The sequence below is a fragment of the Sminthopsis crassicaudata genome, chromosome 2 (genome assembly GCF_048593235.1).
Source record: "Sminthopsis crassicaudata isolate SCR6 chromosome 2, ASM4859323v1, whole genome shotgun sequence".
Lineage (NCBI taxonomy): Eukaryota > Metazoa > Chordata > Mammalia > Dasyuromorphia > Dasyuridae > Sminthopsis > Sminthopsis crassicaudata.
In genome coordinates, this window is record NC_133618.1 from 283,010,198 (window position 1) to 283,082,286 (window position 72,089).

Genomic DNA, 72,089 nt, shown 5'->3' on the forward strand with positions numbered 1-72,089 from the left:
TCATTTTGTTGATCTTTAAAGTGAACAGTTTATATGGCCTCTAAGATCTCTTCTACATCTTATGCGAAGGAGGGAAGAGATTTTCAGGATTGCTAGAAAGAGTACCTGGAGTGTCTTGTTTGTGTAACAAGGAGGCCTAGTGGAGGCTGAGTCACATCAAAGAGTATATGGTGGGGAGTAAGGTGTAAGAAAATTGCATAGTTAAATAGGGACTAGGTGTAGCGAGCTGTCGTCTCCAGAAGCTGCCGGATCGCTCTCTGGGAAGAGATCTGCTGTGTCAACTCAAATCTCTCAGACAGATTCTTCTTCTTGTAACGAACCGTTGTCTCCAGGCAGTTGCCGTTAACTCTTGTCCAGAGAAGTGACTTCCCTTCCTGCAGAGAGCCCCATCAGGCCTGATGTAATGCAGAGACTTCTCCTCTTCCTGGAGTGCTGTCCTCCAGCCCTTGTCCTTCCCCAGTCCAATCTGCTCTCCAGGCCCAATGTTGCCTCTTTTATCCTCCCAGAGAATGGGCATGGGATAATGCAAGGGCTTCTGGGAAGAACCACTTCAACCAATGAGCTTGCTCCTTCTAGGATTCCTAAGGTGTAAACTCCCTTTACAAGTCTGAGCCAGAGAACTGTCAAGTCAACCTGAGTTCTCACCTTGTAATTGTCCAGACAACCTGAATTCTCACCTTGTCACTGTCCAGACAACCTGAGTTCTCACCTAGTAATCCTAACACTAGGTTCTAAAACAACGAGAATATTTTATATTTAATTACAGAGGCAATAGAGAGCCATGGGAATTTATTGAATGTGTGTGTGTATGTATGTGTGTGTGTGTGTGTGGGTGTGTGTGTGTGAGAGAGAGAGAGAGAGAGAGAGAAAGAGAGAGAGAGAGAGAAAGAGAGAGAGGTGTTTTCAAGATTTATTGTAAAAGTAAAATCAACAGATCTTGGCTAAAATAGTCCAAGCAATAAAATACAGGACAGATCCAGAGATCAAGTTCCATCCCGAACTCAAGTAGAGACAGGCTTATAAGCAGTTCTTGTTCTGCCTTGCAGTTACAACAGTGACTTGACTTCTAGCTCGAGAAAGGGGTGCTGGGGAGCTTACAGGATGTAGGGGCAAGTGTTAACATAGATTAGCAAAAAAATAGATCAGGGTTATCAGACATTGTTAGGCAAGCATTCCATAGATCAGGCACTTCTTGGAACATGGACATTATTAAGCAAATATTCTATAGGGCAAGCATTTCTTGGAACATGGTTGAGTAAGTATTTCTTTATGGGACTGAGGCCCCCTTGACCTAATACTCAGGGTGGGGAAGGGAGGTCAATCTTTTGTCCATTTCATTGACAACAGATTGGATATGGAGGTGAAAAAATAGTGAAGAATCAAAGATAACATGTAGGATCTGAGTTTGAGGGACAAGGAGATTAAAGATGTCTTTTATAGTAATAGGGAAAATAGAAGGGTTGGGTAATTAGGATGTTAGGGGAAAAGATAATGAGTTCAGCTTTATACATGTTGAATTTAAGATGACAATTACATATCCAGTTCAATATGTCTAAAAGATCAATTTGAGCTAATTTTTTTTCTGTAAAATATGAAACAAAGTTCTCAGCTGAGAGGATAGTGTAAACCATGAGAGGTTTGAGCCTGAATGAAGGTTTGGGAGAGCCACTGTGGAGCATGATATAATAAGGTAATAAGGGGATATAGTAGAATTTAAAAGAAACAATGAGGAATCAGTTGAGGCCTTATAATATAAATTTGCAGGGTTAGCTAAGTGGTACAGTGTATCCACCATTCTGGGTCTGGAATCAGAAGAAGACTCATACTTGTGAGTTCAAACCCAGCCTCAGACAATTAATAGCTGTATGACAAATCACTTAATCCTGTTTGCTTCAGTTTACTCATTTGTACATTGAACTGGAGAAGAAAATAGCAAATCACTCTAGTATCTTTGCCAAGAAAACTTCAAATGGGATCACAGAATTGGACTCAACTGGACAATAACATAAATTTGTAATGGATCCACTCAGAAAGAGTAAATGACTTTTTATCTTTGTTCAACAACACTTTTGAGCAAAATCAACAGATGGTGGGAGTCTTCTAAGGCTGAAGTCTGGAAGGGCACAACTGGTGATATGATAAAGATATTAAGGACTCACTGTAAAGGGACACTATGAAGTTGAACTAGTTCATTAATGAGTCACAGTAGGGAAAAATGCAGGAATAATAATTTCAGGGGAGATAGCTTGGAAGAGAACTGTATGGTTGATTGATTGAAAGTCACAATGCAGATAAAGAGTAAGGTTTGAGAAGGAAAGGCAGAGAGAGATATTGAAAGACAATAGATTATGACCAGATAAGGAAGTTTTAGCAGTCTTAAACATGGAGGTGACATATTTATGAGTGATGGCCAGATCAATGATATAAGTTAGGTGGAGGAAAAAATCGTGGAAAGTGAGTAGATTAAGGAAATGATTGGTAAGAATATTTGAAAGAGTTAACATGTATATTAAAGTTTCTAAGGGTAGTTACTTGGATATATGGAGACAACAGTTATCAGGATTTTGATTTGATGGTAGATGTTGCATAAATTTTGTAGAAGGAGAGGTTACTGAGTTAAACAGGTTGCAAAGAATATTCCAACTTCTCCTTTTTGACTAGTGAATGAAGGGAATGAGTTAAAATTCAACCAGTATTGATAAGGGTGGCTGGGGAGGTTGTGTCATGGGGAAATAAGGAGGAAGGAAAATGGCTAGTAGTGATAACTAGAAGATGGAAGGATAGTGGGAAGTTTGTTGTTTATGAAACATGCATTCTAGATAGTTTAGTGAATGGAGTGAGCATGTTTCTATAAGTTGTAACTTATAGAAAAAAAGTCACTAATTTTTTATAGTCTTTGATCCAGTGGATTCACATTACTCAATAAATATGAACTAAATGGAAGATGTTGCATTTCTCGGTAGCTATGTGTCAAAGTATATAAAGTGAAAGACTGGAAATTAAGATGATCAAAATTCAAATTCTTCCTTAGTCACTTACTCACTATGTGACCTTGACAAATCATTAAACAATAAACAATCAAGCAAACAACAATTCTATCTGTCTCAAACTCTCAATTCTAAATTGGAAGTAATGATAGCATCTTATAGCACAGGATTGTTATGAGGGTCAAATGAGACAGTTTTTAAAGTGCTATGTAAATAATAACTAATCTATATTTTTTCATTATCATTATACCTTTAACAAGTGGGCTCAAAACTTCTCATTTATAAGTTTTTAAATAGGTTATAGAATGCTGATTACATATTTTTAAGGAGTCTGAGAATTTTTATATTGTTTTACTAAAAAGAAACAAACCAATTTAATTTTTTAATAACGTGCTAAAATTATTGCTTTATTCTATCAATAAGGAATATCTCAAGGATCAAATTATACAATGGTTAGATTTATCATTAATTATATAATAAATCCAAATTTCAAATAAGCTTCTTTATAATTTTGAATTTTTGATCAACTTTAATCAGTTATGGTTTTTATGTTATGTAATTATGCGGCTACTACAGAAATGAATTTATGATAAAAGGAAGAATCACCCCTCTCATTTTCTTGTTTAATTTTATTTTCATTATTAGTATTATATTCAATCCTTGATTTCTCTGAAGTAATATTTTAAGTCACTTGTCTATTTTTAAGGACTTATTTACTTAATATTAGACACTATAATCTGTAAATCTATTTAATCAGGTATGTATGAACTATAATATGTTACAAAATATTAAAAGTAAATGAAAGAATAAAAATGAAGCTGTGGTAATTTCTTTTCATTCTCTCCCTTTCCTCATTGTTGCTATTCACTTGCTTTAGTCACAGCTAACTCTTTGCAACCATTTGGGATTTTTTTGGTAGACAAACTAGAATGGTTTGCTATTTCCTTCTCCAAATCATTTTACATATGAGAAACTGAGACAAATGGGGTTAAATGATTTTCCCAGGGTCACATAACTAGTAACATACCTGAGGTCAGATTTAAACTCATGAAGATAAGTCAGGAAGACTATTTGCTGCACTATCTACCTCTCTAGTTTGCTGCATTCTCCCCTCAAAAAACTTTAAATATCACATATGACACATGATCATTAAGCTTAATAAGAATGCTAGGATCAATGAGCATATTATTTATTAATAAAGTAAAATTATTATGTTTGATAAATGAAGTATGAATTGAAATTATGACATTTTCTTCTCACATCTTGACATATTGTCTAATAAATTCCCTGGAGTAGATATACTCAACTTTGGAAATAATTGGCTAAGATAACATCTAAAAAAAGAAAATAAACAATTCTTTTTTCTTATATCAATAGGCATAATGATCTTGAAGGATTTATGAACCCTTCTAAATTATACCAGGAAACAAAACTGGTCAAAATCTTGCTTCTATGTAACACATTTAATGCAAAAAAAATTTAAATTAAAAAGTTGAAATTAAAAGTTCCTTTAAATTATAACATACTTTCAAGTTTTGTTTTTATTTTTTTCAGAAAGGACAGCAATAATTCAATATAGTCAAATGGATTCTAAATAGAAATAAAATGGAAAGAAACAAAACAAAGATTACATAATGACAAAAATGGGGTAAAGCAAAAAAATTTAGGCACCAAGTGAAATGATAGTGAAATTTATAAAAAATAATATCAATGATAGAAGAAAAAATTTAATAATCTTTAGTAATTATAGGGGGCCACAATATTTTGTACCCTAAAATAAAATAAAATGATTAAAAATAAAGAATCATACATTTAAACTAGTTTAAATGTAAACTATTATTTTAGTACTTTACAAAGTAAATATGCAGAGAACTAAAAAGCAAATGGATGAACAAATTCTTCTAAAATATATGCATAATGCTATGGTAAGAATTTGCATAATAGTATATTATAATAAAGCAAATATATTGCTATTGTGTAGAGAAATCCTATGTGTATTAAAAAAAGACTGAATTGTATATACATATGTTATGGGCCAGAACTTTGTACTTGAAAAAAGGATTCTTACAAAGTGTTAAGTCAGTGGAATTGATAAGCCAATGGTTATCTAGTTTAGCATGGTGCTTAATAGTTCTCTAGTTCAGTACATGTACTTAGTACTTAATATAGCTCTACAAGATTCACCTATGATAATGTAATTATAGTAGAGCATATAAACTGGGACAAACTCAGCCAGTGTTAGAGCCAGAGAAGAGAAGAGGACTGGATGTTCTAGTTGGAGCAGCCTTTGTTTCCGCAGAGTAATTACCACGAAAATAGCCAGGGATAAAGTCCAAATTCTTTATTGTCTCCTTGCCTGGGGCCCAGTTAGCTTTCTTTAGGCCCTTCAGGAATCTTGGTTTCAGTGGAGAAGTGCAGAAGGCCAGCCACCATGGTGGTGTGAGATGGAATGAATGTCTCTCCTTAGCTCCAAGAGCTTAAGCTCCCACCTCCAGTCCTCTTGTCTTATATGCTCTATTATAATTACATTATCACTGGTGTGAATCTTGTGGAATTATATTGAGTACTAAGTACATGTACTGAACTAGAGAACTATTAAGCACCATGCCTAGATAACCATTGTCTTATCAATTCCACTGACTTAACACTTTGTAAGAATCCTTGTTTCAAGTACAGAGTTCTGGCCCATAATATATATATGTTATACATATATACATACATACATACACACACACATATATATTCATACACATAATATATATATGTAACCATACATCTATATAACTGTATATATACATTGATAGTATAGTGAATGGAGTGAGCATGTTTCTATAAGAAGATTATAATAAGATTATACCTATTTGGTTCTAAAATCATAATGCAAAAAGTATTAAATAATTATAATATGAACAAATATCTTAATATTATATGTAAAATGAAGATCAATATACCAAATAATCATAGAGAAAATAAGAAAAAAGAGCAAAATTTAAATATAATGCTAAAAACATTACAAGTTAAAATCTATGATCTACAAATATATTTGTATTAAATTGACACAGCCAGATGTTACTATTAATAAATTAATTTTCTAACTAAAGGCATCAGAAAAGGAACCAAGTAGTTATCCAAAATTATGTTAAAATGAAAGTAGTTACAAAGATAAGAAGTTAAATAAATGAAATAAAAGATGAAATAACAATTTAGATGATAAATAAAAATCAGATTTTTTAAAAGGAGCAATCATACTGACAAACCATTAGTAAATCTAATCATAATCAGGAGAAAACTAATGAATTAACAAAATGAAAAAATGAAACAAAAAAATACAAAAATAACAAAATCCATTTTGTAATTAAGAAATTATAAATTGCTATTTTTAAAAAACTAAATTTTTGAAAACAAATACTGATTACAAAACTATGTTATCAAAACTGATACAAAAAACTAATCATTTAAAGAAAATAATTTTAGATGATGAAAAAGGAGTGAAGAGAATGAAATTGAATTTTTAAAATTAAAACTATCTCATGGTACTAGTGACTAACTCAACAAAAAAATGAATAAAAAATCTAAAGCAGTTGACCCAAATTAATTTCTAGCATCTTTCAAATTTTCCAAGAATAACTAATCCATATGTAATATTTATAAAATTTAGATAAAGATGGACCTAATTCCTTTTATGATTAGAATATGGTATTGATTTTTTAAAATTAGGGAAGAAAAAAATAGAAGAATATTATCTACTAGAATGTTATTTAAAGAATAATTGTGAATGAGAAAATTATTCTGAGTATTATAAATACTCAAATCAGCTATAAAGGATCAATGAAGAAAGATATTATCTACCTCTAGAGGAAAAATTGAAATAGAAGTATAAAATGTGTACACACACACACACACACACACACACACACACACACACACATATGTAATGGTGGACTTTTTCTTGTGGGGTAGGGTAGGAGGAAAATAGCCAGCTTAAAATTTAAAATACAACCAAAAAATTAAAGTTGAAAAACCAAACAAAATCAAAGAAAGCACTAGAAAAGCAAAAACAAACAAACAAAACCACTAGAGAAGCAAGATAGCCATTCAGGTTTATATCAAACTGTATTTGTGTGAATGGAAAAAATCAGAAAAAATTTCAAAAATAAACCTAATGACTTATAATGAAAAACCTACAATTTCCCTAAACTAAAAAAAACAAAAACAAAAACAAAAAACCACCTATTATTATATCAAAGAATGAAGAAAAACCTTAGAGAAATAAAACATTTATTCACAATACATATATATATATATATATATATATATATATATATATATATATATATATATATATATAAGTACACTACTCTAGGATATTTTTCAACAATAAAAGAGAAATTCTAAAGATAAAAGCTGAAATAAATGGAATAAAAGATTTAATGCTATTTTAAGTGATACAAAAAAAACTAGGAGGATTTTTGGTTTTGTGTGTGTGTCTGTTTTTTTAGGAGCAATCATACAAATCTATTTATGCAACCTTAAGACTAGGCCAATATTTCTACTCCAGGTGTTCCCTATTACCTTTAGGATAAAATATATACCACTCTGTTATTTAAATCATTTATAAGTTGGCCTCAAGTCATCTCCTACAAATACAAATAATGACTCTCTTTTTTTCCAGCTTTATTCATTATTTCCAATTATACATTTAGTGTTTCTCCAGTACAAGTAGCCATCTTATTCTCCCTTATACAATGCACTGATCTGCACATCTTTGTACTGGCCACTCTCCATGTGTGGAATTTCTCCCTTCTCACCTTTGACTTAGATTTCCTTGTTTTCTTCATGGCTCAAGTCAAACTCACTTTTTCAGTCAGAGATATCAAACACACCTCCACAAAGCTCTTGAATGCAGTCTGAACTAGATTCAAATGTAATGGGAAATATTTAACAAAACAAATAAAATGCAATAGAACCTAGAGAATGTTACATTTTAAAACTAAAAATATCATTTTCTTTGAATTTATGATTATAAAAGTGAAAAAATATTATGTTTACTATGTCTCATTTGTTAGGGTTGCTTAGAGTTGTGATGGTTAATCTTAAAAGAATAATTTTCCACTCGAAAATATCTAGTTGTTCTTGGTAATTTTGAAAGAGGCAGGGAGGTGACAGGTGGGAGTAAGAGATGAGGAGGTGGTTTACAATATAATTTGGTGTTTGGCAGAGAGGAAGCTCAGAGCAGGGAAATAAGGAGAGGAGGGAGGCCCAGCTTGGTTGGCACATTTGGCAGCAATTGGAGATAAATTTGTGGCACATGGAAGGCCGAGGTCAGAACTTTACATATGAATACATGTACAAAATAGCAAAACAATTCTAGAAGTCTTGCAGTTCACAGCCAAGCTCCTGTCTTTGTAAATGCAATCTGTTTTCTAACCAGAAAAAAATTATCATAAAGAACTTAATGATATTTTTAGTATTTGAAGGGATATTAGTAAAAAGTAGAAATGTCAATTTTTCTTTGCATGGTAGCTGCTATTGTGCCACTGAAAATTATATATTGTCATTTAACTAAACACTCTGTGTCACACTAAACACTTAGTCATGCCATCCATTTCTGTTTATAAGTACTGATCCACCTGTGCAGTATTAAAGCATTTCTTAGGTTAGGCAGCCTTCAATTTTAAGTCAAACTTTCACTTATGTGGGCAAAGTACCATGCCAATGGCAAGCAATCTACTGGGTTCATATGGAAACCAAGCAGATAAGAGAGTATGATGTCTGAGAAAGTAAGAAATCAAAAGAGGTAAGTATGGGAGAGATTTCTTCCTTTTCAGTAGTTCTCATGGGTGTTCTATCTCTCATACTACGAGTAAGTTCTTGTTTTGTTTTGAAATTTGTTAACAGTAGCTAGTGGGGCAAAGCTTCATGCCATCCTTGCATTGCAAATACTTCTTTTAAGGTCCTTTAAAGTGCAGTCTATGCAATTCATCCATACAACACTGAATTTCATTCTGTTTTCAGTGGTAGGCCGGAAATATCTTAATTCACTTCAATATTAAATGAGTCTTTATTGTAGGCAAAAATGGTTAAGAGAAAGAAGTGTCTACTGCAACTTATGTAAGATAAAAAAATTATAAATTCATTTAAAGTTAGAGATATATAAATTCTAAAATATGTTTTTAAATTTTTCTTTTATAGGAAGGGTATAAATCATGTTATATTCTAGAAGAATGTCATATTTTAGAAGAAAAGATCCATCCTAGGAGAACACTAACATGTTTAGACAATTTGAGAACTAGATTATTTTTTTCAAAATAAAAAGGAAAGAATTTCTGTTTCATTTCTAGACATGATATTAGTGTCCCAAAGGAATATAACTTAAAACACTATTGTGAAATATGTTATGAATATGACCAACACTTAGGTAAAATAAGAGGAAATAAAATAAGAAATTTGAAATTTACACTTCAAGAGCTATAAACATATTTTAAAATACTTATGAAGGCAATAAGAGTGTGATCAAAACTAGTTTATTATTTCAGAAGTCATAGATAAATATTTAAATTGGTTTAGTGAAAGTGTATTTATGAAGGAGTACATTGTGAAAGCTAATTAAATTTCTTTGGTCCTTCAAAGTTAAAATTTTTTAAAGTAATTTCATTATTATGAATGTTGGATTGCACAAAGAATGAATAGATTTGTTGCTGATGCCAGCAGAAAACTCAATTCCAAAAATATGAAAATATTTTCAAATTAATATTATTATCTGCCTTTTTATTATTGTTGTCAATAAATATCATTTATGAATGAACTAATTCAAGTAGCCATGTTTATTCATCTGAGTGAAGAATTGCTTGATATTTTTTCTCTTAATGACACTATATTAAGTGAAGATATTTCCAAGGAAATATATGGACGTTTAAAAAAGGATAATCTTCCATTACTAAAATATACATAATTGTATTGATCATATGTTGGTTGAGTTGCTGCTACAGGGGAGTGAAGAAGCTATCAAACACTTGGTGGATACAATAACAATAACAATAACAACAAAGCCTTTGCCAGATGTGGGTACTTGTAGATGAGCAGAATACTTGGGATTCTGCTCCTGGGACTCATCTGTTCCAAAGAAGAGAGGACAACTTAGTTGATAGACATGAGAGAGACCACAGGGATACATGGATTTTATGCAGGAAAGTATGATCAGGGACACTAGTGGTGTCTTAAGAATGGAAAGGACAGCTTAACCTTGAACCCCTGGATAGATCTCAGGAGGAACTGAGGTTTGAGACATTATTTTCCATAGCTCAACACTAAAACATAATCACATAAATAAATCCTAAAAATAAAATAAATAATTAAAAATGAACAAGCAAAGGAGAAAAAAAAATAGATGGCTACCATGAAGATCAAGGTTCATATTCAGAGGAAGATAATGGAACTAATGATGCCCATTCTTTTTCAATGAGAAATGTCCAATGGTTCCAAGTATAAAAAAGATTTCTTAGAAAAAACAAAGAAACAAACAAAAAAAGACTTTAAAAATCAAGGAAGAGAGATTGAAGGAAAATTAGAAAAAAAAAAAACAAAACAAGTGCAATCCAAGAAAATTATTAAAAGAAAATGAATTAATTTGAAATAGAAAACCAAAAGTTAAGGAAAAAAAATTCCTTGAAAACTAGAATTGGGCAAATAATCTAATAATGTTGTAAGATACAAAGAAATAATAAAAACCAACTCGAATGAAAAAAAGAGACTGTTTTAGTGAAAGTGTATTCGTGAAGGAGTACATTGTGAAAGCTAGTGAAATTTCTTTGGTCCCTCAGAGTTAAAATTTTTAAAAGTAATTTAATTATTATGAAACACTGCTGCACAAAGAATGAATAGATTTGCTTCATCAGAAAAACAACTGATCTGGAGAACTGATGAGGAGAAATAATATTAGTTGAATTGCTTGAGTATTATGATAAAAATTCTTGATACAATATTAGAAGAAATTATCAAGGACAATTGCCCAGAACAAGAAGTTGAACAAGTTGAACTTCTTGAACAAGAAGTCAAAGTAAAAATTAAAAAAAAAAATCTCCCAGTTATCATCTAAAAGCAATTCCAGGGAGAAAACTTATAGGAATATCACAGTCAAGTTTCAACGCTCTCAGGTTAAGGAGAAATTTTTGGAAGTAACAAGAAAAATAAATTAAATATCATGGAACTATAGTAAGGATTACATAAAACCTAGCACCTACTATATTGAAGGATTGTAGATCTTGGAATACCATATTTCATAGAGCATAAAAGATAAAGTTATGACGAAGGGCAATTTAGGCAGCAAAGTTAAGTATAATCCTGAAAGGGGAAAAATAGATATTTAGCAAACTGAAAGACTTTCAGATATTTGTAACAAAAATAGCAGAATTTAAGGGAAATTCAATATATAGCATCTAGGAAAAATATAAAGCAAATATTATGGATCAATTATAAGGGACTCACTAAGGTAAAATGATTTACTTATTATATATGAAAAAAATTATCAGCTCTTTTATGATGTCAGTTTTAATTCAACAGTTTTAAAGAAAGCTTGGGTTTGGCTAAATGATTCTAAAATTATCTATCTACCCCTATATAAAACTGTGTAGAGACTGATAAAAGGGAGTAATTATCTCATATAAATGAGGTAAAAAAAAGACAAAATATATACAAAAGAAGCTAGTAGAGGTAGGGCAGATAGTGTTGAAAGCTAACTTTCAGCAGGAATGGGTTAAAGAGGGATGGATATATATAGAAATATATGTGTATATATATATATATATATATATATATATATATATATATACTTTTAGACACTTTTGGATATATATATATCCAAAAGTGTCTAAAAGTCTTCTAAGTTCAGAAAGAAAAAAGAGGGCAAGGGGGATGAGAGGGGGGGAAGAGGATAAGGGAGAGATTCTTCAAGGAGTGAACAGATTAAGAAATAGAAGAGCAAGATAGGTAAAAATAGGCATTTCCGGCCAAGATGGTGGCATGGAGGCAGACAGCTGCTTCAGCTCCACGTTTTTCTCTCAGGACTTACTTCATGACAAGCCTCGGAATTAATGCTTGACCGGAAAAGAAACCCACAAATAATCACCAACAGAAGACATCCTTGAAATTCTCCAGAGAAGGTCTGTGTTTGCTTGGGGGAGGGGATGAACAGACTGGGCACAGACTGAGGACTGGCAGGGAGACCAAGACAGGCAGCGCACACAGCTCAGACTGGAGGGAGGAGGGGTACGATGTCTGCTGTTTATGTGAAAAGACTTTTACCCCAGTGTGGATATTCCGTCTTGGCAGCAATCCAGGAGCAGCAGAAAAAGTGTAAACACTGGAGGTAAAGAATAAAACCCCCCAAAGCTAGCGTCTTTCAGGACCCGGCCACCCCCACCCCCACCCTGAGTGATTTAGAGCATCCTCAGAGCCTCAGAGCACAGACACAGCTCAGCCATTGCTGTCCTGTTAGTGCGTCGCTACTGTCCCCTCAGTCTATAGAGGAAGCTCGTTAACACCATTCAGCACCCACCCCAAAAAAATCAGACCAATTGTTTCTCTTGTCAATTTGTTTTCTTCAATTCCTGCTCTGACAAAATGAACAAAAAATTTAAAAGGGCTCTAACCATTGAAAGCTTCTGTGTGGAGAGAGAGAAGAATTCAAATACTGAGGAGACTAAAAACACACTGTCCCCATAGGAATCCCCTAAGGGGTATATCATCTGCTCCTCAGTACAAAAGAATCTCATAGAGGAAATCAAAAAGACTCTCACAAGAGAGCTAGAAGAGAAATGGGAAAAGTAAAGGTAAGTTTGGCAAGAGAGCCTGGAGAAGTCATTCCACACATTTAAAGACAGAGTGGATAAAGAAAACAAATCATTGAGAAATAAAATTAGTGAATTAGCAAAAGTAAACAACTCCAAGGAAAACAAGATTAGTGAGCTGGAAAAAGAAAACAGCTCTCTAAAAAATAAAATAGATAAAATGGAAAAAAATTCCATAGAAGATAAAAACTCAATTGGACAATTACAAAAAGATATAAAAAAAGTGAATGAAGAAAACACATCATTGAAAATTAGACTCAAACAAGTAGAAAGGAGAAACCAAGAAGTAGTCAAGCAAATCCAGAAAAATGAAACAATTGAAAAGAATGTCAAGTACCTTATTGGAAAGACAACAGACCTAGAAAACAGATCCAGGAGAGACAATTTGAGAATAATCGGACTCCCTGAAAAATATGAGGAAAAAAAAGAGCCTGGACACTATTTTCCAGGAAATTACCAAAGAGAACTGCCCAGACGTTTTGGAAACAGAGGGTAAAATAGATATTGAAAAAATTCATCGATCACTTACTGAAAGGGAACTAAAATCAAAACCCCAAGAAATATAGTGGTCAAATTCAAGAACTATCAGACAAAGGAAAAAATACTGGAAGCTGCTAGAAAAAAGCAATTCAGATATGGAGGAGCCACAATAGGATAACCCAGGCTCTAGCAGCATTCACATTAAAAGAATGAAGGGCCTGGAATATGATATTCTGAAAGGCTAAGCAACTTGGTAGGCAGCCAAGAATAACTTAACCAGCAGAATTGAGTATCGTTTTCCAGGGAAGAAGATGGACATTAAATGAAATAAATGAATTCCATCTATTCTTGATGAAAAAACCAGATCTACACAAAATGTTTGATCTTCAAATACAGAACTCAAGAGATTTCTAAAAAGGTAAAAAGAAATATTGAGAACTATATTTCTGCCATGAAGATATATAAAGAACACATGTATAATTTCTCCTAGAAACTAGAGGTGGAAAGGAAATTATATCATAAAAAAGGGAAAAGTGGTGGTACTACATCTCATGAAGAGGCAAAGGTAACCTATTATATCTGAGAGAAAGAAAGGAGGGGGATGAACATAGTGTGTATCAATAGACATATTTGATTTATGGTGAAACTTCTTCCACTTCATTGAAAAGTGAGAGGGAGGAGTAAGCTAAGGGGAAGGGAATACAGAAATTGTGAGGAAAAGGGGTAAAATAGGGGGAGGAACTTTAAGGGGGGGAGGGATACTAAAAAGGGAGGGCTGTGAAAAGCAAGTGGTGTTTACAAGGTTAATACTGGGTAGGGGGGTAAGAGTAAAGGAAAGGAGAAAAGCATAAGCAGAGGTTAACAAGATGGCAAACAATATAGAATTAGTCATTCTAACCATAAATGTGAATGGGGTAAACTCCCTCATAAAGAGGAAGCAGTTAGCAGACTGGATTAAAAGCCAGAATCCTACTATATGTTGTTTACAGGAAACACACCTAAAACAGGGTGATACATTCAAAATAAAAGTAAAAGGGTGGAGCAGAATCTACTATGCTTCAGGTGAAGCCCAAAAAGTAGGGGTAGCCATCCTCATCTCAGATCAAGCAAAAACAAAAATTGATCTAATTAAAAGAGATAAGGAAGGGCATTATATCCTGCTAAAGGGTAGCATAGATAATGAAGCAGTATCAATATTAAACATATACGCACCAAGTGGTACAGCATCTAAATTCTTAAAAGAGAAATTGGGGGCAGAGCCAAGATGGCGGAGAAGATACAGGCGAATCTGTAAGCTCCCTTCTTCCTTCATTACCAATTATTAAAATCAGCCTCAAAAATAACGCTGGACTGATAGAAACCACAAGGACTGGAAGCACAACTTACCAGCTGAAGAGAATCTGGAGTTTCAAAAGAAAAGGTCGGTTCCCAGGGGAGGAAGAAAAAAGGCCAGGACAGACAGGGTTAGGTGCTAGCACACTGTGAAAGAGAACCCACGAATCAGTCAAACAAAACAAAACAAAAACAAAAAAAAAAAAATGAAAAGCTGGAGAATAACGTCAAATACTTACTAGGAAAATCTATATATATATATGCCTTCTTCTCAGATCACAATGCAATAAAAGCTACATTCAGTAAGAAGTTAGGGGTAAATAGACTAAAAAGTAATTGGAAACTGAATAATCTAATCTTAAAGAATGACTGGGTGAAACAGAAAATTATAGAAACAATTAATAATTTCACCCAAGATAATGACAGTGATGAGACATCATACCAAAATCTGTGGGATGCAGCTAAAGTAGTAATAATGGGAAATTTTATATCTTTAGAGGCTTATTTGAAGAAAATAGAGAAAGAGAAGATTAACGAATTGGGCCTGCAACTTAAAAAGCTAGAAAAAGACCAAATTAAAAACCCCCAACCAAAAATCTGACCCGACCTGCGGGTCTCGAACTAAGGGGGTCTGAAGCCACGTGCAACCTGTAAGCAAAGCTAGTAAGGCAACAACCTGGGAATGGGTGAAGAAAGCAAGAGGCGGAGACAACTCTGTGCAAAGCAGAATAGCTCATTTATTGAAGGAAAGTACAAGGCTTATATATGTTTCCAGAGTATAGGTTTGAAAAAACAGTTCTGTGACTATGTGACTAGGGGAACGTTTGATGATTAAGGAACATCTGGTGGTAGATATGTGTGACCTTGTGATATTTTATGGCAGGATGCTCTCAGGCTAAGAAAGAATGCTTTATTGCTAACACCTGGGCTTTATGACCTTCAAGGCAGGATGTTCTCATGCTTCACTGTATTGCTTATCAGTTCTTTGGGATTTGGGGTGTGGGGCAGTGACTCCAGCATGTCCCCCTTCTTCAATTAGAAAATAGGAGGGAAGGCATTTTGACTCAGAAGAATCACGTCTAGCCAATTTGAAATTTTAATTATTATAATCCTGTTGTTATGGTTTTTCTCAATTCTATGCATAGGGAGGAGAGCACTGAACAGAGCGGAGAATTAGCAGAGGCTTCTATCCCTAGGGTCAGATGGTCCACTGCGACCAACAGCTATGGGGAACACCAATTTTTGTTGAGTTTGTCTGTCTTTGTTAGGCCGTTGAGTCATAGGTGGTCCTGTCTATTCTATGGTAGGCAGAATTCCTAATGACCATATGTATTGCAGGCCGATTTGAGACAGGTATCAAGCATACAGTCCTGATGATCTTCCGATGCTCGTGTGTTGCTGAGGTCAGTACCTTTCTGCCTTTCAGGGAACAGCCAGTGCATTATGAGTTTTGCATCTCCATCTCCGTATTTCTCTCCCCTAGCAAGAGTATGAGAAAGCCTGGCCTTTTATAAAGGCTTATCAGCCAATTAGAGGTTAGAATTTGAGGGACTAATTCTTCTGAATATCATTTTGCCTTCTCTCTTATCAAAGGTGAGAAAAAAGATTTTTGTGAGAGTAAAGGCCAATGCCTATTGATGTACAACAATTTGTATTACATCAGATAACTGTGAGATTTTATTTAACATTATCCGATCCAAACTTTCTTGATGCCGCCAAGCAGCATTGTTTTTTATCATAAATTGTGGTAGACTCGCAGCTAAATAAGCTACCTCCTGTTGTATTTTATATATTTGCATTTCCTCTATCACATTAAGAGCCAAATTAACCAATGATATAGCTGTATCAAAAGAACTGTCTTGTTTCATTCTAGTTAATTTTCTTATCATGTCTATAGACAAAGAAGGATTTTTACCAAAAAATTATTTAAGGGTTTGGCACATTCATCTGTGCAGGTGCGGGGTACGGAAGGGCTTCCCTAGTTGACTCGTTCCGTATCGTCTGTATCTTGACAGTTCTTTATTAATTGTCTATGCCCAGGGAGGGAGCCACTCTTCTCTGGAGCACAAACATCTCTAGGAATGGCTAGTTCCTATCATCTAGTGTCAAAAATATACAGAGTTCATGGAACGGTCAAGTTCCCATAATTTGGAAGCTGAGGCCTGTTAGATTTGAGTGAGCTTATAATCCTAATATGAAATTTTAAATTTCTTAATCATTTGGCCTTAAGATCACGAAAATAATAAGAGGACTGAGCTAGTGGGGTGAAATTAGAGTAAATTAATTTCATTTTCCAATACATAAGACAATTACACATACATAATATAACTAGAAAGAGTAATAATAATACTATGGGTATAGCTAAACTATTAAAATAAATGGTAGCGCTACCTGAACTAAGTAAGAAATCATACCAATGGTGGTTAGTATCTGATGTCACTAAATGAGAGGCCTCGATAAGTTGTCCTGCAGCTATAAGAGTCTGTATTCGATGTTCATTTAATGCGCACTGATTAGACTCTAATAGTTTCTTCATAACTTAAGATCTGTTTAGGATATCCATATATATGAAGTAAAGCAAAGTAATTAGGTAAGACAAAAGGTAACACATGAAATTAACACATAACATCCCATATCTTAACTTGACAATACACAATAGTTCCAGTACACCAAAAAGAAATACACATAGCATTTTCAGGTAATTGTTTTTCCCATGCTTCTGGTAAATTAAACATATGATCCCACATTGCAACAATCTTTGAGCATTTTCTTTTTGTATCAAGGTATACATATTTTGTAAAGGGTATTTGGTCCACTTAAATAATTTACTAATATTTCAAGTAAAACCCAAACTAGTAATAATACTATCATTAAAAAACTTGTAAGAATTGGCCTTGACATTTTAACGTATTTTGGTGGGGTAGGATCATTGTGGGCAACTATTGAGCATTTACAGTCAAAGCTTGAGAAACATCTTGCCCAGCACTGTGCAGTCTGCTGGCCAAGGTCTCAAGGTCTATTGAATTAACTATACCCAAACCAGTTCCAGCACCACCAAATAGGGTATCATACCAGGTTCTTTTCTTTCTAACACAATTCATCAGAGGAGGAAAAGTTACATTATTGGTACAAGTTTTAGGAACTCTTATGATTGATGGAGGATGTTTTGTAGGAGGGGGAGGTGTCAGTAATGGACATTTTATCTAATAGTGAGCCTTCAATGCCGCTATCAAGATTTTACATGCACAGTTCATCAGTTGCTTTTCAATGTTTGTCTCAGCTTGTTCTCTGCATTCAGTTGGGAAGTCCACACCCTCAGATTCCACTCTCTTTCCTATGTAGCACTGCTGTATCTGGATCTGGATCAGTCCTTTCCAGCTCAGGGTCAGCTTGTCCTCCTTCCATGTCCTAACCAGGACCCCGTCTCCAAGCTAGAACTCATGCACTGTTGAAATCCTAAGGGAGGAGTCTGAGCAATAAGCCTGTTTAGTTGTAAAGTTTTCAGATGTTACAGTAAAGACATAATATATTTCCTTAAAAACAAATCCTTGGTTTCAAATATTGGATACAAGGAAGAATTTTGAATCCTTTTTGGATAAGGGTGACCATACAACAATTCATAAGGTGACAATTCCACATCTCTTCAGGGGTTTTGTTTTAATTCTTAATAAGGCAAGGGGAAGGCACTTGGTCCAGGGCAATTGTGTCTCTAATGCCAATTCAGTCAGTTGCTGTTTAATTTCCTTATCCACCCTCCACTTTACATTATGAGGGAGCATGCTATAGCTTGGGCCACAGATTGGAGGATCTTAGCTGTGAAACAGATGCCTTGGCCTAAATCTACCTGCTCCACCATCCCATACCCTGGAATGATATGCTTAAGAAGTACTTTTACAACTACTGAGGCTGTTGCCCAGGCAAGGGGAATGGCCTCCACCCATAAGGTCAGATGGTCCACTACTACCAACAACTATTTGAGACACCCCACTTGTTAGGATTACTAAGTGAGAACTCGGATTGTCTGGATAGTGACGAGGTGAGAATTCAGGTTGGACAATTACAAGGTGAGAACTCAGGTTGACTTGATGGAAGGAGCAGGCTCATTGGCTGAGGTGGTTCTTCCCAGAAGCCCTTGCATTATCCCACGCCCATTCTCTGGGAGAATAAAAGAGAGGACTCCCAGAGATAAAAAGAAGACTCTGAATTGCATCAGGCTTGACGGGGCTCTCTGCAGGAAGGGAAGTCACTTCTTTGGACAAGAGTTAACAGCAACTGCCTGGAGACAACGGTTCGTTATAGGAAGAAGAATCTGTTGGAGAGATTTGAGTAGACACAGCAGATCTCTTCCCAGAGAGCGATCCAGCAGCTTCTGGAGACGACAGCTCGCTACAATTGGCGCCCAACGTGGGGCAAGGACTTTTGCTTATCCTGACAAGAGGAGCTAGACCAGACCTTCGTAATTTGGCGCCCGAACAGGGACAGACACAGTCCTGATTCCAGTGGAAAAGCTTCCGATCTAGATCTCAATCTCTCTAACCCAGAACCGTGAGTAACGAGGAAACTTTGTTAAAGATTAAGTGAACGTGCTAATAGATAAATAAGGAACTTGTTAAGGGCTAAACCACCAATCTCTTATAGTGAAATGGGGTAAACACCTTCTGTTCAAGGAAAATGTTTAGAGAGCATCATCAAGGTTATGAAAAGCCAAGGCTTGATTATAATTTTAGAGGAGATTACTGAACTTTTAAGAACTGTGAAGGTCATATGTCCTTCTTTTTCTCTGGAAGAAGAATTGGATCCAGATGAGTGGAAATTAGTAGGAGAGCAATTAGGTGAACAGTACAATTACCTTTGTGACATTTTACCCTTTGGTTCCAGACCAAACTCAGTTTCCAAAGATACAATTCATACCTACAATTTAATCCAAATGGCTTTAAAAAATGTTATTCTAAAGAAAGAGATGAAGGAGCAAAATGGGGAAGTGTCAACTAAACTAGGTGAAAAGGATGAATCAGATAACAATGAAGTTAAGTACAATTCTGAGCAACAGCAACAGGAGCACCTCCCATCTCCTCCCTCAATTAACCCTTCAGGGGTGGAGCAAGAAGGAGGAGGGGAAGAGGCAGAAACACAAACAGATTTGCCTGTGAAGCAGCCTAAGCCTATGACAAGATTAGAAAAAGCATTGGTTAAAGCTATGAGAGAAGGACAGGATATAAGTGATTTTATACATGCATATCCTGTGATTGAAAATATTGACTCTGTAGGTCAAAAAATGAGAAGATATGCACCTTTAGATTTGAATAAAATTAAGGATTTGAAAAAAGGTTGTACCCTTTATGGGGCTACATCAGCTTATGTCAAAATGTTACTAGATGGTTTGTCTTATGAAGTCCTAACCCCGAATGATTGGAAATCCATAGCAAGGATATGCCTGGAACCTGGAGAAAATTTATTATGGCTTGCGGAATTTCATGAATTATGTAAAATTCAAGTCAGATGCAATTTGGAAATAGGAGTTAACACACAATTCACTTTTGAGCACTTGGCTGGTGAAGGTCGGTATGGAGAGAATTCAGAACAGACTGATTATACCATGACAATATATGAACAAATTGCTAAGGCTGCAATAAAAGCTTGGGGTGTCCTCCCTGGACAGAAAGATCGCGGAGAGGCTTTCACTAAAATACAGCAAGGTCCCAATGAACCTTTTGCAGATTTTGTGGGACGTTTGCAAACTGCTGTCAAAAGAACTATTGGAGAAAATTCAGCTACAGAAATAATGACCAGACATCTGGGTAAGGAAAATGCCAATGAGATTTGCAAAAGAATTATATGGGGATTAGACAAAGATGCTCCTTTAGAGGAGATCATAAGACGCTGTGCTACAGTGGGAACAAATGCTTTTTACACCCAGACAATGATGAATGTGGAAAGACAGGGTCCCTCCTGGCAAGGGCCTTCTAGAGAAACTCGGAGATGTTTTCAATGTGGAAAAATTGGACATCTAAGAGCTCAGTGTAGGTATGGAGATACAGTGAGAAGACAGGGTGAGAGAAGACCTAAAACCCCATGTCCAAAATGCAACAGAGGACTCCATTGGGCATCAGAGTGTAGAATAATTCAGGGAAACGGGATGAGGGGCCCAGGTCCAGGGCCCCAGGCAAAAAAGACTTGGGGTATGATGGCAGCTAATGCTACACCCAAAGAACCTTTAGAAGGTCAGGACTCTGATTTAATCAACCAGCAGAAAAGCAATCACATGGCAGAAAGGGATTACCTGATAAGTGAGTCAAAAGGCAATCAGATTGCAAAAATGGATTACACTTGGGGAGAATACAGACCTTTTAAACCAACAGGGCTGTGCCCAGTGCAAACAACTCCAATGTAATTGTCAGATGATGAGAAGAGATTTAGAAAGTGGTAAATAGAAGGAAATTAGATAGGTTAACTGCCTGGGAGAGAGGGTTTGCTTGTATTTCTTCAGCAGGAGAAGGAATCAGATGGGTGCCAACGAGTCATATTCGCCTTGTCCATCAGAGAGAGACAGAAAAAGAGAAAGACCTCAAAATAAAGGAGAAGATCTAAGAAACATCTGACACTGAAAGAGCATGGATAATAAGAAGACTGTTAAAGAACTTTAAAAACCAGCAGGAATCATTGGACTTCCTCACACAAGATGAGACTAATGGACAATGGACTTATGGACATTTATAAATTTTCAATTTATGATTATTTGATTGTTACTTGTCATATACTTCTAGCATGTATTATGTTACTATGTTACTATGTGCTTATGTAATTTATGTAATTATCTGTAATACTTCCCATATTGATGGATTTATGTTTCAAGGTCATTTATGTAATTATCTGTAATACTTCCCATATTGATGGATTTATGTTTCAAGGTCATGACTGTCCTATGTTCTAAATCAAAAGAAAGGGGGAGATGTTAGGATTACTAAGTGAGAACTCGGGTTGTCTGGATAGTGACGAGGTGAGAATTCAGGTTGGACAATTACAAGGTGAGAACTCGGGTTGACTTGATGGAAGGATCAGGCTCATTGGCTGAGGTGGTTCTTCCCAGAAGCCCTTGCATTATCCCACGCCCATTCTCTGGGAGAATAAAAGAGAGGACTCCCAGAGATAAAAAGAAGACTCTGAATTGCATCAGGCTTGACGGGGCTCTCTGCAGGAAGGGAAGTCACTTCTTTGGACAAGAGTTAACAGCAACTGCCTGGAGACAACGGTTCGTTACAGGAAGAAGAATCTGTTGAAGAAATTTGAGTAGACACAGCAGATCTCTTCCCAGAGAGCGATCCAGCAGCTTCTGGAGACGACAGCTCGCTACACCCACTGACAGCAGCTCGGTAAAGTCCACCTGTATGCTTTGGAAAGGCCTGATACCAGGAGGCCTTCTTCCTTTTAGACTTGTCATTGGGCCGCCCTATTCATCCTCTGACAAACAGGACACCCGCTGACCAGTTGTCTGTCATTGTGTATAAGCCAGTGCCACAAACCTAGTCAGCACCACATCACACAGGTCTCAGACACCCCAATGACTGCCCTGATGTAAATGTTGGGGTACATGCCTCATACCTGCTGTGGTCAGTACCTCTCTGCCATTAGGGAGGAGCCAGTGCCCCTCTTTTATCCTTCTGAGCACCAAGACTTTTAGATTTCCTGCTTCTCTTCTGGGGTAAGGGAAGGTGGAGGCACTGGAGGCAGAAATGCCAGAATTAGCACCATCATCTCTTCTGTACTTACAGATTCCTCTTTTCCAGGCCGCTTTGCCTCCTCATCTGCAAAGCAGTTTCTCCTTATCTCAAATGAATCTCCTCTTTTGTGCCCCTGCACATGAATCACTGCAGCATTCTTAGGTAACATAAGATTAGTCAAAATTTCAGTGACCAATGCCCTGTGTGCCAATCCCTTTCCTTTACTGTTTACCATTCCCCTTTCTTCCCATATTTCCCAAATATATGAACAATTCCCCAAGCATATTTCGAATCAGTCCTTCAAGCAATTTTAGGGCTTGATTTATTGCATATAATTCACAAATTTTGAGCTGACCACTCTTTTGGCAAGAATCCAGCTTGAACCAGAGTCAAATTTTCCCCATCAACAATAGCATAACCATTTTTTTTTATTAACTATTTGTGAAGAACCATCTATGAACTATTCAGTGCCTTTTAACAAAGGGATTTCCTACAAATCTTCCCTAATCTTAGTTTGGTAATCAATCACATTTGGACAATCATGTTCAAGGGACACATGTTCCCCAGGGGAAGCAGATAAGAATATGGCTGGATTAAAGTTATGGGTCTGGTGAGAGTGCCAAATCATATCTTTCCAATAATATTGTTTCATATTTTAAAATCCTTGAATCAGTTAGCCACCTCCTGGCCTCTTTGATTCAGAATTGATTGAACCTGATGCAGGACATTCACTATTAAACTATTCCCAAAGGTTAATTTCTGACTTTTCTTGTACCAAAAGTGCTGTGGCTGGCCTCGCTTTAATTGTGATAACACTCCTAAAGCCACATTGTTTACTGTATTTACATATTGAACTATATCAGGCTTCTCTTCCAACAAATGAGTTAATAAAGGCTTAGTTAATAATGCATATTCATCAATCCAGGTTCTACAATACTCCACCAATCCTAGAGATCTCTGGAGACTCTTTTTAGTTTTAGGCTTAGTAATTTGAAGAATCCCCTCCATCTATACAGGATCTAATTTCTTTTTTTTTCTTTTTTTTTTTTTTTTTTTTTTTTTTTTAAGCTTATAAAATGGCCTAAATATTTTACCTCATGTTTCACAAATTGAAATTTGTCTTAAGAAATTCTCAGTCCCTGTGCTCCTAAATAATTTAACAAACTGATAGTAACTTGGACAAGGTCACTTTTTTCTTCCTGTCACAAAAAGATCATCTACATTTTATAAGACTTTTAACAATAAGAAATTTATCCCAGAATGTTCACACAATTCTTATATACCCAAGTAGATGCTCCATAAGTTGAACATTATACCAATTATTTTGCTTTTAAAATACCCAATACACAGAAAAATCCCAAATTACATATTGCCATAACAAAAACATTTTCAAAAGGACAAAGGCAAGAACTATTATACTTGGAGTCCCTGTAAATAATTGGCATCAATACAATTAATTAAAACTTCTATTTTCACATAAAAGTATCTGAAAAGTTCTTAAAAATATCAGTTAAACTTTTTCTTTTTAATAACCCTTTCAAACTATATATCACATTTCTGATCATATTCTTTAAACACAAAAACCATTATATATCTAAGGAAACAAATGTTCAATAAATTAACATCTTGTAAGAGCAGCCTGACCCTTTATCAGTTTGCTTTCTTCAACCAAAAACAGCTGCAGCTTCCTACTGCTGTTCTCCCCCTGTAAAAACACATCCTGTCTCACAGTCATCTCTCCGTGACTCCCCTTTCCAACCAGTTCCTTCTTTTCCCCACTGATTTCTTCTTGAAATCTTTTGCTCCCACTAATCAATCCTTCTTTAAATCACCTTTTTTTTTCCTAAACTTTAAACTTTAAGATTCATAACCCATAATGATAACAAATTACCCAATGTTTCAGAAGCAAACCAAATAGTTTTTTTTTCTTTTTCTTTCTTTCTTCTGCCTGAGTGCTTCAAGGCCACCAGTAAGAAGCTTCCCAGGTGGCATTAAGCAGATAAGATTGTATTGCTGTTACTCTTCTTTAGCAGACTTTGAAAATCTGCTTTTCAGAGAAAACTTCCCCACCAGTTTAAAATAGTCAAGTTTTTTTTTCTTTTACTTACAAATTGGTACAACAGATTAAAAAGTTTAAAATCACAAACAATTTTTATATTAGTAACATTAAAATAATCAATTCCCAAATTTCTTAATCATTGTTTTTAGAACTTAACAAAGCTCTTAAATCACCAAAGCAAACTAGAGACTTTTCCTAGGACCCCCGCTGCCATAGAGAAGTTTGTTTCACCTTGAACATTCTTCCCTCCCGGAATCCAAACAGAGCTTCTCTAAACTTCAAAGCCCATTTTAATGCATTTCTCTGCAGTCACAGGAAAGGCTTAGATATTTCATGACTTAAGACCACTCTGAAAGAATTACTATTCTGAATGAATTCCAATTTCCCCAATTCAGCCTGATATTTTTCTAAGCCTGTAACACAGAGGCTGAATTCTTATCTCTTATGAGTTTGCTAACTTTTAACACAGAACAAAAAATTCAAAGCAGACAAACATACACAGACAGACACAGAGCTCTATTTTTTCTATCCAGGCTCTGCATGCTTTTAAGTTAAGATCCACTCCATTCTTTTTACAGAGTTTATATAATTGTGAAGCATATACTCCTGAATCTGTTGGCTTGATATGGGCTTTTTAAACTATTTTTTGTCCCATGCCTCATCTAACTGCATCTAAGCAGTCAGGCTGTTTGCTTCTTCTTGATTCTAAAAATCAAGGAGCGCGTCTTTCTCTGTTCATTTTTGTAGAGGGAATTTTAAGAGGCAATGTGTGGGAAGGGATTGCATAGAGGCAGCACGAGACAGCGGCCGTAGATAAGATTCTTCATTGATAATTAATTGTCTTATTCTGCCGTCAGAAGCGGCACTTTCTATGACTTCATTGATTAAAGTCCAATAAGGGAAAACATTTATGGGGACGGAATCAGGTCCTTCTCGTTTAAGAACTTCATTCAGATCACGACCTACTATCTGCCACTTAGCGGGGTGTATTTCTGGACCGTTTATTATAAACCAGGGACAAATTTTGTCAATATAGATAAAGAATTTTATAAGATCCTTTTTCTTAACTTTTAAGCCTCTTTCTCTAAAGCTTTCTTTGAGATCTTTTATAAAAGCTTATTCTTTAGAGAGTTGGGAACCCATGAATGCGGCAGATGGCGTACTCACTGTTCGCAGTCTTTTGATTGCTGAAGTAGGGGGGTCTGGCCAGACGGGTACGTTCCTTCTCCTCGCCGATCTGCTGGGCTGCCACGAATCTTCAGGTCCCTGTTCGAGGGCGCCAATTGACCCGACCTGCGGGTCTCGAACTAAGGGGGTCTGAAGCCACGTGCAACCTGTAAGCAAAGCTAGTAAGGCAACAACCTGGGAATGGGTGAAGAAAGCAAGAGGGGGAGACAACTCTGTGCAAAGCAGAATAGCTCATTTATTGAAGGAAAGTACAAGGCTTATATATGTTTCCAGAGTATAGGTTTGAAAAAACAGTTCTGTGACTATGTGACTAGGGGAACGTTTGATGATTAAGGAACATCTGATGGTAGATATGTGTGACCTTGTGATATTTTATGGCAGGATGCTCTCAGGCTAAGAAAGAATGCTTTATTGCTAACACCTGGGCTTTATGACCTTCAAGGCAGGATGTTCTCATGCTTCACTGTATTGCTTATCAGTTCTTTGGTATTTGGGGTGTGGGGCAGGGGCTCCAGCAAAAATCAAACTTGAAATACAAAAATTAAAAGGAGAAATCAATAATATTGAAAGTAAAAAAAAACTATTGAATTAATAAATAAAACCAAGAGTTGGTTTTATGAAAAAGCCAATAAAATAGATAAACCTTTGGTAAATCTGATCAGAAAAAGGAAAGAGGAAAATCAAATTGTTAGTCTTACAAATGAAAAGGGAGATCTTTCCACCAATGAAGAGGAAATTAGAAAAATAATGAGTTACTTTGCCCAACTTTATGCCAATAAATTTGATAACTTAAGTGAAATGGATGACTTCCTCCAAAAATATAGGCTTCCTAGATTAACAGAAGAGGAGATAAATTGCTTAAATAGTCCCATTTCAGAAAAAGAAATAGAACAAGCTATTAATCAACTCCCCAGGAAAAAATCCCCAGGACCAGATGGGTTTTCATATGAATTCTACCAAACATTTAAAGAACAATTAGCCCCAATGTTATATAAACTATTTGAAAAAATAGGGATTGAAGGAGTCCTACCAAACTCCTTTTATGACACAGACACGGTACTGATACCAAACCATGTAGATCGAAAACTGAGAAAGAAAACTATAGACCAATTTCCTTAATGAATATTGATGCTAAAATCTTACATAAGATATTAGCAAAAAGACTTCAGAAAATCACCCCCAGGATAATACACTATGTTCAAGTAGGATTTATACCAGGAATGAAGGGCTGGTTTAATATTAGGAAAACTATTAGTATAGTTGACCATATTAATAATCAAATTAATAAAAACCATAAAATCAACTCAATAGATGCAGAAAAAGCATTTGATAAAATCCAACATCCACTCCTACTAAAAACGCTTCAAAGTATAGGAATAAATGGACTATTCCTTAAAATAATAAGGAGCATATATTTACGCCGGTCAGTAAACATAATATGCAATAGAGATAAACTGGAACCTTTCCCAGTGAGATCAGGAGTGAAACAAGGTTGCCCACTATCACCATTACTATTCAATATAGTACTAGAATCACTAACCTCAGCAATAAGAGCCAAGAAAGAGATTCAAGGAATTAGAGTAGGAAATGAGGAAATCAAACTATCACTCTTTGCAGATGACATGATGGTATACTTAGAGAACCCCAAAGACTCTGCTAAAAAGCTATTAGAAATAATTCAGAATTTTAGCAAAGTTGCAGGATACAAAATAAATCCACATAAATCCTCAGCATTTTTGTACATTACCAACACAATCCAAGAGCAAGAGATACAAAGAGAAATTCCATTCCAAACAAATGTTGAGAGTATAAAATATTTGGGAATCCATTTAGCAAAGAATAGTCAGGAATTATATGAGCAAAATTACAAAACACTTGCCACAAAAATAAAGTCAGATTTAAATAATTGGAAAGACATTAAGTGCTCTTGGATAGGCCGAGTGAGTATAATAAAGATGACAATACTCCCCAAACTAATCTATTTATTTAGTGCTATACCAATCAGACTCCCCAGAAACTATTTAAAGACCTAGAAAAAATAACAAAATTCATATGGAAGAATAAAAGGTTGAGAATTGCAAGGAAACTAATGAAAAAAAAGTCAGATGAAGGTGGTCTAGGTGTACCTGATCTAAAGCTATATTATATAGCAGCAGTCACCAAAACCATTTGGTACTGGCTAAGAAATAGAATAGTCGATCAGTGGAACAGATTAGATACAAAGGACAAAGAAGGGTACAACTATAGCAATCTAGTCTTTGACAAACCCAAAGATACCAACATTCGAGATAAAAATTCATTATTTGAAAAAAAACTGTTGGGAAAACTGGAAATTAGTATGGCAGAAATTAGATATGGATCTACACTTAACACCATATACCAAGATAAGATCAAAATAGGTCCATGATTTAGGCATAAAGAATGAGATCATAAATAGATTAGAGAAACAGAGAATAGTCTACCTCTCAGACTTGTGGAGGAGGAAGGAATTTATGACCAGAGGAGAACTAGAGATCATTATTGATCACAAACTAGAAGATTTTGATTACATCAAACTAAAAAGTTTCTGTACAAACAATACTAATGCAAACAAGATTAGAAGGGAAGTAACAAATTGGGAAAATATTTTTACAGTTAAAGGTTCTGATAAAGGTCTCATTTCCAAAATATATAGAGAACTGACCCTAACTTATAAGAAATCAAACCATTCTCCAATTGATAAATGGTCAAAGGATATGAACAGACAATTCTCAGATAATGAATTTGAAATTATATCCACTCATATGAAAGAGTGTTCCAAATCACTGCTGGTCAGAGAAATGCAAATTAAGACAACTCTTAGATACCACTACACACCTGTCAGATTGGCTAAGATGACAGGAACAAATAATAATGAATATTGGAAGGGATGTGGGAAAACTGGGACACTAATACATTGTTGGTGGAGTTGTGAAAGAATCCAACCATTCTGGAGAGCAATTTGGAACTATGCCTAAAAAGTTATCAAACTGTGCATACCCTTTGATCCAGCATTGCTGCTATTGGGCTTATATACCAAAGAAATACTGAGGAGGAGAAAGGGACCTGTATGTGCCAAAATGTTTGTGGCAGCTCTTTTCGTAGTGGCTAGAAACTGGATGTCCATCAACTGGAGAATGGTTGGGTAAATTATGGTATATGAAGGTTATGGAATATTATTGCTGTGTAAGAAATGACCAGCAGGAGGAATACAGAGAGGCTTGGAGAGACTTACATCAACTGATGCTGAGTGAAAAGAGTAGAACCAGAAGATCGCTGTACACTTCAATGTTGTATGAGATGTATTCTGATGGAACTGAATATCTTCAACATAAAGACGATCCAACTCACTTCCAGTTGATCAATGATGGACCTGTAGAAACAGCTACAACCAGAGAAGGAACACTGGAAAGTGAATGTAAATTGGTAGCACTACTGTCTAACTACCCAGGTTACTTATACCTTCGGAATCTAATACTTAATGTGCAATAAGAAAATGGTATTTACACACATATATTGTATCTAGGTTATATTGTAACACATGTAAAATGTATGGGATTGCCTGTCATCTAGGGGAAGGTGTAGAGGGAGGGAGAGGATACTTTGGAAAAATGAATACAAGGGATAATGTTATAAAAAAAATTACTCATGCATATATACTGTCAAAAATTTATAATTAAATTAAAAAAAAAAAGAGAAATTGAGAGAACTGCAAAAAGAAATAGACAGCAAAAGTATAATAGTGGGAGATCTCAACCTTGCACTCTCAGAATTAGATAAATCAAACCACAAAATAAATAAGAAAAAGGTCAAAGAGGTAAATAGAATACTAGAAAAGTTTGATATGATAGATCTTTGGCAAAAGCTAAATGGAGACAGAAAGGAGTACACTTTGTTCTCAGCAGTTCATGGAACCTATGCAAAAATTGATCATATACTAGGACATAAACACCTCAAAATTAAATGCAGAAAGGCAGAAAAAGTAAATGCATCCTTTTCAGACCACAATGCAATTAAAATGACATTTAATAAAAAGCCAGGGGAAAATAGACCAAAAAATAATTGGAAACTAAATAATCTTATAATAAAGAATGATTGGGTAAAACAGCAAATCATAGACATAATAATTTCACCCAAGAACATGACAATAATGAGACCTCATAGCAAAATGTGTGGGATACAGCCAAAGCAGTAATAAGGAGAAGTTTTATATCTCTACAGGCCTACTTGCATAAAATAAAGAAAGAGAGGGTCAACGAATTGGGCTTACAACTAAAATTTCTAGAAAAGGAACAAATTAAAAACCCCCAGACAAACACGAAACTTGAAATTCTAAAAATAAAAGGTGAGATTAATAAAATTGAAAGTAAAAAATGTATCAAATTAATTAATAAAACTAAGAGTTCATTCTATGAAAAAACCAACAAAATAGACAAATCCTTAGTATATCTAATTAAAAAAAGGAAAGAGAAAAAGCAAATTGTTAGTCTTGAAAATGAAAAGGGAGAACTCACCACTAATGAACAGGAAATTAAAACAATAGTTAGGAGCTACTTTGCTCAACTTTATGCCGATAAATTCGATAACTTAAATGAAATGGAAGAATACCTTCAAAAATAAGCTTGCCCAGATTAACAGAGGAAGAAGTAAGTAGTTTAAATAGTCCCATTTCAGAAAAAGAGATAGAACAAGCTATTAACCAACTCCCTAAGAAAAAATCCTGAGGACCAGATGGATTTACATGTGAATTCTACCAAACATTTAAAGAACAACTAACTCCAATGCTATATAAACTATTTGAAAAAATAGGGATTGAAGGAGTCCTACCAAATTCCTTTTATGACACAGACATGATACTGATACCTAAACCAGGTAGATTGAAAACTGAGAAAGAAAACTATAGACCAATCTCCTTAAGGAATATTGATGCTAAAATCTTAAATAAGATATTAACAAAAAAACTTCAGAAAATCATCCCCAAGATAATACACTATGATCAAGTAGGATGTATACTAGGAATGCAGGGCTGGTTCAATATTAGGAAAACTATTAGTATAATTGACCATATTAATAATCAAATTAATAAAAACCATATGATCATCTCAATAGATGCAGAAAAATCATTTGATAAAATCCAACATCCATTCCTACTAAAAACGCTTCAAAGTATAGGAATAAATGGACTATTCCTTAAAATAATAAGGAGCATATATTTAAAACCATCAGTAAACATTATATGTAATGACGATAAACTGCAACCTTTCCCTATTAAGATCAGGAGGAAACAAGGTTGCCCACTATTACCATTAGTATTCAATATAGTAAGAGAAATGCTAGCCTTGACAATAAGATCTGTGAAAGTTTCAATGAATTAGAGTAGGAAATGAGGAACTCAAACTATCACTCTTTGCAGATGACATGATGGTATACTTAGAGAACCCCAAAGACTCTGCTAAAAAGCTATTGGAAATAATTCAGAATTTTAGCAAAGTTGCAGGATACAAAATAAATGCACATAAATCTTCACCATTTTTATACATTACCAACACAATCCATGAGCAAGAGATACAAAGAGAAATTCCATTCAAAATAACTGTTGAAAGTATAAAGTATTTGGGAATCTATCTACCAAAGGAAAGTCAGGAATTATATGAGCAAAAATTACAAAACACTTGCCACAAAAATAAAGTCAGATTTTAAATAATTGGAAAGACATTGAGTGTTCTTGGATAGGCCGAGCAAATATAATTAAGATGACAATACTCCCTAAACTAATCTATTTATTCAGTGCTATATCAATCAGACTCCCAAGAAACTATTTAAATAACCTAGAAAAAATAACAAGAGAATTCATATGGAACAACAAAAAGTAGAGAATTTCAAGGGAAGTAATGAAAAAAAATTAAATGAAGGTGGTCTAGCTGTACCTGACCTAGAACTATATTATAAAGCAACAGTCACCAAAACCATTTGGTATTGGTTAAGAAATAGACTAGTTGATCAGTGGAATAGGTTAGTTCACAGGGCAAGATAGTGAATAAAAATAGCAATCTAGTGTTTGACAAACCCAAAGATCCCAACTTTTGGGATAAGAATTCATTATTTGACAAAAACTGCTGGGAAAACTGGAAATTAGTATGGCAGAAAACTAGGCATGGACCCACATTTAACACCACATACTAAAAATAAGATCAAAACGGGTTTAAGATTTAGGCATAAAAGAACAAGATCATAAATAAATTAGAGGAACATAGGATAGTCTACCTCTCAGCCTTGTGGAGGAGGAAGGAATTTGTGTCCAAAGGAGAACTAGAGATCATTATCGATCACAAAACGGAAAATTTTGATTATATCAAATTAAAATGTTTCTGCACAAATAAAACTAATGCAAACAAGATTAGAAGGGAAGTAACAAACTGGGAAAACATTTTTACAGATAAAGGCCTCATCTCCAAAATATACAGAGAATTGATTTTTAATTTATAAGAAATCAAGCCATTCTCCAATTGAAAAATGGTCAAAGGATATGAACAGACAATTTTCAGATGATGAAATTAAAACTATTTCCACTCATATGAAAGAGTGTTCCAAATCACTATTGATCAGAGAAATGCAAATTAAGACAACTCTGAGATACCACTACACACCTGTCAGATTGGCTAAAATTACAGGAACAAGTAATGATGAATGTTGGAGGGGCTGTGAGAAAACTGGGACACTGATGCATTGTTAGAGGAGTTGTGAAAGAATCCAACCATTCTGGAAAGCAATCTGGAACTATGCCCAAAAAGTTATCAAACTGTGCACACCCTTTGACCCAGCAGTGCTACTACAGGGCTTAAATCCCAAGGAAATACTAAAGAAGGGAAAGGGACATGTATGTGCCAAAATGTTTGTGGCAGCCCTTTTCGTAGTGGGTAGAAACTGGAAAATGAACAGATGTCCATCAAGTGGAGAATTGTTGGGTAAATTATGGTATATGAATGTTATGGAATATTATTGTTCTGTAAAAAATGACCAACAGGAGGAGTATAGAGAGGCTTGGAGAGACTTACATCAACTGATGCTGAGTGAAATGAGCAGAACTAAGAGATCATTATACACTTCAACAATTATACTGTATGAGGATTTATTCTGATGCAAGTAGATATCTTCAACATAGAGAAGAGCTAATCCAATTCTAATTGATCAATGATGGACAGAATCAGCTACACCCAGAAAAGGAACACTGGGAAATGAGTGTAAACTGTGAGCATTTTTTGGTTTTTATTTTGCTTCCCAGATTATTTTTACCTTCCGAATACAATTCTTCCTTTTCAACAACAACAACAACAAAATTCGGTTCTGCACATTGTACCAAGCATATACTATAAGATATTTAATATGTATGGGAATGCCTGCCATCTAGGGTAGTGGGTGGAGGGAAGGAGGGGAAAAATTCGGAACAGAAAGTAGTACAAGGGATAATGTTGTAAAAAAATATCTACGCATATGTACTGTCAAAAAAAGTTATAATTATAAAATTAATAAAAAATAATAATAATAAAAAAGATAGGTAAAAATTAAGCAGAATAGTGAAGTAGGATAAAAATATGGCAAGGATAGAGATGAAAAATAGGAAAGATGAAAATAAACAATAGCTTAGAATGAGAATAGGATAAATTTAAATATAAATGGAAACTGATAACAGATTAAAATTTTGCATTTAATAATATAGTAGTTTTAGGTAATGTTATAAAAATGAGAGACACATACAAACATAAGATAAAGGTCAGGAGTGGAATTTCAGACAATACTAAAGCTAAAATAGATTTAATCAAAAGAGAATAATAGGGAAACTATACTATTTCAGCCGTATTATTCAATATTGTTTTAGACCATTTAAGACTAGAAAGTATATTATACTTTAACATATTTAACATATATTGGTCAACCTGCCATCTGGAGGAGTGGGTGGAGGTAAGGAGGGGAAAAGTTGGAACAAAAGGTTTTGTAACTGTCAATGCTGAAAAATTACCCATGCATATATCTTGTAAATTAAAAGCTATTAAAAAAAGACTAGAAAGTATAAAATACCTTAGAGTATATCTGTAAGAGAGCTTGTCAACCCCCCGCCAGCCTTGGACATTGCATAGGGCACGGCTCAGATAATTTAAGGGTAGACTTGTAAAGGTGAACAAGATGGTAGTGGGAGGAAGGGGGTCCCACCCAAAGGAGCAATATGGCAGTTCCCAGGCATGCCAGATCTTAGAGGGGAGTACCTTGAATACACTTATTAGGAAAGGAATGCACATATCATATCTACATGTAGCTTCCTGCGGAAAATCATGTACCTACTAGAGGCTGGCATGTGCTTACATATAAAGTAGTAATTAGAAACAAGCACTAAGATGATAAAAAAACTTGCAGTCTTTGTAATAAATGGAGTCTCACACCACCTTTCATTACTCACGGTCTCCACCATTTCAGCACTTCACTGCTGGTCACATAAGGCCTGTTCCACTCTGAAGTTGGGGCCATAAGCCCCAATATATATCTACTAAAACAGACACAGGAATTATACATTTATAAATATTAAATGCTTTTTATACAAATAAAGCTATATCTTAATAAATGAAGTAATATTTATTATTCATGAATAGGGAAAGTCTGATTTTATTTTTAAAAAAGACACTTTTACCTAATTGATCTATTTGCATAGTTACATTTGAATTAAATTAATATAAGATTATTTTACAGAGTTAGAAAAAAATAACAAGGTTCATTTAATACAACAAAAAGTTAGGAATTTCAAAGAAAACAGAGGAAAGAAGTAAAAGAAGCAGATTAGTATTACCATATATTAAACCATATTATAAGATGAGAGCATTGTTGAAGTGTAAAATGGATGATTTTGATTATTTTAAATAAATTTTTTTCTTTTATAAATAAAATCTATACAGTCAAGAATAGAAGGAATACAGAAAAATATGAAATCAAAACTTTCATAAAGACCGTCTCTCAGAAAATGATTGGTTTAGAATATTACTGTGGTCTATGAAAAAGCTTTTCAAGCCATGGATTGTGTAATTGAATGTGGGATTCATGAAAAATGTGACTGAGCACAATGACCAAAAATTAATTCAAAATCAACTGCATAATTAATTCAAGATTTTTCTGGCAGTGCTTACTCATGTTGAACTACAGAAATTCATTATAACCTTGTTTCTGAACACACATCATATGCACTTTGGATTGCACATACATAAATGCTACCAGAAGCACCTTATTTGAGGTATGATGCAGGGTCACGTAAAGATTTTTCAGATGAAAAGGGATGATGAGTGAAAAGTTTAAGAAGCTCAGGTCTAGGAATTGATGAGTTAGTTGATTTAGGAAAAAAAACATGGGAGGATTTGGACTTATGAAAAAAGCTGACATCCACTTCAGAGAAACAAATGACAAGTAGAAGTAAGTATAATATGCCCTTTCATATGTGTGTTTGTGTATATTTATGTGTATATATTTACACTTTATGTGTGTGTGTGTTTATAGATATCTCTCTCTCTCTTTCTCTCTCTCTCTCTCTCTCTCTCTCTCTCTCTCTCTGTGTGTGTGTGTGTGTGTGTGTGTGTGTGTGTGTGTGTGTGTGTGTAAAATTTTGTTTGGGGGTGGAGGTAGAGGAAGGGGATAAGGCATAGACTAAAAAGTACATAGCAGAGAACAAAAGAAAACCTATAAGGAAGCAAAGGCAAGCTGAATAGCTATGCCTCAAAGCAGTTAAAGTGGAACTTATGATGAAATTTTTAAGACAACAGAATATTCTATTTTCTATAGTAGGCTCTTAATAAATGTTTACTGAGTTGAAATTGAAATAGAATATTCTTTAGGATTAACTACTCTCGGAAATTGAAAGTAACCAATAATGTTTACTTTATCATATAGAAGTTTCAGAATTTGAAAATGTTTTTGGCAAATATGCCATGAAATCAAAATGTTTCTAGAAATGAAAAGAGAGTAACCAGAACAATTTAATATTATTAATGAATGGTTTCAGGATTTGGTTTTCATTATAGATTTCATTGTAGATTATGGGACATTTAAAAGAATTTAATTTTAAACTTGAAGGGTAAAATCATATTGTAATATTTATGTATGACTGCATTTAAAATAAAACTTGGTCTTTGGGAAAGAAAACTATAAATTGTGATTTGGCTCATTTTCCTACATACAGAAATTATCAAAAATCATTTGGTTCATTTAATTTCATAAATATGCCTCCAATACTCAGGAATTACTACTTGAATTTGAAAGACTATTTGAAGGGTTCAAAATGTGTGAAAATTTTTAAAGCTATTCAACACTCTACTTTCTTTTGATATTGAGAGAGTGTAAAGTAACATTCAAGCTAACTTGTTGAAATTCAATGTAAAACAGTGCTAAAAGAAAAATATGAAGTTAGTGTTCTAGATTTTTATTCTTAGTTGTCAAGACATTTTGTTGAAATGTGCATTTGCTGCAAGTAAGATAAATATATATAATTTACACACAAATATCAAAACAAATTATCAAGTTCATAATAATAGTATGCTTTTTATAAATTAGTAATATGTAATTCTTATTTGATATCAATGTATTAATATGTTATTAAGAAAAGGAATATATAGACATATGTAGCTTGACATGAAACCTTTCCTAATACTTCTTGGCTACTATTGCACTTGTCTTTATCTTGCATTCATTTCTTGTGTACACAAACTACTCAAAAATATCTATCAACAAATACAAAAGCATGATATAGTAAGTTATAACTCCTAATGTATTTCCACAAATGATGGATATATAAAACATAAAATTATGACATTTGTGGGAACCATTAAAAGATCATTTCACCTTCACTTCAGTTCTGCATTGTTCTACAATTTATTAAAAGGTTTTTTTCCCCCTTCAGGTAAGTCAGAAGCTAACAGCTAATTTGCTGGAGATCCCAGTACTACTTTAGGGACCCAGAAATTCTTAAATACTTAAGATAGATACTGAGCTCAAAAAGTTCATCTCTACAGGATTGCTTTTTGGTAATCAATGCAACAAATTTAGTAATAACTTTTCCCCCTTTAAGGTAGGTATTGGAGCTCAACAACCATATCCTAATAATGAAACAAAGTTCCTTGTGATAAATTTTTAGGAGAAAAAGATACTTAATTCTGTAGATTCTCCTTAAGTGAAATACTTTTAGACAATAACCATTTAAGTTGCACTGTGATACAAGGACATATATAACTACTGATATGTCTTACCCAGCTAGAAAGGTTTATAGTTTGGGCTCCTTGATAGACCACATATCTCTTTTTTATATCCTTGCCATTTTTAAAAAGACAAATCACTAAATTGGCTACATGATGGAGTTTTCTTCTTCTTATTATTATTAAAGCTTTTTATTTTCAAAATATATGCAAAGATAATTTGCAACATTCACCCTTATAAAACCTTGTGTTCAAAATTTTTCCCTCTCTTCCCCCTCCCCCTCTCTAGACTTCAAGTAATCCAATATGTTAGTTAAATATGGACAATTATTCTATACATATTTCTACAATTATTATGCTGTATAAGAAAAATCAAATCAAAAAGGGAAAAAATGAGAAAGAAAACATAATGTAAGCAAACAACAACAAAAAGGTGAAAACACTATGTTCAGATCTACATGAAATCCCACAGTCCACTCTTTTGGGTGCAGATAGCTCTTTTCATCACAAGATCATTGGAACTGGTCTGTTGATCTCAAAAGGATTTTGGAAGCAGAGCTTTCTCTTGTGGAAAGTAAGATATTCAAATATGTTAAGTTCTGGAGTGATGCATAAAGAACACTTTATTTAAACACTCTCATTAATATTTTTATTTTAGTCTACTTGATATTGTGCTTGTAATGTCTAGAATTTTTTTTTGTCTTTAGGGATTGGTGTAAATCTACATATCAAGTTGGAAAATTGAGATCTAATATAGCTGCTGTATATTGCCTTCACAACTTATTTGTGATATCATTAGTCATTGTTAGGCCTATTACTCAGATGTTTCTCCTTTTAATGAGATTCACTTGTATAACAGTCATTTTTAGTGATTTTAAAGTTGTTGACATACATTTTTAATGTGCTGAAATTCAGCTTTATTCAGAGATTTCTCCTTCTGTTCTTTTGCAATCAACGTGACTAATCTCAAAATAACAGGGCCTCTCTGTACACTTGCACAGTGCAAATTTCATCAAATTAATTTCTTGCCCTTTAATGTTGCCATTAATTAATTTTGCCCTTTAACTTTTGCTGATCAATGTGGACTAAATTGTAATTGCAACATTCCTGTCTGGGAACTAATATCAAGTGAAGATTAATAGTGGCATGCTGTGAGTTAGTGAAAAATATGTATTATTACTATTACTATTATTGTCTAGAGAATGGAAGTTGTATCATATAAGTATCTCTGGAATTGGGTTTAAAATCTAGTTGGAAAAGATTTTTAATATTTCATTTTTAAATTCCAGCAGCCTTGTTTTGACTGAGAAGAGAAAAACTGGTAGTTTGGAATATTATAGCTAATATCCAGATGAACTAATAACTATAATTGGTAAAAAACCCTCTAAATCAACCAAATCAATTAGTGAAGAGGTGTAAAAGTGAGGCAATCATATATTTTTCTACCTTTGGTCTGTAACTATGATTTCACTAATGTATGGAAGTAGTTTGAATTAGTGGTTCACCATGTTGGAGCAATGCATTTGTGATTTAAAATTCTATAATTTCTTAAGCAGTAACATTATTGAAAAGCAATATATATAGCATATTAAATTATATTGGAGTTTTACAACACAATTTGATGATTTTGAAAAGGGTTTCCAATGAGGAAACTCCATTTACTAATGCAGTTCTACATATATTTTCCTACTAAAACTATTCTTGGAAAATTGTCTGGGACCCTGAGAAATTAAATTACTTACTCAGAGTCTCAGACCTTTTATGTGTCAGAAACAAGACAAAGTCAGGTTGGCGTGTATTTGAGGCTTAAGCTTCACCCACCTTTTCTTGCTTTTTTTTCTCTGTAAATCCAAATCATAAGCCACCAAAAATGCATTAGGGGAAAAGCTATAGTGAATGTGAAGGTTCATTAGAGAAAAAGCTGTAGTATCACACAAAATGGGGAAATTAACAATAATTTATTAAATATCTATTATGTATAACACACAGCATTAAATGCTTTATAAATATCCCATTTGAGGCTCATTTTACAGTTGAAAAAACTGAGGCAGATAAAACTTAAGTGACTTGCTTCACATAGCTAATAGGTGTCTGTGGATAGTTTGAACTCAATTCTTCCTAACTTTATAATTCTAAATATTCCTATATGTATATATATATATATATATATATATATATATATATATATATATATATATATATATATATTACAATACATAATATTATATGTGTATGTGCTTGGATATATGTGTGTAACATGTATAGATAGATAAATATAGATATAGGTATAATTATTTTATATATTTTACATATATATATATTTATATATTATATATACATTGAAGAAGATACAAAGGATACATAAATGAGGACTATCAGGTTATTAGAAAGATTCTCTGTGAAATTATGGAAAAATGGACCAGAATAATATGGCTAAAAATGGATTTATTGATACAAGTTTATATGAAACACTAGACATCTCTCTTAGGTCAATCTCTTCATTTTACAAATAAGGAAAACAGGGTCCAGAGTGGCTAAATATGTCACACAGGGACCCAATCTAAGATTTGTACTCTGACTTTCTGATTTTTAATTCATAAGGTAGATTGTGATCTATACCAGTGGATGAACTAGCCAAGTCACTAAGAAAATTCCTACATCAGCAGTACTGAAGTTTGGAGTAAATATTTTTTCTTAATTTTATTTTGTTTTTAGGCCAGAGTGTTGACTATGTTGATCAAATAGGCATTTTATAACTACACATGTAATGATCTTAGTTTATCACATTATTTCTTTTTCTCAAATAGCAGTATGTACATAGTTTTAGAGGCAATTTGATTTATTAGGACTGATACTGAACTTGGTCAGAAAGTCTGACAACAAATCAAATCCTAATCCTAATACTAGTTGCATGATTCTGTGTCCCTGGGAGAATTCAGTCAGTAAATTAATCAACTAACATTTCATTAAATTCTTACCATGTGCTGTTTGTTAAGCTAAGTGCTAAGGATATCAAATCAACCAATAAATATACAAAGAAAGACAAAAAGTAATCTCTACTCTCAAGGAATTTAATGGGAAGTTAATGAGGGAGACAAAAAAAATAAAGGACAAAGTAAGGGTATTCTTAGAGTGAAGTCACTAAGAGTAAAAAAAAAATGACTTCTTATAGAACACAAGACCTTAGATGAGACTTGAAGGAAGCAGGGAAACCTAGGAGCCAAAAAGTCACATTATCTCTTATTGCCTCAATGATGTCATCTACAAAATGAGGGTTGTGGTTTTTATACTTCTTATCTTATATGATTGTGAGAAAAACACTTTCTAAATCTAAAAGTACTATTTAAGCATGGCTTGTTACATTATGATGAAGCACCCATATGCATACCACACTGATAGAGAACAATGGAATATGGTAAAAAGAGCTCTTAATATGGAAAAAGAGAGTTCAAATCATGTTTCTAATACTTTATCATTGGCATAGACCATGGGAAAGTCAGGAAGTCTCTCTCACTCTCTATATTTTCATCTCTAGTAGCACTTATATCACATGATTATTATGAGGATCAGTTGATCTACTAGTATTTACTAAATGCCTACTATGCTTTGTTAATGGCTGGTGATGAATATATAATCAAAGAACGAATCCCTTCTTACAAGTAGCTCACATTCTAAATTCAAATGAGAAAAATGTGTGGAAAACACTTCAGAAACCTCAAAAATGCATATTAAACTGTTAGTAAATGACACAAAAGTGAGGGTTCCAATCCTACTTTTCAAACATACTGTTGATGTAAACCAAGGGATATCCTTGACTCCTCAGTGCCACCAAGCAAGGCATTAAGATTAAAATTGCAGAAAAGAAGCTTATTTGAGCTTCTTACTGGAGGTTCTATACACTAATTAAATCAAAGGTTCCGTCCTTCATCCAATTATTATTATACTATAATTTCAAAAAAGGATTCCTCGTCTCCAAAATATACCATCTGGATGATCTTCTTATCTTTGTGTGCTTTTGTAGTGTAATGCTGGAGAAACTAAAACAGGATAGAGATTAGAGAGTTTTAAATATTTTATTTGAGAGGGACTGATTGTGCTGGGGGCAGGTTGACCCCAGGGCTGATGTCTCAAAGCATTCAGCAGCCAATGTGAAGTTCCCATGAACTATATATATATGTGTGTGTGTGTATACACTTGTGGCTCTTAAGCTATCAGGATAGAGTCCAAGACAGAGGAGTGGAGTCCAAACTCTGGTGAGCAGGAATTTCCAAGAAGGAACCATTAATCCATTTCTTTCTTTCTTTTTTTTTTTTTTTTTGAAAATAATAAGCTTTAATAAAAATAAAAGAAAAGAAAAAATGTTTCAGGGATGCAGACTTAGTGATGACATGGCTGAGTCAAAGGGTATAGATAGTTTTATAGCCCTTTGGGCATAGTGTTAAAGTACTCCTTAGAATGGTTACAACAGTTCACAAATCCATCAACAATACATTATTGTCAAATTTTCCCACATCTTCTCCAACATTTATCAATTTTCTTTTTCTAGCATATGAGACAATTTGATAGGGGTGAGGTGGTGCCTCAAAGTTGCTATGGTTTTCATTTATCTAATAAATAGTGATTTAGAGCATTTTATATGATTGTAACTTTTTTCTTCATATGAAGATTGCCTCTTCAAAACCTTTAAACATTTATCAATTGGAGAGTGACTTGTATTCTGATAAATTTTATTCATTTCCCTATATATTTGAGAAAGGAAGCCTTTGTCAGAAGAAAATTTAAATATATTTCCTTGGTTGCATTGAGTTTGCTTCTGCAAAAATCTCTTTAATTTTTTTTCTTTTTTTTTCCTTTTTTTTAATTTAATTTTTATTTGTTTTATATTTTATTTTATAATTATAACTTTTTTTTTGACAGTACATATGCATGGGTAATTTTTCACAACATTATCCCTTGCACTTACTTCTATTCAGATTTTTTCCCTTCCTCCCCCAAGCCCCACCCCCAGATGGCAGGCAGTCTTATATATGTTAAATATATTACAATATATTCTAGATACAATATATGTGGGTAGAACCGAATTTCTTGTTGCACAGGAAGAATTGGATTCAGAAGGTAAAAATAACAATTTACACTCATTTCCCAGTGTTACTTTTCTGGATGTAGCTGATTCTGTCCATCATTGATCAATTGGAATTGGATTAGCTCTTCTCTATGTTGAAGTTATCCACTTCCATCAGAATACATCCTCGTACAGTATCATTGTTGAAGTATATAATGATCTTCTGGTTCTGCTCGTTTCACTCAGCATCAGTTGATGTAAGTCTCTCCAAGCCTCTCTTTATTTCTCCTGTTGGTCATTTCTTACAGAACAATAATATTCCATAACATTCATATACCATAATTTACCCAACCATTCTCCAGCTGATGGACATCCATTCATCTTCCAGCTTCTAGCCACTATGAAAAGGGCTGCCACAAACATTTTGGCACATACAGGACCCTTTCCCTTCTCTAGTAGTTCCTTGGGGTATAAGCCCAGTAGTAGTATGGCTGGGTCAAAGGGTATGCACATTTTGATAACTTTTTGGGCATAATTCCAGATTGCTCTCCAGTATGGTTGGATTCTTTCACAACTCCACCAACAATGCATCAGTGTCCCAGTTTTCCCACAGCTCCACCAACATTCATCCTTATTTGTTCCTGTCATCTTAGCCAATCTGACAGGTGTGTAATGATATCTCAGAGTTGTCTTAATTTGCATTTCTCTGATCAATAATGATTTGGAACACTCTTTCATATGAGTGGAAATAGTTTTAATTTCATCATCTGAAAATTGTCTGTTCATATCCTTTGACCATTTATCAATTGGAGAATGGCTTGATTTCTTATAAATTAAAGTCAATTCTCTGTATATTTTGGAGATGAGGCCTTTATCAGAACCTTTAACTGTAAAAATGTTTTCCCAATTTGTTACTTCCCTTCTAATCTTGTTTGCATTAGTTTTGTTTGTGCAGAAACTTTTTAATTTGGTGTAATCAAAATTTTCTATTTTGTGATCAATAATGGTCTCTAGTTCTCCCTTGGACACAAACTCCTTCCTCCTCCACAAGTCTGAGAGGTAAACCATCCCATGTTCCTCCAATTTATTTATGATTTCGTTCTTTATGCCTAAATCTTGGACCCATTTTGATCTAATCTTAGTATGTGGTGTTAAATGTGGGTCCATGCCTAGTTTCTGCCATACTAATTTCCAGTTTTCCCAGCAGTTTTTGTCAAATAATGAATTCTTATCCCAAAAGTTGGGATCTTTGGGTTTGTCAAACACTAGATTGCTATTTTTATTCACTATCTTGCCCTGTGAACCTAACCTATGCCACTGATCAACTAGTCTATTTCTTAGCCAATACCAAATGGTTTTGGTGACTATTGCTTTATAATATAGTTCTAGATCAGGTACAGCTAGACCACCTTCACTTAATTTTTTTTTTCATTACTTCCCTTGAAATTCTCGACCTTTTGTTGTTCCATATGAATTCTGTTGTTATTTTAATAGTTTCTTGGGAGTCTGATTGATATAGCACTAAATAAATAGATTAGTTTAGGGAGTATTGTCATCTTAATTATATTGGCTCGGCCTATCCAAGAACACTCAATGTCTTTCCAATTATTTAAATCTGACTTTATTTTTGTGGCAAGTGTTTCATAATTTTGCTAATATAATTCCTGACTCTCCTTTGGTAGATACATTCCCAAATATTTTATACTATTGACCGTTATTTTGAATGGAATTTCTCTTTGTATCTCTTGCTGTTGGATTGAGTTGGTAATGTATAAAAATGCTGAGGATTTATGTGGATTTATTTTGTATCCTGCAACTTTGCTAAAATTCTGAATTATTTCTAATAGCTTTTTAGCAGAGTCTTTGGGGTTCTCTAAGTATACCATCATATCATCTGCAAAAAGTGATAATTTGATTTCCTCATTTCCTACTCTAATTCCTTGAATCTCTTTCTCGGCTCTTATTGCTGAGGTTAGCGATTCTAGTACTATATTGAAAAGTAATGGTGATAGTGGGCAACCTTGTTTCACTCCTGATCTTACAGGGAAAGGTTCTAGTTTATCACCATTACATATGATGTTTACTGAAGGTTTTAAATATATGCTCCTTATTATTTTAAGGAATAGTCCATTTATTCCTATACTCTCAAGCGTTTTTAGTAGGAATGGATGTTGGATTTTATCAAATGCTTTTTCTGTATGTATTGAGATGATCATATGATTTTTATTAATTTGATTATTAATATGGTCAATTATACTAATAGTTTTCCTGATATTAAACCAGCCCTGCATTCCTGGTATAAATCCCACTTGAACATAGTGTATTATCCTGGGGATGATTTTCTGAAGTCTATTTGCTAATATCTTATTTAAGATTTTAGCATCAATATTCATTAAGGAAATTGGTCTATAGTTTTCTTTCTCAGTTTTCAATCTACCTGGTTTAGGTATCAGTACCATGTCTGTATCATAGAAGGAATTTGGTAGGACCATTAATCCATTTCTGACAGTGTAAGGGTCCTTTAAATGGGCAGCACCACAGCACAACAGGAGATTTAAGTGGCCCAGAAGTAATTTCTGTGGATATAGGACTGCCCTGTGGGTGGGATCCTGGCCATATTGAGATAGCTTCATAATGGGTGATGGCTCTCCCGCAGGTTGGCTATGTGTGTGACCTCACAGACCCTTTATAAGCCCACTTCAGACAGCAGTCACTCTCTTTAACCTGGCTCTTTAACCAGGCTTCCTAACCTGGGGTAGCTGAGCCAAGCCAAGCTGATGGATAGCCCAGAGAGGTAAGGAGTTTGGTAATGAACACGTGGGTCTTCAAACCAGGCGTTCACTAGGGAACTAACAAGTCAGGGCATAAAGTCAGGGCATTATGTGAGTAGGTATAATAAAGGCTTTTAAGATTACATGTGGCTGTTATTGAGTGCGGTACCAGTTATTAAACTCTAGATTCAAGAAATTGTGGCCAGAGACCTTTGAAGGCCTCAGAGGAGGCAAGCAGGGTAGAGTTGACACTACAAAGGTCAGTGGTCAAATGTACTCTGTTGGGTCTAGGACAGACTAGTAATTGTAACTTCCAGGAGTGCATGTTACATGACAGGTTGGAGGGTAGGACCATAAATTCTTACAAATTTGGAATAAAGGAGATAGTCAAACTAGAGCCAGGAAATCTGAAGAGATAGAGGTAGACAATGCCAATTAGATATCTGAGATAGGACATCTGGACTTTTATCTTTTGGAATGTCAGATCTCCACAGCCCGAATTATCTCAGTTTTAATGAGTAGGAAAGGGGATTTGCAACCAGGGGGATTGAGGCAGAACAATTCAAGGAATTGAGGCAGGACAATTCATGGAAACTGAGGCAGGACAGTTAGGGAAACTGAATCTGGACAATAAAAGGGAACTGTGGCACACTTTCTCTTCTGAATATTCAAACCATTGAATTACCTTCTTCTAGATACTTGGAAAGTCTTAACATTATAATTTTGACCAACCCTATGTGAAGCAAATAAACAAAATAAAAGTAGAAAAATGCAAGGACTTATGGCAAGGATGAGTGTCTCCCTGACAACCCCAGACTTAACAGCAGTACAAAGGCTCCCTGTTGCAAGCATGCCAGGTCCTCTGCAGTTCTTGAATCTCTCGTCCAGAAAATCCAGTGTGAGATGGATCCAATTCACTGTGAGTTAGGTCTGTGATCATTTGTGCACTTAACTCAACATACCCAGAACTGCTGGTCAGGAGGGCTGTGATGCTAAGGGTGGTGGTGCCTGCCAGCCCTAGGCCTACTATGAGGGGAATGAATGGCAGAGCACATCTCTGTCCAGTAGACTCCAGGGGGGAAAATGGGACCAAAAGTGGCTCCATCTGTGCTCTACTGGGAGAACAGGCAGACTGGGAAACACAGTTACCAGGATACAGAAAGGAGACAGATTTCTGAGCAGAGTTATCAGAGTATGCACAGTGAGACCATCAATGCAGGCAAACATCAAACTTTTAGAGGCATGATATCAAAACTGCAATGACTTTTGAGAATGCTGAAATAGTAATTAAGGAACTGGGGTTACAGGACTGGAGACTGATAAGTCCCAAGATGTCTGATTTCTGGTTATTCCTAAAAAATAGTCCCAAAACTGAGTCTGCCAGGGCAATTCCACAGAATAAGGGGTTTTGAAGCTAAAGCATAGTAAAAACAAAAAAGGACTCCTTAAGCCCCTCCAATTCAATCCGAACTGGAGAGATAGGGGATGGGGCAGAAGTACCTAAGGCAAAGTGAACAGAAAACTAAGGGTTCCCACTCTTTTAGGTGTTTTGAGAAAAATCCAGTTTCCCTAGTTCCTTATCTCTTCCTCTCTTTTTGTTCTCATGGAAAGGAATCATCAAAAAAAAAAAGTAAATAAATTGTCAAATAACCATCTCACATATAAATCCCAAGAGTAAATTAAAGTTCCTATACATTATAAACTAGTACAGGAGGAGTTTCCTAAAAAAAATCCCTCATACAATTACATATTCTGAAGTGAACAAAGATATTATAAGCATAGTATAACTTCCTTAATAACAACAGTTACCAATTTTAAAAATTTCCATGCCAAATCTTAAACACACAGTAATAGATGATCTAGTCAGGTTTAACAGTCATTCATCAACCATTTCAAATTCCAATCCCATATCAGTCTATCAGAGGCAGGAAGCATCCTTCATTCAAAAACTGCTTCATGCTGATAAAGGGTGAAGAACTGGCTCTCAGTACAAGCAGGGGAATGGGTGTGGTGTGCTGAAAATGATCAATAGGCTGATCCAGGTCCCAAAAGCAGGTCAATACAGCTGTAATGTGACCAAAATCTGGAACAAAAAACAAATCTAACAGATAAATATTAGAACAGTCTGGAACTGCTACAAAATGTGGGGAGGCCAGTATAGATTGGCCAGCAGTTCCTATGTGAAGGAACAAGTTTGCTTCACAGGACAGGCAGACAGCTATAGTCCCAATAAATAGAAGTTAGGCTTCACAGACCACTGTGCTAATTGTCCTCTCATTATTTAGAAATATTTTAAAAACCTGAATATCCACAGACACAAATATCCAGTAATAGATAGATGACCAGGGTAAATACTCATTTGCCTAAGTATTTAGGATATAATGATTAAATATAATCAAATGGGAAATAGCAAGGTATGACATAATTGAATTGCATTAACAGTTCTTATTACCTATCGTTCTGATCATAGAAATCAGTCACAAGAAGAAAAAAATTCAGGGACATTTACATAATATAAATGGTCAAAACTGATCTGTCAACACATGCAGGATAAAATAGCCTTAACTCAGTTTTATTTCAGTTAATTGTTCCAATGGAGTTTTAAAAATCCCAAATAATATTAACTATAAGCCCAAGAAAGTTTGCCTCCAATAACAAATTTCATTAACCAAAGTTTCAGATAGATCCCAAACTTGTATTTACCATGACCTTATAATGAAAACAGTAAGCAATTTATCCCAGTAAATTCACACAATTATCTTACATAACCAAGTAGATGGTTTCATAAGTTGAACATTATGCAAATCATGTTGCTTTAAAATATTCAATACATAGAGAAATTCCAAATTGCATATTGTCCATAACAGAAACATTTTCAAAAGGACAAAGGAAAAAAAAAACTATTATTTTCAGAGGCCCTTTAAATAATAGGCATAATCTCAAGATACAATCAATTAAAACTTATACAGATTATCCTATGCAGAATATCCTAAAACTATATAAAAGGATCTGAAAGACCAAATTATAGATCACATTTATGACCATATTCCTTAAACAAGGAAACCATTATGTATCTAAAGAAACATTCAGTCAATTGACTTAAAAGTAGGCCTGTTTCTTTAAATGACAATTTACTCTTTTCAGCAGAGGGCCAAGCAGCTTCAATTTGATAAAAACAATAAAAAAACAAAAAAATGGCTGGAACACACTTAGTGGGGGAAGGGGAATTAGTTTATCACCTTGACAAAAACTCTTTCCAAGGCTGCCCTTCTGCGCTTCCTTCCCCCACCCCTACTCAATATTTTTCCATCCTTTCATTTAAAAACTTGCCTCTCCTCATTTCTAAAATATATAGAGAATTGACTCTAATATATAAGAAATTAAGCCAATCTCCAATTGATAAATGGTCAAAGGATATAAACAGACAATTCTTGGATAAAGAAACTGAAACTATTTCTAGTCATATGAAAAGATGCTCCAAATCATTAATAATTAGAGAAATGCAAATTAAGACAATTCTGAGATACCACTACACACCTGTCAGATTGACTAGAATGGCAGGGAAAGGTAATGCAGAATGTTGGAGGGGATGTGGGAAAATAGGGACACTGATACATTGTTGGTGGAACTGCAAATACATCCAGCCATTCTGGAGAGCAATTTGGAACTATGCTCAAAAAGTTATCAAACTGTGTATACCCTTAGATCCAGCAGCATTGCTACTGGGCTTATATACCAAAGAGATCTTAAAGAAGGGAAAGGACCTGTATGTGCAAGAATGTTTGTGGCAGCCCTCTTTGTGGTGGCCAGAAACTGGAAAGTGCGAGGATACCCATCAATTGGAGATTGGCTGAATAAATTTTGGTATATGAATATTATGGAATATTATTGTTCTGTAAGAAATGACCAACAGGATGATTTCAGAAAGGCCTGAAGAGAATTACATGAACTGATACTGAGTGAAATGAGCAGGACCAGGAGATCATTATATACTTCAACAACAATAATATATGATGATCAATTCTGATGGACGTGGCCCTCTCCAACAATGAGATGAACCAAATCAGTTCCAATAGAGCAGCAATGAACTGAACCAGCTACACCCAGCGAAAGAACTCTGGGAGATGACTATGAAGCACTACATAGAATTTCCAATCCCTCTAATTTTGTCCGCCTGCATTTTGGATTTCCTTCACAGGCTAAATGTACACTATTTCAAAGTCTGATTCTTTTTGTTCAGCAAAACAACTGTCTGGTCATGTATACATATATTGTATTTAATTTATACTCTAACATATTTAACATGTATTGGTCGACCTGTCATGGGGGGGGGGGGAGTAGGGGAAAAATTGGAACAAATGGTTTGGCAATTGTCAGTGTTGTAAAATTACCCATGCATATATCTGGTAAATAAAAACTATTAAAAAAAAAACCTTGTCTCTTTCTTTTCCTGAAATCATCCAAACCTTCAATTGTTTTGCTCCTCGAAAACACATTCCATCTCTGTCTCTCTGTGACTGTTCTTCCCAACCAATTCCTTCCTTCCTCTCTTTTCAAAACTTTTAAGATTTGCAATACAATGAATAGCAAAATAACTCCATAAAACCTACATATGTCCAGAAAAGCACAACTTATAATGTTTACAAATTACCCAATTTGTTTCAGAAAGTAATATACTTTAATTAGAGGCAGGTGACCACCTCAGGCAAGTTAACAGAACTTCACTGTAACAAGCCATTGTTAAACTCAATCAAATACAGCTTTAAAAAAAAAAAAAAAAAAAAGGTTTTCCCTTCAGTATCAAATATTTCAATATTCAAACAAATTCCAAGATCTTATATCCAGAATAAATCTAGCATGCACAAGGCAACAGTAAAATTATTTCCCACAATTTCAGAATTAGTACCATTTTAAAGCACCCAAAAAGATGCATTTTTTTCCCCTCACTTAAACCTTTTCCCATCTGAGCTTTCAAAGCAATTTAGCATAAACTCCTTTGTCCTCTAGAGGCTTTAATTGCCCAGCCCAGGCCAAGTTTAGGCTAAACACATTTGCAACATTGAAATGATTAATTCCCAAATTTTCCCAATTTCTCAATCACAGTTCTTAAAATTTAACAGAGCTCTTAAATCAACAAAACAGACAGACAAGTCACAAACACAGATCACACAGACACAACATTTAACAAATACAAGCTAAGGACAAATTCCTGATATCTCAAGAATGCTATGAGGGGAGTTTTCAGATGGACAATCTCTCCTTCTTAGACACCCAAATTGAGCCTTTTAAATAGGCTTCCAAACTCCACTCTGGTGCACTCTCTATAAAAGTGGAGAGTGCCCAGATGTAAAAAAAAATACCCAGAACCAAATTGGGTCTAATGGCACCCAGATGTGTCCAAGGGCATCCAGACAAGATAGTGCCCTATGGCATCCCATCAGCATTTCCGAGTTATATGGTTCATCAGCACAACTTTTTCTGGGGACCCAGATTTGTTAGCAATCAGACCAGACAGAAAACTTACCCTGCAGGGGTTTCAAACCAGATTCTCCATTTTGGCCAATAGGGGTGTTGGTGGTGAGTTCTTGCTGCGGGTGGAACTAGTCTTTCCAAGGAATTCTGGAAGAAATCAGATGCTGGATTCCCTAAAAGATTCCAGGACCAGCCAACTCAAGGCTCCCTGTCAAGACTTGCTGTTCTCCAATCTCTAATCCTGCTCTCAGATCTCATCTCATGGTGGCCTCAAAATATAATGCGGGAGAAACTGAAGCAAGAGAGAGTTTAGAGAGTTTTTAATATTTTATTTGAGAGGGAGAGATTGTGTTGGGGGCAGGTAGTCCCCAGGACTGGTGTCTCAAAGCATCCAGCTGGGAATGTGAGTTTCCCATGAAATATATATACATGTGGCTTTTAGAGTCCAAGGCAGGGGAGGTGGGGAAGGAATCCAAACTGGTGACTGGGAGTCTCCAAGAAAGGACCATCAATTTGGTTCTGACAGGTTGGAGGATAGAACCATAAATTCTTACTAATTGGGATTGATGAGAAACTCTGGCCTGTGACAGCCCCATAAAGTTATATAAAATCATCAACAAAAAGTTACAGAAACTCAAATGGTCTTACATCCTCTGGAGACAGGAAGATGAGTGTTCAGAAAATGTCTCTTTTCATATACAAATTCAAATGGTTTTACATCCTCTGGAGACAGGAAGATGAATCTTTAGAATATGTCTCCTTTCATATACAAACTCAAAAGGTCTTGCATACAGAATGTCAGTTCTTAGATTCATGTATAAAATAGGTCTTCAGAAAATGTTTTTGCAAAATCACTTCTCTCTTGAGAATGATACTGCCCATGAAGCAAGTCTTTCTCTTGGTGTCTCTAACAATAAAAAGCTTTTTACCATAGCCTTTGAGTTTAGTGAATTTCCTTCACTTCGAACTTGAGCCTTGGAGAACAAGGAAACCTTCACCCATTTCTGCCACACCTCTCCTTTGGTACCCTGCCCTCATTATTTTGGTGGCCCTTCCACGAGATTTTCGTCCATGAGGGTTTTTCCCACTGTGGTAAGCCCACCATATCCCCCTTCTATAGTGGAAGGACAGCTTGAATTCCCTAAGGGCACACACATGTAGCTGTTCAGACCTTGTGCTTGGGCAGACTTGTTTCTCTAAGGATGCTTGGACAGACAAATTTCTGTGGGGTGACAAATAGCCCTCTTACTAAGGAGAACTTTTGTCACATCTTTCTGTCTTTCTCGGGATGCCTAAAGCAGATGACAGCTATATAATTGGAAAGCTTGGGTCTTGTGGCAGGATGGGTCAGCTTCCTTCCTCCATTCCTAGAGATTCTCCCTTAGGCTGTCTCTTAAGACATAGGGACAAATTTAGCTTGAGAGATTTAAAATCGAAAAAGCTCATCCATTTTTGCAATACTGTCTGTTCACAATATAATTTAGACAACCAGGAAGTATGACCAATTAATGGCTCAATCAATATCACTACTATTAGGGAACTGGACTTATTTTGCAGAACACAGAGTAAATGGACTGAGGTTCCCTATGTTCCGGCCTTCATGGGTCTGTCTCAGGATCCTAAATTGAGGTTAAATTGCAGAATGTTGCTAGTTAAGTTTACTGAGGGGGAACTGGAGATTGACACTGATCCCCTGAATGACCTCTTCATTTCCACTCTTTTGTGGAGCATCTGCCTCCCTCCCCCCACTGCGACCCTCAGCAGGATGCTCCCAAATCGCCTCCCCCTTATCAGAAGGGGGACCTTGGATCCCACGCTATCCAACTAACCTCCCTCCCAGAGCCAGACTCTGGGTCTACCCCATTGCTTAGTCATTCTCAGACAAGGAGACTCACTTCCTTCTCTTCCTGCTTCCTCCCACCTCCTTCTCAGGCTGCCCTGCTACCAAGCCTTCCCATAGCCTGATTCTGCCACAGCTGCAGCTCAGGACTTTGATTTGGCTACCTCCTCTAAGCTCTGCCTCTTGAGGGAAGTGGCTGACCCTTGGATGGGGGGAACTCTTAGAGTGCAGATGCCCTTCTCCATGTTGGATCTTTCCCAAATTAAGGAGAAACTGGGCAGAAAGTCAAAGAATCCCATTAAGTATATTGAGGGATTCAAAGCCATTGCCCTCCAGTACGATCTGTTCTAGGGAGATATTAATATCATTATCTCCTCTTGTTGTACCATAGAGGAGAAAAAGAGGATCTCGTACTGGCCCAGAAGTTTGGAGATGACATGGCTGCCAATTCCCCTGGTAGATACTAAGCAAGGGCCATAGCCGTGCCCCTCCCAGACCACAGGTGGAACTATCAGGAGGGGAACAGGGATAGAGACAAGAGGGATCATCTTCTAATCTGCCTTATTGAGGGCATGAAAAAGGGGATTAAAAAGCAGGTGAATTATGATAAGCTTAGAGAGATCACCCAAGCAACTGAGGAAAACCCTGCCCTCTTTCAGGGTTCCATTAGGAAATACACTAATCTGGACCCCACTTTTCCAGAGGGGACCACTGTCTTTGGCATGCATTTTATCAACTAGTCTTCCCCAGACATAAGAAAGAAGTTACAGAAATTGGCTCTAGGGCCACAGACTCCCATGACTCAGTTATTGGAAGTCACCTTTGGGGTATTCAATAACAGAGACCAAGAGGAGAATCGAAAGGTCAGAGCAAAGAACAGTGAGCAGGCCCAGATTCTGGCTATCACTATTTCCAAGGGGCCCCAGGGTTCGTGCTTTAGGTGCCATAAACAAGGCCACTGGATGAGAAATTGCCCTCTGAAGAGCCAGCCTCCAGGCCCTTGCTCTAGATGCAAACAGGAAGTACACTGGAAGAGTGACTGTCCAGGGAAGGGGAGGGCCATGGCCCCCAGTCTCGACCTTCAGGCCTGGGTTTGGTTATGGCCTCCCTTCCTCCATCAGTGATGCTGAGCCCAGGGTAACTTTGGACGTAGCAGGTATGCTCATCTCATTTCTCTTTCTGTTCTGTTCGAGCATTCGGGTCCCACTCGCCCCTCCCTTCATAAAGTGATGGGAATTGACAGGAGACATTGTAACTATATGGAAACTCTCCCCCTGCTTTGTAGTTTTGGGGACCTATTGTTTCCACATTCTTTTCTAATTATCGCTTCCTGCCCCATCCATTAATGGGGAGAGACTTGATGGTGAAGCTGGCAGCCCAATTCTCTCTGCTCAAACCTTCAAATAATCTCTTTGTGTTCCTTTCCAGATCTCCACACATTCCCTGTGAAATCTGGGAGAAAATAGATGCTTCTGTGTGGGACCAGGGCATCTCCAGAAGACCTACACACTCCATCCCAGCCCTCATTAAGCTGCAGGATCCTAGTGTGTTTCCTCATAGGTATTAATACCAGATTAAGTAGGAAGACAGGATAGGGTTACAGCTTCTGTAAAATTTCCTTAAGTTTAACCTCCTGATCCCCTTCCATTCTCTCTGTGATCCAATTCTTTCCATTAGGAAGAAAAACGGAGATTACCACCTACTGCTGGATCTTAGGGTGACTAATTAAGCTGTTATTCTCATTCATTCCAACGTACCCAATTCTTATACAATTCTCACACAGATTCCAGGGAATATGCAATGGTTCTCCACCCTGGACCTTAAAGATGGCTTTTTCTGCATTCCTTTACATGCGAACTCAAGGTTCCTTTTTGCTTTTGAATGGGCTAAGCCAGGGGAATTCCCCCACCAATTAATCTAGACTGTTCTGCCTCAAGGCTTCTGGGACAGCCCAGCCCATACCTGTTCTGGCAAGCATTAGCTAAAGATTTAAGGGAACTGGAGCTGACCAGCAGCAGTCTTATCCAATATGCAGATGATACTTTACTCTGCAGCCTGACCAGAGAGGAGTCCCTGACAACAGCCATAAAGACCTTAAATCTTCTAGCCTCAAGAGGTTACAGGGTCTCCCTACCAAAGGCCCACATTGCCTGCCAATCTGTCAAATATTTGGGCCACAATCTTATCCCCACGTCTCGCTCTCTAATTGAGGAGTGGAAGCAGGCTATTTTAAATCTCCCAGACCCTGATTCTAAGAGAACCTTTCTAGGCATGGCCAGCTTCTGCAGGATCTGGATTCCCAATTTTGGGATTATTGCCAAACCCCTCTATGATTCTATTCAAGGTCCTGACAATCTTCCTTTTGAATGGAGGCCTGAGAAGCTCAAGGCTTTTTAAAAGCCTTGAAAGCCAAACTGACCTCTGCCTCTGACCTTGCTGTGCCTGACTTACAGAAACCTTTCATCCTGTATGTGGATGAGAGGCATGGGCAGGCTTTGGGGTGTCCTTATTCAGCCTCAAGGACCTGATCTCAGGCCTGTGGCTTATTTCCCAAAGAAGCTGGATTCGGTTTCCCTAGGATGGCCTTGTTGTCTCAGAGTAGTGGCTGCCACAGAACTGCTTATTAAGGAAGCCTCCAAACTGACCCTGGGTCAGCCATTAGAGGTTTTAACCCCTCACAGAGTCCAAAGCATTCCAGAAGCCAAAGGTCAGTGGCTCTGGAGTGGGAGGCTTACTAGATACCAGGCTCTCTTGCAGATAGCTCTGACCTATCTTTCTGAGTCTTGTCAAACTTTAAATCCTGCCACTCTTCTCCCTGAAGTCTCTCAACCAGGAGAGATTGTCCATAATTTAAAGGAAGTTATAGATTCTGTCTACTCTAGCAAATCTGATTTAAGGGACCCCACTTGAGACCCCAGATGGGGAGTGGTTCACAGATGGATCTGGCTTTCTTGAGAATGGGAAGAGAAAAGCAGGCTATGGTGTCTCGTCATAGCACTCTGGAGGCTGACATTACCTCTTGGGATTTCTGCTCAGAAGGCTGAGCTCATAGCCTTAACCAGAGCTTTAGAACTGGGGAAGGGGATGAGAATCAATATCTACACTGACTCCAAATATGGTTTACATATTTTGCGTGCTCATGAAACTATTTGGAAAGAAAGGGGCTTGTTGACAGCGAAAAACTCTACCATTAAACATGCGGGAGAAATTCTGCATCTATTGCAAGCTATCCGTGAATCTAGAGAGGTCTCAGTCATATTTTGTAAAAGACACCAGAAGGGAGATTCACTTCAGGCTAAGGGAAACAGGCTGGCAGATTCAGCTGCCAGAGTTGCGGCTCTTTTGCCACTGATGGAAAATTTAATTCCCCAGCTGCCTGATTCTTTTACTCCTTCCTATAATACACAGGAAAAACCTCTTGTAAAGGAATGAGGGTACACCCTTTCTCCCTCTGATTGATTTCAAACGCCCTCAGACCAACTTTTATTCCCAGAGGCAAGTCAGTGGAAACTGATCTCTGGTCTCCATCAGGCCATGCACCTGGGGAGAAATGCTCTCCATTCACTGGTGAAACCCATTTTTATTGGCCACAAGCTGGGAGAAACGATCAGACAAGTTTGCCAAGCCTGCCCAATCTGTGCCCAAGTGAATCCTGAGGGAGCTGTTAAGCCCCCATGTCTCCTGAAGCCAATCCAGAGCAGAGGCATGTACCCTGGTGAGGATTGGCAAATAGATTTCACGCATATGCCCCTTTGTAGAGGTTTTAAGCTGTTTCTGGTATTTGTTGATGCATTCACTAACTGGGTGGAAGCTTTCCCTACTAGGACTGAGAAGGCTCAGGAAGTGACTAAGTGCTTGCTGAAAGAGATCACACTGCATTTTGGTTTGTCCAGCTCTTTACAGAGTGATAATCAGCCGGCCTTCATTTCTCAGGTAATCCAAGGCATAGCCAAGACACTTAACATTTCTTATCATCTCCACTCTGCCTGGCATCCTCAAGCCTCTGGGAAGGTAGAGAAAATGAACCACACGCTTAAGAGAGTCCTTACTAAACTCTGCCTGGAGACTGAAGAGGACTGGATTAAGCCATTGGGGCTACTTAGAGTCAGAATCACCCCTGGAGATAATTAAACTGAGTCCCTTTGAACTTTTGTAAGGGAGGCCTTTCTTAATCACTGACATCCTACAGGATTCTGAGCAGAACAGAATCACTCAGATTGCTACTCAGCTTGATGCATTTCAAAAGGGTTCTCTGAATATGCAAATGAGCACCTCCCTAGGTCCTTGGAGGCTCCAACCCAAATCCCATCTCCTGTCAATCCAGGTGATGTGGTGTATTTAAAAATCTTTAGGTGTAAAGTGGAAAGGGCCATTCAGGGTCATTCTGACCACTCCAACAGCAGTTAAACTGGAAGAATCCCCCAGCTAGCCTCATATTTCTAGAATTAAAAATGCTGCTTCTGTTATCTCTTCTTCAGATACCCCAGAGTTCTCCTGTGAGCCCATTGAGGACCTGAAGTTTCTGTTCCGCAAGACTCCTGGAAAAACTCTGGAGAAAAAAGGCTCTCACTCAAATCTCCTTCTTTCCTCATTATGAGGATTCTACTCCTGTTGTTCTCTCTCCAGCTTTCCTGGTCTTACTCTGTGGGCCCTGGCCATTGGAGTAACAACTTTCTGGTCAGACTAGGGGACTCTTCGGGGAATGGGGGTGTCCAAGATTGCTGGGTGTGTCATCACCACCTCCAGGGTGGCCCACAGATGTGGCCTAATTTTTTTTGCTTATATTTTGTCCCTGCATTTTCAGATTGCTCCTGAGATTTGTTTCCTCTGGGCTTCCAGCTGCAAACTTCCAGCTTCTCTTGCGACCTTGGGATCCTGAAACAACTGATGTGCAAACTTCACATCCACTGGATGCTGCAGCTGCTGTTTTCAGATCTTGTTTCTTTCCTCCAAGCACAACTTCCCATTAGAGTCAGCTCTATGGCTATTTTTTAAAATAGTTTTTTATTTACCAGATATATGCATGGGTAATTTTACAGCATTGACAATTGCCAAACCATTTGTTCCAATTTTTCCCCTCCTTCCCCTCCCCCCCTCCCCCCCTCCAGATAGCAGGTCGACCAATACATGCTAAAGATGTTAGAGTATAAATTGAATACAATATATATATACATGACCAAACAGTTGTTTTGCTGTATAAAAAGATCTACGGCTATTTTTTCAGCGGGAAATAGCTATAGAAGACCTGAGACCTTCGACCCTTTTCCCAAAAGAATTTGTGCTTATTGCTTGAGGGGGGAGATGATGAGAGTAAAAGTTATGTAAAATCACCAACAAAAAGTTATACATACTCAAATGATCTTACATCCTCTAGAGACAGGAAGATGCGTTTTCAGAAAATGTCTCCTTTCATATACAAACTCAAATTCTTGGACTCATGTATAAAATCGGTCTTCAAAAAAAATGTCTCTTTGCAAAATCACTTCTCTTTTAAGAATGATATTGCCTGCTAAGGAAGTCTTTCTCTTGGTGTCTCTTTAACAATAAAAAGCTTTTTACCACTTCCTTTGAGTTTACCAGATTTCCTTCTCTGTGAACTCATGCCTTGGAGAACAAGGAAACCCTCACCCATTCCTGCCACACCTCTCCTTCGGTACCCTGCCCTCATCAGGAGGACTTAGGAGGTGTCCAACTAGATCGAGGAAGTCTAGAACTTAGAGATAGAAGAGAATACCAATTAGGTATGAGGTAGGACATCTGGAGTTTTATCTTTTGGAATGTCAGATCTCCACAGCCCTAATTATTTCAGTTCTAATGAGCAGACAAGGGGGTTGCAACCAGGGAGATTAAGGCAGAACAATTCAAGGAAGTGAGGCAGAACAATTTAGGGAAACTGAGTCAGGACAATAAAAGGGAACTGTGGCACAACAGTAGAATGGGAGATGTCTCCCTGCTTATATTAAAGGTTATTATCTTTATACTATAACACTGTAGAACATACAATTCTAAAGATTGTTTTTCTCAATCTTCCTTACTTTTGGCTAATTGATGCAATTTTTAAATCAAATATGACACAGATTCATTATTAAAGATTTGTCTGCCCACTTTTTTTTTTTTCTTTGCTCAGGTGTCTAATTCATTGCAAAATGATTACTCCACATGGAATGTTAGATTAAGTGAACTTTAAGCTCCCTTTGAGCTCTAAAATTGTGTGATTTTTACATGGTAAGTTAAGATATAATTCAAAATTATGAGACACAAATATTAGAAAATTCTCCAGGAAAACCTATTAGGTAATGGAATTGTTGTAAAGAGAAATAGAACTCTGATATGAGAGAATGGAAACTAGATGTCATAGATTTACCAAAGACCACTCAATCAATCATAGATTCATAGCATCTGGAAGTGATCTTGAAAGTTATAATAGCTAATTTCATTAATTAACAACTGAAAAGACCTGAGGCTTAGAACCATTAAGCTTAAGGTCAAATGTCTATCTAAGAAAACATAAAGGACATATAAGTAAAAAGAGGGAACTTAACAGAAATAATGACTTGGTCAGGTTTGAGGGGAACCCTTTTCTTAGTTTGCTTTTGATGCATTTACTTCATTACCTGGACTGTAAGATAGGGAGGGAAATAGACAACCATTAACTGATTAAGTATTCATAAAGTTATTTGGCCGTAGGGAGAAAAGAAGCAAAAAAAAAATGGCACAGGATGATACAAATCAGAGCATAAACTAAGAACCCTGAAATATTATTTTAATTGCATCTTATGCAAATGAAGCACATATTAAATTTCAGTCTGATTTGTTGCTTTATATTCAAGAAGAAATAACTGGATGTTGATCAAAGAAAAAAAAGTTCTCTATCCTCACAAAACACATGAAAAGAACTTTTTTTGTCTGATGCTGCACTAGGTACTATACCTAAAAGAATTAGACAAATATATTATATTTATCCTGAGAAAGTAAAAAAAGAAACAAATAGAGCTTAGAAACAGGAGAATGGAATGGTTGTCTTCCTGAAGTTCTTTTCAATATTATGAAGTTCAATGATGTTTAATTCCTATTCTTTCATTTGATGAATTGTTGAAGAATGATTTTTGTTAGATTTGATATGAGTGATCTATACATATAAATATATAATGGTTAATAATATGATGGATGGATAGAATTATGTTTTAAAAGGAAGTAAAGGAGGAAGGTATGGGATGAATACATATAGGAAGAAATGTTTGATGAAAATGATGGTAATAGGAGTAAAAATTTATTTGTCTGATCAGATATTAGGGAATAATCATTCAAAATCAGATTAAACATTTTTGTAGGAAATAGAACCATTCAGATTTTTTTTTAACTTTTCCTAGTAATTTGAATTGGGTTGAATGAGGTCTTTGATAAATCTCTGCATTCATATTCCTTTTTAAAGCCATAAATTAGAGGTACTTGTGGCCAATTTCTGAACTTATAAATGAAAAGCACATCAGTGTTTGAATTTCAATAGTCATTTGGCGGCATTTGTCCAAAGCCTTAATTTAACCTTTAAAAAAAATAACATTTTACTTTCCCCCAATTACATGTACAAAAGATTTTTTTAACATTCACTTCTTTTAAAGTTTTGAATTCCAAATTGTATCTATCACTTCTTTTTTCCCCCTCCCTGAGATAGTAAACAGTTGGATATAGATTATATATATGCAAAAATGTAAAACATTTCCAATTAGTAATTTTCTACAAGAAGACTTGGACATAAAAAAGAAAGTGAAAAATAATATGTGTTGATCTGCATTCAAACAATATCAGTTCTTTCTCTGGAGACAGATGGTATTTTTTCATCATGAGTCTTATGAGGTTGCCTTGGTTCATTGTATTGCTAAGAATAACTCAGTCATCTTTCTTCATCATACAATATTGCTGTTACTGTTTATAATTTCATGGTTCTGCTCACTTGACTTTGTAGCAGTTCATGTAAGTCTTTCCAGGTTTTCTGAGATCATCTTGCCTGTAATTTCTTATAGCACAATAATATTTCATTACAATCATATATCACAGATCATTCAACCATTACCAAATTGTTGGGAATTCTCTCACTTTCCAATTCTTAGCTATGCAAGAAAATAGTTGCAAAAAAAATTTTTTTTTATAAATAGGTCTTTTCCCCTTTTTAAAAAGTCTTTTTTGGATAGTAGTGGTATCATTGGATCAAAAGGTATGTACAGTTTTATAACCCTTTGGGCAGAATTCTACTTAATTTAATCTGTAATCAAAAACATTTTCAAGTATTTGTACCCCTGGCATACTACAGGTAGCAAGACCAGGCCATGGGAGAATATAAAGAAGATAATATTTTCCCTTCTGTACTCCTGTTCTTCTTCAAGGCTCCTATCCTTTCCACTATTTCTTGTGTCCAATGCTTTTCCCCTTTACAAAGTCTATTTTTAGGAAGTCATTTTACATTAGCCATTAATTCTTTAGAATAATTGACAGATAAAAGAGATCACTTTGCAAAGGGGAGATTTTACATTGTTTCCTTGAAGTTACAGATGCTTCGGTTAGCTAGACTTATACCTCAGAATCTTTAGCCATAACTGCATATTTAATGGAATTTGAATTTCTACTATATAAAACCCCAGGATCATACCTATAAATTTCTGAGAATTCCAGGAATATGATGCCTCAGCACTAGGCTCTTATGGGGATGAAAAACTTCCTGTTCATTCCTAACCATGTAACAGTACAGTACTAACAGGATTTAGTGCTTTGGGATAATGAGTCCATTCCCTTACAGATCTTTGAGCACAGAGTTGATGACTAGATGGATATTTAAAAGAAACTAACCCTACCCTTAATTGCTCACTTCCTTTCTGGATTCCCATCCTATTAGGATAGTTTGGGTCATCTTTCCAAGAGTGGAGAGGAAGGAGGAACTTCTTTTATCCTCTAAATTGATTACAGCCATAATTGGATGATAACTAGAACACATATTTTATCTAGATAAGCCTGAGATTAAGTTTTGAGTCTTCTCTTTTGTGTTTATTCCTTTTTGAGTTTAAATAGATAAGTTTCTAACCTGGCTTAAAACCCACCTTATAAATTTGAGAATTTAAGGCACTTAGATTAGTTAGAACTTATTGACATCCCAGGGAAGAGTGCCTGATGACTTCACCAAGTAATTTTGGTGAAGACGTTAGGTACAGAAAAAGAATGGGTCCAAGTCTAACTCATATTATAGAAAACATGAGCCAGACTTTGTTTAAATAGTTCATAACTGAGGGGTAATGTAACAGTGTCTATTCAAGCCATCCCTCTAGCTGCCTTCCCCCACCAAAAAATACCTAACCCTGCTATATATTCTGATAATATTTAAATAATTACTTTCCAGGAAAGTACAACTATAATTTAAGTGAATGAATCTTTTAAAGTATTTCTGTTAGTTTTTATCCAAAGTCAGATTTAAATAACTGGAGAAATATTAATTGTTATAGGTAAGCAGAACTAATATAATAAAAATCACAATTGTACCTAAACTAATCTACTTCTTTAATGCTATTCCAATTAAATTGCTGAAATTATTTTATTGATCTGGGAAAAAATCATTTGGAAGAACAAAAGGTCAAAAATGTTAAAGGAATTAATTAAAAAAAAATGTAAAGGAAGGAGGGTTAGTTGAACCAGATCTTAAACTGTAGGGCAGTCATTATTAGAACTCTTTGGTACTGGCTAAGAAATAGAAAAGTGTATCAATGGAACAAGTAGACAAGCAAAACATGGTAGTAAATGATTGTAATAACCTTCTACATTTTAAAGTAAGTACATCCATTTATGATTGAGGAAAAAGAAAGACAGTACCAAAGGAACAACAGATGTTTATCATTTTGACTTTTTCTTAGTAGACAAAATCAAAACATTTCATGATTTGTTTTCTGTATTACAGAAGGACACAGTTTGTCACCAGATCTGTATGCAAAATATCTTATAGATCTTACAGAGAGGACACAGTTTGTCACCAGATCTGTATGCAAAATGTCTCTATCTTATTTGAACCTGTTAAGTTGGCCTAGCTTTTAAGAACTAAATATCTTTCAAGTGGCATTTCAGAGTGGGACATTTGTTCATGTGACAATAGTGATGAAATATCTATTAGAACTCTCTGTCTCTGTCTCTTTTCTAAACAGAGAAGCTCATACACTTGATTTAATATTTGAATTCTATAAAAAAGTAGGAGGAAGTGATCAGTGGGATTCCTATTCCAAACCTGATTCTGATAAATAAGGAGAAATTTGAGAGGAAAGCTAGACATTTCCTAACATAATAAATAAATTTTGGGAGAACAGATTTCAGAGAAAGAATATGCATATTTTTATATTACAGAATTCTTCATGCAAGAAATATATGATGTTTTTCAAGGAATTCTGATAATAAAAAAGATGGAGGAGACTGCCAAAAGAGGCTAAAGATAATTGTCACAACCATAAGTCTATTTTATCCAAAGTCCAAATGGAATTATTCTTTATATAGTATTAGACCTGGAATCAGAAAGACCTGAGTTTAAATCTGTTTTCAGACACTTACAGGCTATGAGATCTTGGCGAAGTCATTTAATTACTATCTAAGTTTCTTCACTTATAAAATGTATGTAAGAATAACATTCATCTAGAGTTGTTGTTAGGAACAAATTATATAATGACATGCTTTACATTTAGAATAGTGTCTGGCACAAAGTAAATATTATATAAATAATAACTATAATATTATATGATAATCATAATAATAACTATTATATTATTATCTGCCTATTGATAATATGCAAGCTGATTGCATCAAATCCTAAAATATTACAGATCATTGTCAATAACCTCCATGTATATTCAAGAGACTGGTCTAATAATACAAGCAGTAAAACTGAATTAGATTAAAAATGCCTATTGTTTTTACTGTGCTCTGCAATTATACATCAATCTGCTGATTTAGTATGTGAACATACATACATATATAAAGAGTGTGTATGTGTATATTACATATATGTGTATATGAATGTATGTTTATGCATATATACGTGTATATATTATGTTCTAGTACTAAGTTTCTATGAGGTTTCTTTCATGTCTGAAATTCTGTATTCTAAATAAACTGAATAAATTCATTGGTTTGGTAAAATGGTGATGAGCCTTTCCAGTATTTTTTAGTCCATGTCACTTTTTTCTTCCAAACCAGAAAACTATTGCAATTTTTTCTCAATAGATATACCCTTTCCAGAAAGACACCGTAATTGACCACATTAGTGTATTCTTATCACAACCTTTACATTTTCATTAGGTGTACTCTAAAATATTTAATCAAAAATTGATTTTCTATCTGGGGCACTTTGCTAATAATGTGTGAAAGTGACAATAGCAAGTCATTATCAAGAAATAATAGGAGAAATAGAACCAATCAATATTCACTGATTGGTAAGGGTAGTGATCCATGGTGGTTTTATTGCTGATGCTTAGATGTGATAATAAATCAAATGTGACTATTATCATTTGTTGCTATTCCCTGAACTACTTAGCTTTCTAGTCAGCACTAGTACCTTCCTACAATACAAATGACATGGCTGCCTGATAAAAGAATGTTTTTTCCCCTAATTGGACTATGTGTTTCAGTGAATAAAAAATAGACCCTACTTTTTGTAAGATGATTTGAATGCTCAGGTCTTTGCAAGTCATAAAAAATTAGCTTTAAAATACACTCAGGGTTAGTCTCTAAGTATAAATTGTATTGTATTCATTATTGTACTTGACAATAAGAATATTTGAGATGAACACCAAAAACTTTGAGATTTTACAGTAATTTTTAGATTTATGTGATCTGCTTTTTATGTTTGAAAGTAGCGCCAGATATATTTCTACTAATGAATGGAATTGCTAAAATTCCCTTCAGAAGATTATGTGTGTGTGTGTGTGTGTGTGTGTGTGTGTGCATATGTGTGTATATGTATGGGAGGAGAGAGAGAGAGAGAGACAGAGAGAGAGAATGAAAGAGAATTACGCAGTGCAGATTATCCTTTTCAAGACACCTTTGACTGACAGGTAAAGAACTTCCAAAAGCACAAATGGAGACTGTTACTTTTTCTTGGTCCATATACATTGTACTTTGGAGTTCTTTTTCATAGTCAGATGAGGGTTGGATGCATGACTAATTTTAATAAATGATCCTGTGGTATATCCTCCAACAAATGGCTCTATCCAGGTATCAAAGGATTATTAAAAACCTGAGGTATGAATAAAGTAATTGTCAGAAACACAAGGGAGATAAAAGCTATTGCAGTTTTGAAAAAAAATATCTTGAGCAATACATGCAAAAATATTATGAGTTTTAGAAAGCCCTAATCAAAACAGAATCTTCTGGCAACTATAGGGTCTATCTTTCTTTCTCTGTATATTTTCTTCATTCTCATTTCTCTCTGTATCTCATCTGTATGCATAGAATATGTTAAGTAAACTCTGTAAAAAAAAAAAAAGATAAAAGACTGGAACATCTATAGTATATCTAATACTGAATTGACTGAAGTTTTCCACAGAGTAAGTATTTTGATGTAAATAAATGCTCTTAGCTTCAGCAGAATATTATCTCTCTTTATAATATTACATATATGAACACACATATATGTCTATAAATAACTTTACATATATGTATAAGAGAATATCTATTACTTTATAGGAGTAGAACAAAATTGTTAAATATGCATACTAAGTCTTTAGTGATTTTTCTCACTTCTTTCCCTGTCTTTTTCAATTGATGGGCAATGCTCTCCAAGGGACCCTTTACACTCATTTGCTCCAAAGTCTTATTCATCCCAGTTATATTACAAGCTCTCAAACTATTCTTCCTGTCTGTCTTCCTATTATTACTTACTTATCACTTCCTGAAAATGTTCTCACAAGACATACAGATGCTTACCTTTTTTAATCCTTGGAACTCCTACTTTGAGGTTGCACTGTCCTAATTAGTAAATCCCTCAAGTATCATAGTATATTAGAGCAGGCTAGTTCTAGTTGTGCTGGTTGGTAATTATTAGTAGAGAACAAATCCCAAAACTTGAAATAGATTTAGAAAGAATTTTATTTGATTATTTGGCAATGGAGAGGACCAGAAGGAAATATGGGTTCCTGCTGATTATTTGTAAGTAAATATGTGCATATATGTATGTATGTGTGTGAAGAGAGAGAAAGAGAGAGAATATGAATTCAACTAAATATGTAAGGAGCTGAACATAGCAGGAAGTTTGAGGCATATATCAGCAAGTAAATATAAACATTAAAATTCGTGGAACCTCAAACATAAATTTTGGGTATACTCAATACAAAACTTGAGTTGGATATGAGTATTTTCTGAAAGCCATTTGGCTTTTCTGTCTCTGTTTCTGTCTCTGACTCAGAGGTCAGTTTGACCTAGTACTATAAGCTTTGAGTTAGACAATTTCTAACCAAATAAAGCTAGATTTAAACAATATTAATAAATAGTGATTTTTTTCTCATGTGTTTTACTTTCCTCCTTGAGTTTTCTCTCCATGACTGGGTTTACTTATTAGCATGTTAGCATTACATCATACAGTGCTTTCCAATTACTCCAATAATTTTTCTTTATATGTTTGTCTTATCTCTTGTGTTTCTTTTTCCAAATTCTTTAATTTTATTTTTATTCTTTTAGTTATAAATACCTGAAGGGCCTCAATTTCATTATATGTATATTTTTTATCTATTGTATTATATAAAGCCTAGCTTTGCAAGGTATTATTCTTTCTTATAATTCCATATATTTTGAATTTTGTAACATAATTCAAGATTTCCTTGCTTTTTTGGTAGAAACTTCCAAGTCTTGTGTGAGTATAACTGTAAGCTTTTGGTTTTTGAGCTACTTTGTGTGTGTGTGTGTGTGTGTGTGTGTGTGTGAATGCTTAAAGGCTTTTAAAAAAAACTGGAAAGCTTTGAATTTGGGCTATCATTCCTAAAACTTTTCCTTTCATTGTTAGATTCCCCTTCTCCTCCCATCTTAACTGTGTTCCTTGTTTCTAATAGATCTTGACAAATTGAATTTAGATCATTTCTTAAAATACAAGATGTACCAAAGATCTTAGTTTGGTTACATCCAATGTTGTGTTCAGGCTTTTAAAAATTATCATGGTTTTCAAGGATATGAAAATTCCTTGACCTACTTTCAAGGTCAGTTATTTTGAATAACATACATCTTTTTTTCTCAATCTTTTGACTTTGTTCTAATATTGGTTTCTACCTCATTGTTTTCATTTTGGTTCAAGGAGTTTTTCAAGGAATTCATTATTTGAATGAAAATTGAAGCCAGGATTTATGGGAAGGAGTTAAGGTGGAGAATGCAAACTACATATTTTCTTCTGAAACCAGACTCATATTTTTAGACAAGAGTTATTTGAGGTCTGTTTGATAGATCTAATTGTAATACAAAAGCTTTCTTGAGACAAGATGAGAGTTTGCTCAACTTTTTTCATTTTGAATCCTGCTTGTTCCTTCTCCAAACTATATTGATGGTAATTCTGACATAGCCATTCTACTCTCCATAAAAGAAAATCAAATTGGATATCAGATCATATTTCTTTATGCTATTATTGAACCATTCCTCTATAGTTAGATATACTTTTAACACACTCATTATGTAGACACATATACATATACTTATATGTACACATGTAATATAATAAATTCAATCTATATTTTTATTTTGCTTTCTTGTCTGTATTTCTGAGCATTAAAAGTGCTTCAATGACTTGTTTTTCTCCATTTTTCTTTTTTTAAGGTGGGGGGTAATTCTATAGCTAGCTATTTTTTTTCCTATTCTCAAATATAAAAAAACCAGATAATCATAGTCAAAACTAATTCACATATTTTCTCTATTAAAATGTATATCTAATTATGAACTCTGTGTATTATAACTGTCAAGAAATGGAAAACATGATTCATCATCAGTCTTCTGAAATAATGGTCATTGCATTGATTAGAGTAATTTTTCATGGGTGTTTATCATTACAATGTTGTTGGTACTACATAAATTGTTATCCCAGTTCTATTCACTTTATTCCAAACCAGTGCATATGTATCATACTAGGATTCTCTAAAACTATCATCTTTGATATTTTTTTACAAATATTTTTAGAAAAATATTTTATAATTTTTACTCAAAAATCATTCTTTAATATCTGACTCCCCTACTAAAATCTCTAGAAACTATTAAAAATAAGTTAAGTAAAAACAACTGGCATAATGTATCAAGAGTAAATATAACATAAGTTCCCCCATCATGGTCCCTCATCTCTCTGCCCAGAGAAGGAGGGAAGTAATTACAAAAATAAAATGTAACTTCAAGTACTAAATGAGAGATAATCTTATACACAATTTTTATGAGTGCATTTGGCATTATGATCTGAGGCAGACAGTATGTGCATTTATTTTTCTTTCTTTTTGCTCCATTACAAACAGCTCTATTTTGAGTTTCTCTAATTAGGTCAAGTATATACTCATTTTCTCTGATCAAGCTACTTGTTAGTTCCCAAGAGCTTTTTGAGAAAATTCTGGGAATCATTTCATTTTGGCAGTTTTGTGTTTTGAGATGTAGTACAGAACTTTCTTCTAGTTTTTGAAGAATTCGTTTTACAAAATACCCACTGTATATTTGATCCTGGATTCTACTAATGAATACTCCTTCATTGTGTCCTCAATTTCTAAAATTTCTTCCAACACAACACATTTTTAAAAACAGAACAAATATTCCATTGATCTTCATTTAACTTGATCAATTTTCTTAAACAATCCCTTCCTTCTTTTTTTTTTAAATTAAATAACTTTTCAGATTTATCAAGTGCATTGTACATGGCACCATAAAATCAATTACAATGACATTTTGTATAAAAAAGTCAAACACAAATTCATCTTCCTTTCATTTCAGTGCCGGACAAAATGAATCTTTGAAATTCTAGAGAAAATGTATTATTTGTCAAGGATGCAAACAAAGGCAAAGGGTTGAGGAAAACTACAGAGAAATAAAAACTGTAATAACATATGATCCTTTTCATGTTGAACTTGGAATCACAGAATTTTAGAAATAGAAAGATGCTTGAAAATTATGTAATCCAGTGTTCTTTTCTTACAGATAAGAAAAATGAAGCCAAGAAAGGTTAAATAATATGCTCAAAGTCACATGATTAGTTTATGACAAAGCTGGAACTAGAACTCATCTCGACTTCTAGGCAGAAACTTCCATTATAAAAACAGATTCTTGTGAAGCCCAGAATTACTCAAAGGACAGTGAATTTCAGGAAGGAGGAGTTGTACTAATGAATCAAATAATAAGATATTATAAAATAATGGAGGCATGACTTGGTCCATCTCATGGGAAATGAGAACAACAAATGTTTTTCCCCCATTATATATAAAAGGAAGCTAAAATTCAAATAGATGCTCCAAATATATGTATTGGTAATCTTGGACTAAGAAAACAGTATATATATATATATATATATATATATATATATATATATATATATATATATATATATATATATATATATATATATATATACAGAGAGAGAGAGAGAGAGAGAGAGAAGGAGAGAAGCATGGGAATATTTATATGAACAAGTGCAAATTTAAACAGGGCCAGGAAACAATGTGTGTGAAAAACACACTCAAAACAAAATGACTGGAACTGAATGAGCAAATCATTTAACCTCTGTACATTTTATGTAAAATGGGGTCAATAGTGGTATCCACCTTCATGGATTGTGAGGATGAAATGAGAATATTTTTAAAAATGTTTTGCAACTTTAAAGTGCTAAATTAATGATAGCAATTGATATTATTATTACTATTATGGTATTCTTTGCTGTTGCTTCTTAATTATAAACAATAAGTTTGGGCTTAAAGAAGATATATGAGAAGATACCTTTCTCTGTTCCTTAACAGAACTTATCCATACAATACACTAGGTAGGTTGCATTGCCTATAACATCAAATTTTAAAAGTATTGATAGGTTTTAATATTTTTTCTTCTCATCTTCCTTCTCTTCTTTGTTCTTCCTTTTCCTCCTTGTCTTTTTCTTTGTCCTTCCTCTTTTCACTCATTCAAGCTTTTCTTCTTGTTCTTTCTTTTAAAAATTTCCTTGTAATAAATATAATAGAGTTGGGGGAACTAGCCAATGAGCCAAGTACTTTAAACATGGAGTATACTTGATTGCCAAAACCCCACATGAACTTGAGCATGTGCTTTTATTATTTTTGCTTACTGTGTGAAGAAGAGAATCCGTTAGATTAGTAGATGAGTCAGAACAGAAAAGGAAAGCAAAACAAAATAATCAAACTCAATAGTTGTCTCTCCTTGTCTCTTGTTTTGAGAAATGAAATCTTATATTAAAATAAATACTTTGTAATGTTCCTTCCTAGGGGCAGGAATAAAGAAGAATGCAGGAAAAAATCTTACCAAGATGTTCAAAGCATTTTACTACTACAGTCGTTTTCTTTTGGAAGATAAAATAAGATAATCTTTTATGGGGAAGGAGGATAGAAGAGAATGGGATATCAATAATGTTCATATCTCACAACAAGAAAACCTATCACATGTAGAAACTTTCTCTCTATTATTATTTTTATATTTGTGGTCAATATTTGTTAAAGATTATACATTTATTTTTATCATTATTATCTTTAATAGCAATGAAATATATTAACAAAACAACATAAAGTTAACAAAATAATGCAACTTAAGTCCCTGCAGAAACACTATATAGAAATAAATGCTTTGTAGTTTACAAAGAATTTTCTCACAACCATCTTGTGAGGTAGGTTTTATCTGTCATAGATGGCTCCTCATTCCAGACCTGAAACTTTATCCATTTTGCCACCTAAGTAGAGGTGGAACCACTCTTCAAAATACATGAGAGAACTGAGAGAATCAAATAAGTGGGAAAAGAATAAAATCCGACATAGATGAAGAAGTGATATATTTAATTTAGATGATTTGAGCTTTATGGAAAAACCGATTTTTCTCACTATCTGTAACTGAAAAAAATTGCATATTTCATTAGCCTTTGTGAAAAATTACACATCTTCATCAGTTAACAGTTCAGTTAGTATTTTAAATAATTTCTATTTTACCACCATCTGATGATGTATCTTTAATAAGAGAGTGTCTTTGTGGTCAGAATTATTCTTATTTGTTCATTTTATTTATTAATTTGATATCTATAGTATTTATGATATGATTTAAATAGTTTTCTTTTTGTCTAAGAAAAGGTTGCTCATATTGGTTCTTGCTCCCCAGAAAAATGTAAGTTTTTTGATAGGAGGGCCTTTTTAAGTGGTTTATTTGCAACCTGTGTACGTAATACAGTTCCTGACACATTGTGGGTGCTTAATAAATTCATTTTGACTGAATTTCATTAGGTAATCTAGACAAAAACTCATGACCATAGACTTCAGAATTGTAAAGGCAACTGCTCAAGGTGATGAAACATGGTGGCAAGATTTTTTCATGATGACAATAGTAGACTGGTAAGTTATTTGCATTGGTTACTAGATTTTGGGGTATAGGTAAAGTTCCAGGTTTCAAGGAAAGATTTGTTTCAAGGGGGGAAAGTACAATATTTATGCTTCAAATATATAATTAGTTATAATGATACCTTCCTTCAGCCTCAGTTCACTTGTTCAGTCTCCCCACTCATATAGGTAAGCTGGTTCTCTGATGATGTAGCTGCTTTTACTTTCTTTTTTTTTTTTTTAATTTTTTTAAATTATATATATATATATATATATATATATTTTATAATATTATCCCTTGTATTCATTTTTCCAAATTACCCCCCCTCCCTCTATTCCCTCCCCCCGATGACAGGCAATCCCATACATTTTACATGTGTTACAATATAGTCTAGGTACAATACATGTGTGTGAATATCATTTTCTTGTTGCACAATAAGCATTAGAATCCGAAGGTACATGCAACCTGGGCAGACAGATATTAGTGCTAACAATTTACATTCACTTCCCAGTGTTTCTTCTCTGGGTGTAGCTACCTCTGTCCATCATTGATCAACTGGAAGTGAGTTGGATCTTCTTTATGTTGAAGATTTCCACTTCCATCAGAATACATCCTCATACAGTATTGTTGTTGAAGTGTACAGTGATCTTCTGGTTCTGCTCATTTCACTCAGCATCAGTTGATTTAAGTCTCTCCAGGCCTCTCTGTATTCCTCCTGCTGGTCATTTCTTACAGAGCAATAATATTCCATAACCTTCATATACCACAATTTACCCAACCATTCTCCAACTGATGGACATCCATTCATCTTCCAGTTTCTAGCTACAACAAAAAGAGCTGCCACAAACATTTTGGCACATATATGACTCTTTCCGCTCTTTAGTATTTCTTTGGGATATAATCCCAGTAGTAGCGCTGCTGGGTCAAAGGGTATGCACAGTTTGATAACTTTTTGGGCATAATTCCAGATTGCTCTCCAGAATGGCTGGATTCTTTCGCAACTCCACCAGCAATGTATTAGTGTCCCAATTTCCCCACATCCCCTCCAACATTTATCATTATTTGTTCCTGTCATCTTAGCCAATCTGACAGGTGTGTAGTGGTATCTCAGAGTGGTCTTAATTTGCATTTCTCTGACCAGCAGTGATTTGGAACACTCTTTCATGTGAGTGGATATAGTTTCAATTTCTTCCTCTGAGAATTGTCTGTTCATATCCTTTGACCATTTATCAATTGGAGAATGGTTCGGTTTCTTATAAATTATGGTCAGTTCTCTATATATTTTGGAAATGAGACCTTTGTCAGAACCTTTGTTTTTAAAAATATTTTCCCAATTTGTTACTTCCCTTCTAATCTTGTTTGCATTAGTATTATTTGTACAGAAACTTTTTAGTTTGATGTAATCAAAATCTTCTATTTTGTGATCAATAATGATCTCTAGTTCTCCTCTGGTCATAAATTCCTTCCTCCTCCACAAGTCTGAGAGGTAGATTATCCTCTGTTCCTCTAATCTATTTATTATCTCCCTCTTTATGCCTAAATCATGGAC